The following is a 72,089-nucleotide window of genomic DNA, read 5'->3' as shown; positions in this document are numbered from 1 at the left end:
TGATTGGGGGTATGAGAAAGAAAATGGAAAATTGGTGAGAGGGAGGTCTGAAGAAGATGTATGTGAATGGGCAGAGAATCTGAAGATATTAATGTCCCACTGTAAAGAAGGCTCTCATTATTCAGGTGGCCAAGATGACCCTTCCTGAGGATGCCAGCCAGCCTCTTTCTCTGGCCAATCCAGTGCTTATTCAATAGGCTCATGAACAAAATGGCCACGGTAGCAAGTATGGAGATATGCATGAGCCCAACAAAACGGTCTTTCACTCACAAATACTGATCTGGCTACTGCCACTGCTGAGTGCCCAACCTCCCCAAAGCATAAGCCAATGCTGAGCTTTCAATATGGCACCATTTCCCTGAGGAACCAGCTGGGATTGATTATACTGGACCTCTTCCACTGGGGCATGAACAATGTTTTGTCCTCAAAAGGATAGATCCATGTTCTAAACACAGATTTTCCTTCTCTGCCTCAAGTGTTCTGCAGCACCACTGTTACTAGATTTACAGAATGCCTTATCCATCACAACACTGCCTCCAACCAAAGAATATAGTTTATGGCAAAAGAAGTGTGGCAATAGGATCATGAGCATGGATTTCACTTATCTCACTACATGCTCTATCATTCAGAGGCAACTGGCTTGGTAAGACAGTGAAGTGGCCTGTTGAAAGTTCAGTTATGAACCTGCTTGGAAACAGTATTATGAGGATCAAGTGCAGAATGCTCTATCTGTGTTAAATCAGCAGCCAAAATATGGTACAGTTTCCCCCAGAGCCAGAGTGCACAGGTCTGGGAATCAAGAAGTACAAGTAATGGTAAGCCATCTATTATACTAAATGACTCACATGAAAAATTTTTTTTACCTCCCATTAATAAAACCTTAGCTTGGTTAATTGGTCCTAGTGCTCAATGAGACATGTGTCTACCAGGAACATTAACTTCTATCAGAAAACTGATTACCTGGGAGCTGAGACTACCTTTTGAGTATTTGGGGGCTTTTCATGCAGCTGAACCAACAGGTACATATTGTACTGGCAGAGTAGTTGATTTTGCTGACAAGGGGAAATTGAATTCCTGCTACAGAACAGACGTGACTGCTACACAATAGGTAACACTGTATTTGGAACCCAGGAAACTCAGCGGGGCACCTTTTAGCTCTCTCTTTCCAATTGTACTGATCAATGGAAAACCGTACCAATCCTCAAAATGCAAGAGCACCAAAGATTCAGATTCCATAGAATTGAGATCTGGAGTCTACCACCAGTCAAAGAATTCCGCCCAGCCAAAGTAATGGCAGAGGATAAAGGGGAACATGCAGAGTATTGAAAGAAGGCAGCTATGATTACCAACTTTCATGACTGTGAACTTTCATGACTACCAACTTTCTTGGCTATTGACCAGAGACCCAGGTAGTTATTTTACTTGTTTTTCTTTTTGGGACTTCATATAGTCTCACTTTCTTTATGTGAAAAACACTGGTGGTGTGCCTAATATTTTAAGTTTCAGGAACGTATCACTGAACGGACATTACCCCACAATGATACCAAAATTGATGGAATTTCAAGTGTCTCCTTTGCTTGAGATACAAACTTTTCTCCCAAATGAAGAAAGTGAGTTTATGTTAAGGAACAAAGGAAAGGGGTGAACTGTGCCAGATATTTCCATTTTCCCCTTGACAACTTGACATCCTCTCTACCCTAAGCTGACTTACATACATTAATGTGCTTTCCTGCCTTCTGGTTTCTAGTTGAGTTTGGCCAAATCCCTGGTAAGAGTTGGATGAAGGATCACCTCAGGATGGCCTCAGGATGGCTGACCAAAGGTCATACACCTCTCAAAACAGCCCTTTCTTTATAACCCTGACCTTCATTTTTCTAGTAATCTCCTCCTCCCTTCAAGCCTAAGTGTGGTACCAGTTCCCCTGTGTGAGGACAGCAAGCAGCGCAGGCAGGTCTTACAGGTTATATTCCTCATGAGAAAGAATGTGGACAACAGACATCCTGGCTTTTTTGCTGAGGGTATTTTCCAAATTATGGCACAGGGAAATAGAACTCAAGCGGCAGACCTATGAGGAAATAAAAGTAGGAGTTCAGGGTTGTCAAAGTGAATGGGATTTGAGAAGCAAAACAGAGGGAACTGTGGAAAAGGACCCCATCCATATATCTACATACAAATTCCCTTCAAGGGTTGATCTGTCACCTGCACATGCACAGGTTATGACACCTTCCAACAACCAAAAGAAATGGCAGAGAAAAAGCAGGTATGAGGCAAATGAGCTGTGTGGTGCTGAGGAGACACAGACTGGAGTTTAAGCTCTGCCATGGGGGAAGGGTCTAGTAAATACATCAGGATTTAAGATAAGAGAAAAGAAGGGGCAAGGCCCTAGGTAAATGAGCCTTAGAATAAGGCCATCTGAAATAAACCAGCTCTCACAAAGCCTAAAACCAGGATTCAACAGGATGAAAGGTATCCACCAGATTCTACTTGCCTTCTCAAGACAACATAATGTGCTTTAAAGATAACATCATCAAATCCACATCCAGAGCCTTTATAATATTTCATCCACATGTGGCATCAAAAAATTATGAGGCATGCTAACACACACACACATTCAAAATTACGAGGTAAAAACCAATAAAAAGCTTCAACGAAGAATTCAGATATAGGTATAAGTCACAGACTTCAAAATAACTGGTTAATATGTTGAAGAAAATAGGGCATTAGTTCTAAAATATAGATGAAACTATAATGAATTTTTGCAGACAGTTGAAATATATTTTTAAAAAATCTAATGAACATTCTAGAACTGAGAAATACAGTATCTGAAATTAAGAAATCACTAGATGTGTTTAAAAGCATACTGGACATAGCAGAAGACTAGAATAGTGATCCAAAGACAGGCCAATAAAAAAATAACCAAACTGAAGACCAGAGGAAAAAAGGAAGTAGAAACAAAAAGAACATAAGAAACAAGTGGAACACAGCAAAAAGATCTAACATACAGGTAACTGGAATCATAAAAGGAAAGGGAAAAAAGAGGAATAAGCTATATTTGAAGATATAAAGGCTAATAATTTTCACAAACAATTAAAAGACATTTACCTACAGATTAATGAAGCTCAGTAAAACCCAAGCAGGATAAATACAAAACAACAAAAAACACCCATACAAAACCCTCAAATCCACACCTAGGGAAATCACAGTCAAACTGTTGAAAAGCAAAGACAAAAAAAGCAGCCAGTGGGGAAAAAGGCAATGCCTTCAGCAGAACAATAATAAAATTGTTGGCTAATTTTTCAACAACACTTACGGAAGCTGAAAAACAATGGGATGACATACGGGTGATAAAACAAAACACATGATCATCTAGAATTCTTTTCAGAATTTGTTAGAAATTTAGGTGAAATAGACATTTCAGACAAAATTCTGAGAAAACTAGTCAAAAGCAGACCTGAACTATAAGCACTTCTAAAGGAATAACTTCAGGTTCAAGAGAATAATCCCAGATGGAAGCACACAACTGCAAAAAAAAGAAATGAGTACCACACTGGGTAAATAGTGGCTAATTAAGATGACAACATGTCTTGTGGCATTTTAACATATGTATAAGTAAAATATTTGACAGCAAAAGAACTAAGGGCAAAAGATAGTAAGTGGCATTAAAATGTTACATTAAAAACTTGCATTGTTTAGGAAGTGCTAAAAGAATAAAGTTTAAGTAGACTGTAGTAAGTCAAATTTGTGTATTATAATATACAGCAACCTCTAAAAGAATAGTATAACTAAAAAGTAATACAGGAGAAAATATAATATTAAAAATACACCTAAAATGATAAGATAAAAAGAATAAAGGGAAGCTATAGGAACAAAGAATGAGACAAACAGAAAACTAATAGCAAGAAGAAAGACTTAAACCAAATTCTATCAATAATCTCATTAAATATAAATTAACAAAAACTTCAATTAAAAAAAAAGATTGTAAGATACAATAAAAACCAATCCCAATTAATGGATTGGGAGTTTGGGGTTAGCAGATGCAAACTATTATATATAGAATGGATAAACAGTAAGGTCCTACTGTACAGCACAGGGAACTATATTCAACATCCTGTGATAAACCATAATGGAAAAGAAAATAAAAAAGGAACGTTGGGCTTCCCTGTTGGCGCAGTGGTTGAGAGTCTGCCTGCCAATGCAGGGCACACGGGTTCGAGCCCTGGTCTGGGAAGATCCCACATGCCATGGAGCGGCTGGGCCCGTGAGCCACAACTACTGAGCCTGCGCGTCTGGAGCCTGTGCTCCGCTACAAGAGAGGCCGCGATAGTGAGAGGCCCGCGCACCGCGACGAAGAGTGGCCCCCGCTTGCCGCAACTAGAGAAAGCCCTCGCACAGAAACGAAGACCCAACGCAGCCAAAAATAAAATAAATAATTTAATTAATTTAAAAAATTTAAAAAAAAGGAACGTAAAAAACAAAGTTGATTCTAATATTTAAATTTTTAAAAAAGATATAAAGTAATATAAAAGTAATCATTTAGATATAAAAGATATAAAAGTAATCATTTTAATAAACATGTATTGACTACTTGTTTAAAAAAAACCCAACTATACACTGCTGTTTATTAAAAAAATACTTTAAATAAAAAGACAAAAAAGGTTAAATGTATAAGGATGAAAAGAAATTACAATGCAAACACTAATCAAAAACAAACAAAAAATCCCCCAAAATACAGAGGTAGCTTTATTAATTTTAAAAAGGGGACATTAAAGCAAGAGTTATAATCAGAGATAAAGAAGGGAATTTCATAATGATAAAAGAGTTCATTCCACAAGAAGATGTAACAATTCTAAATTTGATTCATCTAATAATTCCATAGCTTCAAAATATATAGAAGACTTCTGCTTCCAGCCTTGACAGTGTAACTGGTACCAGACTAACCCTTCTCTTATAAATAAGCATTAAAGTGGGGCATTAAAGAACAAGCAGCAGAAAATGTGACACCTAAGGAACTGGCCATAATAAAAGGTAAGCCCTACACAGAGCAGAGCAACCTCACAGAGCTAAAGAATCAGAGAGTTTCAAGGTTACTGAAGCAAATGAAATTTGTGGCACAGCATACTGGAAATAAGACAGAGGTACAGAGAAGGAGCTACAGAAACATGTAGAGAAAATTCATTCATTCACTCATTCATTCATTCATTCTTTTGCTGAATACTAAGCTGTGCCTATTTTAGGGGTGAGAGTCCACAAGACTGGACAAAGAGGAACTAAAAGGGAAAGAAATGTACACTGAAAAACTGTTACCTAAGCAATCACTGAAACTTACATAGGATTAGAAGAAGCTCAAATTCCAACAACCCAGAGTACAGAAACCTTGTTGAAAAGCTTAGAAGCCCTAGAAAGTGCCTCAGAAGTTGGACTAATCTAGCCCTAGTGTAAAGGCTACTCTAAACTTGTCCTAATAAAGCTTAAAAGCAAGGCTTGAAAGACTCAAGATTATCCACAAATAAATTAATTCCATTCTAGAACAAAATTCAACACTGTCTAAAATAAGCCAACAAAATGCAGAAACTCAACAATGAAGCATCAATAATGTCCAGCACAAACCAAAATTGACCAGGCATGTGAAAAAGTAGGAAAAGGTGACCTACAACCAAGAGAAAAAATAGCTCAATAGAAACAGAAAAAACATGACAGAGGCAATGGAATTAGCTATTATAAATATGTTTAAGACTTAAAAGACAAGCTGAACACAATGAGGAGACAAACAGGGAATCCAACAGAGAAATGGAAACTATAAAAATGAAAACTAAAACTGTTAAAAAAAACTATAAAAATGAACCAAAGTCCTAGAACAGAAATTCTATTAACTGAAAAATATATGAAATTAAAAATTCACCAGATGGGCTTAACAAGAGATTAGGCACTGAAGAAGATCAATGAACTTAAACATACTATCCTAGAGAAACTATGAAACTAGAGAACAAAGAAAAAAGTAAACAAACTCAATGATTGCTGGATAATATCAAGTGGTTTAACATGTACATAAATAGGAATACCAGAAAAAGAGGGCAGGAAAAATTTTTAAAGAAATAGTGGTCTAAAATAATGGAAATTGAATCTATAATTTAAAACATTTCCATAGGGGGAGACCTTCAAGATGGCAGAGGAGACATGGAGATCGCCTTCCTCCCCACAAATACATCAAAAATACATCTACATGTGGAACAACTCCTACAGAACACCTACTGAACGATGGCAGAAGACCTCAGACTTCCCACAAGTCAAGAAACTCCCCACGTACCTGGGTAGGGCAAAAGAAAAAAAGAAAAAACAGAGACAAAAGAATAGGGATGGGACCTGCACCAGTGGGAGGGAGCTGTGAAAGAAGGAAGGTTTCCACACACTAGGAAGCCCCTTCTCTGGTGGAGACGGGGGTGGCGGGGGAGAAGCTTCGGAGCCACGGAGGAGAGAGCAGCAACAGGGGTGCAGAGGGCAAAGTGGAGAGATTCCCGCACAGAGGATTGGTGCCGACCAGCACTCACCAGCCTGAGAGGCTTGTCTGCTCACCCGATGGCCGGGGTGGGTGGGGCCTGGGAGCTGAGGCTCTGACTTCGAAGGTCAGATCCCAGGGAGAGGACTGGGGTTGGCTGCGTGAACACAGCCTGAAGGGGGCAAGTGCGCCACAGCTGGCTGGGAGGGAGTCTGGGAAAAAGTCTGGACCTGCCTAAAAGGCAAGGGACCATTGTTTCGGGGTGTGCGAGGAGAGGGGATTCAGAGCACCGCCTAAACAAGCTCCCGAGATGGGCAGGAGCCGTGGCTATCAGCATGGACACCAGAGAAGGGCATAAAATGCTAAGACTGCTGCTGCAAGAACAGGTCACTATCCACACCTCCCCTTCCGGGAGCCTGTGCAGCCCGCCACTGCCAGAGTCCTGTGATCCAGGGACAACTTCACCGGGAGAACACACAGCGCACCTCAGGCTGGTGCAACATCACGCCGGCCTCTGCCACTGCAGGCTCACCCCGCATTCCATACCCCTCCCTCCCCCCGGCCTGAGTGAGCCAGATCCCCCAATCAGCTGCTCCTTTAAACCCGCCCTGTCTGGGCGGGAACAGACGCCCTCAGGCGACCTACATGAAGAGGTGGGTCCAAATCCAAAGCTGAACCCCGGGAGTTGTGCGAACAAAGAAGAGAAAGGGAAATTTCTCCCAGCAGCCTCAGGAGCAGCGGATTAAATCTCCACAATCAACTTGATGTACCCGGCATCTCTGGAATACCTCAATAGACAACGAATCATCCCAAAATTGAGGCGGTGGACTTTGGGAGCAACAATATATATATATTTTTCCTTTCTTTTTGTGAGTGTGTATGTGCATGCTTCTTTGTGTGATTTTGTCTTGTATAGCTTTGCTTTTACCATTTGTCCTAGGGTTCTGTCTGTTTCTTGTTTTTTTCTGTATCGTTTTTAGTGTTTGTTATGATTGATGGATTTGTTTTTCGGTTTGGTTGCTCTCTTCTTTCATTTTTTAAAAATTTTCAATAATTATTTTTTACTATTTACTTTAATAACTTTATTTTATTTCTTTCTTTCTTTCTTTTTTTCTCTCTTTTCTTCTGAGCCATGTGGCTGACAGGGTCTTGGTGCTCCGGCCGTGTGTCAGGCCTGTGCCTCTGAGGTGGGAGAGACGAGTTCAGGACATTGGTCCGCCAGAGATCTCCTGGCTCCACGTAATATTAAATGGTGAAAGCTCTCCCAGAGATCTCCGTCTCAATGCTAAGACCCAGCTCCACTCAACGAACAGCAAGCTACAGTGCTGGACACCCTATGCCAAACAACTGGCAGGACAGGAACACAACCTCACCCATTAGCAGAGAGGCTGCCTAAAATCATAATAAGGTCACAGACACCCCAAAACACATCAATGGAGGCAAGTACTGCCCACCAGAAAGACAAGATCCAGCCTCATCTGCCAGAACACAGGCACTAGTCCCCTCCACCAGGAAGCCTACACAACCCACTGAACCAACCTTAGCCACTGGGGGCAGACACCAAAAAAAAAGGGAACTAGGAACCTGCAGCCTGTGAAAAGTAGACCCCAAACACAGTAAGTTCAGCAAAATGAGAAGACAGAGAAACACAGCAGATGAAGGAGCAAGGTAAAAACCCACCAGACCAAAGAAATGAAGAGGAAACAGGCAGTCTACCTGAAAAAGAATACAGAGTAATGATAGTAAAGATATCCAAAGTCTTGGAAATAGAATGGAGAAAATACAAGAAATGTTTAACAGGACCTAGAAGAACTAAAGAGCAAACAATGATGAACAACAAAATAAATGAAATTAAAAATTCTCTAGAAGGAATCAATAGCAGAATAACTAAGGCAGAAGAACAAATAAGTGACCTGGAAGACAAAATAGTGGACATAACTACTGCAGAGCAGAATAAAGAAAAAAGAATGAAAAGAATTGAGGACAGTCTCAGAGACATCTGGGACAACATTAAACGCACCAACATTCGAATTAGAGGGGTCCCAGAAGAAGAAGAGAAAAAGAAAGGGACTGAGAAAATATTTGAAGAGATTATAGTTGAAAACTTCCCTAATATGGGAAAGGAAATAGTTAATCAAGTCCAGGAAGTGCAGAGAGTCCCATACAGGATAAATCCAAGGAGAAACATGCCAAGACACATATTATATCAAACTATCAAAAATTAAATACAAAAAAAAAATATTAAAAGCAACAAGGGAAAAACAACAAATAACATACAAGGGAATCCCCATAAGGTTAACAGCTGATCTTTCAGCAGAAACTCTGCAAGCCAGAAGGGAGTGGCAGGACATTATTTAAAGTGATGAAAGGGAAGAAACTACAACCAAGGTTACTCTACCCAGCAAGGATCTTATTCAGATTCGACAGAGAAATTAAAACCTTTACAGACAAGCAAAAGCTAAGAGAATTCAGCACCACCAAACCAGCTTTACAACAAAGGCTAAAGGAACTTCTCTAGGCAGGAAACACAAGAGAAGGAAAAGACCTACAACAACAAACCCAAAACAATTAAGAAAATGGTAATAGGAACATACATATTGATAACTACCTTAAACGTAAATGGATTAAATGCTCTAACCAAAAGACACAGAGTGGCTGAATGGATACAAAAACAAGACCCATATATGTGCTGTCTACCAGAGACCCACTTCAGACCTAGGGACACATACAGACTGAAAGTGAGGGGATGGAAAAAGATATTCCATGCAAATGGAAATCAAAAGAAAGGTGGAGTAGCAGTTCTCAGACAAAATAGACTTTAAAATAAAGACTACTACAAGAGACAAAGAAGGACACGACATAATGATCAAGGGATCAATCTAAGAAGAAGATATAACAATTGTAAATATTTATGCACCCAACATAAGAGCACCTCAATACATAAGGCAAATACTAACAGCCATAAAAGGGGAAATCGACAGTAACACAGTCATAGTAGGGGACTTTAACACCCCACTTTCACCAATGGACAGACCATCCAAAATGAAAATAAATGAGGAAACACAAGCTTTAAATGACACACTAAATAAGATGGACTTAATTGATAATTACAGGACATTCCATCCAAAAACAAGAGAATACACTTTCTTCTCAAGTGTTCATGGAACATTCTCCAAGATAGATCATATCTTGGGTCACAAATCAAGCCTTGGTAAATTTAAGAAAACTAAAATCATATCAAGTAACTTTTCTGACTAAAACGCTATGAGACTAGATATCAATTACAGGAAAAAATCTGTAAAAAATACAAATACATGGAGGCTAAACAATACACTACTTAATAACCAAGAGATCACTGAAGAAATCAAAGAGGAAATCAGAAAATACCTGGAAACAAATGACAATGAAAACACGACGACCCAAAACCTACGGGATGCAGCAAAAGCACTTCTAAGAGGGAAGTTTAGAGCAATACAATCCTAGCTCAAGAAACAGAAAACATCTCAAATAAACAACCTAACCTTACACCTAAAGCAATTAGAGAAACAAGAACAAAAAAACCCCAAAGTTAGCAGGAGGAAAGAAGTCATAAAGATCAGATCAGAAATAAATGAAAAAGAAATGAAGGAAACTATAGCAAAGATCAATAAAACTAAAAGCTGGTTCTTTCAGAAGATAAACAAAATTGGTAAACCATTAGCCAGACTCATCAAGAAAAAAAGGGAGAAGACTCAAATCAACAGAACTAGAAATGAAAAAGGAGAAGTAACAACTGACACTGCAGAAATACAAAGGATCACGAGAGATTACTACAAGCAACTATATGCCAATAAAATGGACAACCTGGAAGAAATGGACACATTCTTAGAAAAGCACAACCTTCGGAGACTGAACCAGGAAGAAATAGAAAATATAAACAGACCAATCACAAGCACTGAAACTGAGACTGTGATTAAAAATCTTCCAACAAAGAAAAGCCCAGGACCAGAAGGCTTCACAGGCAAATTCTATCAAACATTTAGAGAAGAGCTAACACCTATCCTTCTCAAACTCTTCCAAAATATAGTAGAGGGAGGAACACTCCCACACTCATTCTAGGAGGGCACCATCACCCTGATACCAAACCCAGACAAAGATGTCACAAAGAGAAAACTACAGGCCAATATCACAGATGAACACAGATGCAAAAATCCTCAACAGAATACTAGCAAACAGAATCCAACAGCGTATTAAAAGGATCATACACCATGATCAAGTGGGGTTTATCCCGGGAAGGCAAGGATTCTTCAGTATATGCAAATCAATCAATGTGATACACCATATTAACAAATTGAAGGATAAAAACATTATGATCATCTCAATAGATGCAGAGAAAGCTTTTGACAAAATTAAACATCCATTTATGATAAAAACCCTCCAGAAAGTAGGCACAGAGGGAACTTACCTCAACATAATAAAGGCCATATATGACAAACCCACAGCCAACATCGTTCTGAATGGTGAAAAACTGAAACCATTTCCACTAAGATCAGGAAGAAGACAAGGTTGCCCACTCTCACCACTATTATTCAACATAGTTTTGGAAGTTTTAGTCACAGCAATCAGAGAAGAAAAAGAAATAAAAGGAATAAGTAAAGCTGTCAGTGTTTGCAGACGACATGATACTATACATAGAGAATCCTAAAGATGCTACCAGGAAACTACTAGAGCTAAACAATGAATCTGGTAAAGCAGCAGGATACAAAATGAATGCACAGAAATCTCTTGCATTCCTATACACTAATGATGAAAAATCTGAAAGAGAAATTAAGGAGACACTCCCATTTACCACTGCCACAAAAAGAATAAAATACCTAGGAATAAACCTACCTAAGGAGACAAAAGACCTGTGTGCAGAAAACTATAAGACACTGATGAAAGAAATTAAAGATGATACAAACAGATGGAGAGATATACCATGTTCTTGGATTGGAAGAATCAACACTGTGAAAATGACTATACTACCCAAAGCAATCTACAGATTTAATGCAATCCCTATCAAACCACCAATGGAATTTTTCACAGAACTAGAACAAAAAAAATTTCACAATTTGTACGGAAATACAAAAGACCCCGAATAGCCAAAGCAATCTTGAGAAAGAAAAACAGAGCTGGAGGAATCAGGCTCCCAGACTTCAGACTATACTACAAAGCTACAGTAATCAAGACAGTATGGTACTGGCACAAAAACAGAAATATAGATCAATGGAACAGGACAGAAAGCCCAGAGGTAAACCCACGCACATATGGTCACCTCATTTTTGATAAAGGAGGCAAGAATATACAGTGGAGAAAAGACAGCCTCTTCAATAAGTGGTGCTGGGAAAACTGGACAGCTACATGTAAAAGAATGAAATAAGAACACTCCCTAACAGCATACACAACAATAAACTCAAAATGGATTAAAGACCTAAATGTAAGGCCAGACACCATAAAACTCTTAGGGGAAAACATAGGCAGAACCCTCTATGACATAAATCACAGCAAGATCCTTTTTGACCCACCTCCTAGAGAAATGGAAATAAAAACAAAACAAAAATAAACAAATGGGACCTAATGAAACTTAAAAGCTTTTGCACAGCAAAAGAAAGCATAAACAAGACAAAAAGACAGCCCTCAGAATGGGAGAAAATATTTGCAAATGAATCAATTGACAAAGGTCTAATCTCCAAAATTTACAAGCAGCTCATGCAGCTCAATATCAAAAAAACAAACAACCCAATCCAAAAATGGGCAGAAGACCTAAATAGACATTTCTCCAAAGAAGATATATAAATTGCCAACAAACACATGAACGGATGCTCAACATCACTAATCATTAGAGAAATGCAAATCAAAACTACAATGAGGTATCACCTCACACCGGTAAGAATGGCCATCATCAAAAAATATACAAGCAATAAATGCTGGAGAGGGTGTGGAGAAAAGGGAACCCTCTTGCACTGTTGGTGGGAATGTAAATTGATACAGCCACTACGGAGAACAGTGTGGAGGTTCCTTAAAAAACTAAAAATAGAGCTACCATACGACCAAGTGATCCCACTACTGGGCATATACCCTGAGAAAACTATAATTCAAAAAGAGTCATGTACCACAATGTTCACTGCAGCTCTATTTACAATAGCCAGGTCATGGAAGCAACCTAAATGCCCATCGACAGATGAATGTATAAAGAATATGTGGCACAATGGAATATTACTCAGCCACAAAAAGAAACGAAATTGAGTTATTTGTAGTGAGGTGGATGGACTTAGCGTGTTTCATACCGAGTGAAGTAAGTCAGGAAGAGAAAAACAAATACCGTACGCTAACACATATATATGGAATCTAAAAAAAAAAAAGGTATGAAGAACCTAGGGGCAGGACAGGAATGATGACGCAGATATAGAGAATGGACCTGAGAACACGGGGATGGGGAAGGGCAAGCTGGGACGAAGTGAGAGAGTGGCATGAACTAATATATACGCTATTAGTGGCATGGACTAATATATACGCTATCTATGTAAAACAGCTAGCTAGTGGGAAGCAGCCGCATAGCACAGGGAGATCAGCTCGGTGATTTGTGACCACATAGAGGGGTGGGATAGGAAGGGTGGGAGGGAGACGCAAGAGGGAGGAGATATGGGGATATATGTATATGTATAACTGATTCACTTTGTTATAAAGCAGAAACTAACACACCATTGTAAAGCAATTATACTCCAACAAGGATGTTTAAAAAAAAAAAAAAATTCCCATAAAGATGGTCCAAAATAATGGAACTTGAATCTATAATTTAAAACATTCCCATAAAGGAAACTCCAGGCCTAAATCGCCTTTCTGTTATAGTCTTCCAAATATTAAAAAAAGAAATACTATCAATTTTACAGAAGCAATTTGAAAGAGTAGAAAAAGAAGGGACACTTCAAAAATCACTCTATTAGGCCGGCATAACGTTGACACCAAACTAACATTATAAGAAAGAGGAAATATAGGCCAATAACTCTGATAAACATAATTGCAAAAAACAGAACTTTAGCAAATAAAAACCAATGTTATATATGAAAGGTAATATATGTGAAGAAATTGGATTTATTCCAGGAATGTAAAATGGGCTTGATGTTTTTTAAAAAATGTAATTAATTCATCATATACAGAGAAAAAACCAAATTGATATAGACTACATGAATCAACTCAATTGGTGTATAAAAATCAGTTAAGAAACTTAAGAATTAACGGCGCTCAGAAGACTAAAAATAGAAGGGAACTTCCTTAATCTGAGTATCTTTGTCACAAAACCACAGCCAATATGTTAATGATGAAATGTGGGACACCTTTCTCCTAAGTTTGGGACTAAGACAAGGGTGTCCATTACCATTTCTAGTCAATGGTATAGTGGAGGTTCTAACAAATGTAATAAGACAAGGAAAAGAAGTAAAAGATTAGAAGGGAAGAAGTAAAATTACTTTTCACAGATGTGACTGTACAAATAGAAATGTCCAAAAGGATCCACAACTACAAACTATTAGAATTAATGGGTGAACATAGTAAGATTAATAACAAGATTAATATACAAAAATGCCAAATGTGTTTTTATATGCCAGAATCAAACAGAGAATATTTTAAAACAATACCATTTGCAATAGCACCAAAATACATCAAATAACTGGGAATAAATGTCATGAAATATATATACCTCTATCTTGAAAAGAAACATTACTGAGAGAAATTAAGACCTAGATAAATGAAAGGATCTACCATGTTTGTGAATTTAAGACTCAGTGTAAGATGTTAATTCTCCCTAATTTGATCTACAGAGTTAACTCTATTCAAAATTCCAGAAGATTTTAAACGTATATATGTTTGTGGTGGAGGGGTGGTATGAAACCAAAAAAGTGAAGCTTAAATTTACATGGAAATACAAAGAATGTAAACTAGCCAAGACATTCTTGAAGAAAAACAAAGCTGCAGGGCTCCTATTGCCAACTATCAAGACTTAGTAAAAAGCTCATAATAAATAAGCATGGTTGACATACGGACAGAGCAGAGGAAAAGAAAAAGTCTGACATATATAAGGTTACCTCAAATGTACAACTTAATTCAGTGGGGAAATAACAGTCTTTTCAATAAATGTTTCCCGGTTAACTAGATAGATTTAAAAAAAAAAAAATCCTTGAGCATTATGTCTGAATAAAGGGAAAATAAGTGTTGATAGAATGAGGAGAAACTGATAACTCTGTGCACTGCTTGCGGGAATGCAAAGTGAGACAGCCATATTGGAAAACATGGTAGTTCCTCAAAAAATTAAACACAGAATTACCATATGATCTAACAATTCCACTTCTAGGTATATGTCTAAAAGAATTGAAAGCAGGGACTCAAACGTACTTGTTCTCTCATGTTCAGAGCAGCATGAATTACTATAGCCCAAAGGCAAAAATAAGCCAAATATCTATCAACAGATGAAAGGATAAACAACAACAACAACAAAAAATGCAGTATACCCATACAATGGAATAATATTCGGCCTAAAAAGGTAACTCTGATATATGCTACAGCTTGAATGAACTTGAAAACACTATGCTAAGTGAAATAAACTGGACAAAACAGTACAAATATTTATGATTCCACTTATATGAGGTACCTAGAATAGGCAAAATCATACAGACAGAAAATAAGTGCGTGCTTACCTGTGGGTTGGGAGAAGGAGGGAGTGGGGAGTTACTGTTTAATGGGTATGGAGTTTCTGTTTAGAATGATACAAAAGTTCTGGAAATAGATAATGGTGATGGCTGCAAAACACTGTGAATGTACTTAATACCACTGAATTGTACACCTAAAAATGGTTAAAACAGCAAATTTTGTTATATATTTTACCACAATAAAAAATGCATTAATGTTCTCTGAATCTATAATAGCCAAAATTGGAAACAACCCAAATGGGTTCACCTTAATGGGTGAAGGGATAAACAAACTGTGGTAATATATAAAATGAAATATTATTCAGCAATAAAAAGAGAACAAACTATTGATACCCACAACAATCTGGACTGATCTCAAGGTCACTCTAATGAGTGAAAAAAGCCATTTTCCAAATATTATACTACATGATTTCATTAATATAACATTTCAAAATGACAAAATTATATACAGAGAGAGAACAGATTGCCAGATGTTGTAGGAGAAGGTTTGACTATAAAGCCTGAGGGAGTTCCCTTGTGGTGGTAGTTATATTAATGTATACATATGAAAATATTTCATAAAACTGTATACATCAAAAAGGAGTACATATAAAAACTGGAGTTCTGTGGTCTAGTTAATTATACTGTGCCTATGTGCCTGGTTTTCATAATGTTCTATAATTATGTAAATGTACCACTGAAGGAAGGTGGGTGATGGGTACAAAGGACCTCTCTGTACTGTTTCTGCAACTTCTTATGAGTGTATAATTATTTCGAAAAAGGTTTTTAAAATTCTGAGAGAAAATAACTTTTAAGTTTTTTTAGTAAAAAAAAGAATAACACATTAAACTTGGTGCCGTATACCTTCTTAATTCAGAAAGTCCCTTGGTTTTTAAAAGTAGAAGTCATCTTAGTAAGTGCAGTTATACAGGAAGTGTAGTCATTAAAATTCTAGCAGTAAATGATCAAATAAGATAATTCATCTATAACAGCATATATCTAAGGGACTCAGAGATGCCCCCAGTTTCTGAAGTAGTAAATTTAGTTGTCTCTAGATGTGTCTACACATATCTGCATCTTTCATTCTTGGGAAAAAATATAAAAACTTAGTTTTCAATAAGTAAATATTTATTAACTAATTACTTAAAGTCACTGCCTAGGAGGCTATAAGAAAAAAATGAACAAATTTACAATTTAGTAACAGTGATAAGAAGTAAAGATAAATGTGTTAAGAGAGGGATGGATATATGGGAGTTCAGAGATAGGAAGGATATTTACAACTAGGAGGTTTCAGAGAAAATTTAATGGAAAAGTTACATTGGAGCTGTCCTTAAAATAGGAAGAATTTGGATAAAGATGGAGAGGAGAGGCTCCAATTCAAGATGGCAATGTAGCAAGTTCCTGAACTCACCTCCTCCCATGGACACACCTAATCTACAGCTATATATGGAATAATTTCCTCTGGAAACAAAACTAAAAACCAGCAAAACCAGTTTGCCCCTTCACATTGGGCAAATGAGAGGGACATCACATCAAAGTGGATAGGAAAGCCTAAGACACAATCTCACCATAAATCCCATCTACTGTGAGGTGACCCACAACCAGGAGGGAACTCAAAACCTGGAGCTTCTCACTAAGCAACAGAGGGCTCATAATACCACACACTGGACTCCAACTTTTAAGGCCAGCACCTGAGAAACAATCCTCCAAACACCTGGCTTTGAAGACCAGTGAGGCTTGCACCCATGAGACTTGGAGAGCTGTGTCAAACTGAGGGCTTGTATACAGACTCACCTGCCCCAGGGCCCAATGTAGAAGCAGTCCTTTGAAAAGTGCCCAGACTTTATGTAAAGGAGATTCATTTCCTAATTTTAAAGCACTGGTCTGAGGGGCAGGGGCCTGTTGGTATACTCTCCAGGAACAGAGGCTGGTGGGCACCATCTTCCTGCTTTCATTCTGCTTTGCTAAAGCCAGAGGGCACCATCTTCCCACTCACACTCTCCCTCTGCCGTGCTTCAGAACACCAGTATCTCCTGGAGGGGAGACTCTACACACACCTGCTGCCCTGGTTTGTTTGTTTGTTTTTGTTTTTTTAAACATCTTTATTGGAGTATAATTGCTTTACAATGGTGTGTTAGTTTCTGATTTATAACAAAGTGAATCAGCTATACATATACATATATCCCCATATCTCCTCCCTCTTGCGTCTCCCTCCCACCCTCCCTATCCCACCCCTCTAGGTGGTCACAAAGCACTGAGCTGATCTCCCTGTGCTATGCGGCTGCTTCCCACTAGCTATCTATTTTATATTTGGTAGTGTATATATGTCCATGCCACTCTCTCACTTTGTTCACCCTGGTTTTTTTATATCTGGTGACCCAGTTTTTGTGGCTGCCACCCAGGGGATGCCCCTTGATCACCTGTCTCTAGAGACCAGGGGCCTGTATTCCTGTGTCTTACAGGACTGTAACAATCAGAGAGAGTTCTTGCAAGTCTATCACTCCCAGGGCACTGCGCATGTAGCAGACTGAAACACACCCCCACTCTTTCTGAGAAAGAGGCCTTTTTCCTTGTCCGTGAGCTTTAGTCTGAGGGTCAGGCTTCTGGTTTGACACACTTATAGGGACCTACAGAGTTGCTCTCAGAGAACGCCAGTGGATGCAATTTTCGTGCTCTCCCTCTACCTCACTTAAGCTCATTGGTATCTTATAGAAAGGAGCTTATAGCCTTCTCTGATGTTCTGGTTTTGTAACTGCTGCCCTGGACTGCCTGGCTCTGGTGGCCAGGGGGGCTTGCATTCTTGGGTACCACAGGACTGTAACACTGGAGAGACAGTTCTTGGCAGCCTCCCCCTCAGGGCACTACACAGATAGCAGACTGAAATACACGCCCAGACTTACTGTGAAAGAGGGACTTGCTAGTCGTGGACCTTTGGCCTTAGGGGCAGGCTTCAAGTTTGGCACACATCTAGAGGATATGAAGGTGCTCTCAGGGAACACAGGCTGGGAAAAATCATCTTTGCACTCTTCCTCTGCCTTGCCACCGTTCAACGGTACCTCCCAGAAAGGAGCTTATACACTTGTCTGAAGCCCCGATTTTTGTGAATGCTGCCCAGGGGATACCTCCAGATTGTCTGGCTCAGGGGGACCCAGTGGGGCTTAGGCTTGTGGTCCCATAGAACTATATATATTTGTATACTTTAACAGCTGCTGCCTGAGGGTCTCGCTTCCAATCAACCTAGATTCTAGATGCTGAATCTGGACATGAGCTGGTCTTGGCACACCCTCAACTACTGGGAGCTATTAAAAATAAAAAAACACTGCTTGGACGATCAAGATCAAAACTCTTAACAAACATAACATATTAATATATGTAGAACAATTTAAACTACAACTCTCAGAATAATTCATTTAAAGATTTTAAATGGTAATACCAATCTTCCAGGAGTAGTATACCTTTTTAACCTCTACCATCATGTAACAATAAAAACTATAGCTTCTAAGAAAATAATCCAGATTTAAAATATCACAAAGAAAGGGAATTCAGGCTCAGCAGACTTTTTAACAACAGAAACATGTATGTTATTTCCAGGAACAAATACTGTTTTGGTAGTCAGGATGCTCCTTTGATACTACTAAAACTATTACACTAAACAAAAATACTTTTGACATCTATTATAACACAAGAAGTGACAGAGTAGAAAGTTGTATTTTAAATCAACTTAATTTATAGTATGTACCAGGATCAAAAGATTTCTAAAGAGGAAATTCGCATGCTTCCTGTTTACTTAACAATATTCTTTCTCCTTTCTCACATCAAAGAAAAGTTATCTTTATCTAGGAACCATCAATTTCAGCTCATTCTCAAAGAAAATAAACTTGCATTTGAAAGTCACAGTGATCCTTCATTAACTGTTATTATGAAGCTTGACAACACTCATATCCACTCTGCAACAATATTTTTAAAGTATCTGTACCTATTTCATGTACATATTATCCTTAAATTATTTTTCACAAGTTTCATCTAAGGCTTCCTTAAAATAATGCTCAGTTATGTCACTACCTCATGTGCAAAATGAAATATTATTATCTAAATATACCTCCCAACTAAAAAATTGTAAGTTCCTATAACAGATATAATTAAACGGCTATTCTACCTCAATAGGCAATGATGTAATACATGATCAACACCATCACATTTTTCATTAAAAAGTTTAGAATACTGCTTTCTAACCTTTTTCAAACCATGGCACAGATAAGAAACTGGCATTACTGGACATGGGGGTAAATAACAGGCTGCCTAAGGACACAGTTGACTGTCCAGGCTTCAGTTGTCTCCAGGCCTGGGCTCAACTCCTTTCACAAGCACCCCCAAATCACAACTATTTACACAACAATCATCAATGAAAAAGACTGGAACCTACCAGAAAAGATCTTCTACAACTTAAGATGTAAAGAAGGAACCACAACAGGATGGGTAGGAGGGGCAGATTCACGATATAGTCAGGTCACATGCCTGGGTGGGCAACCACAGTGGCAGAGGTTCTCCCACAGGAGAGAGAGGTCCAAGCCCCACGTCAAACACCCCAACCCAGGAGTCCTGCACCAGGAAGATGAGCCCCCAAAGTATTTGGCTTTGAAAGGCAGTGGGACTTAATTTCGGGAGTCCCAGAGGACTGGGGGAAATAGAGATCTCACTTAAAGAGCACACACAAAATCTCACACACTCCAGGACAAAAGCAGTAATTTGATAGAAGCCTGGGTCAGACCTACCTGCTGCTCTTGGAGAGTCTCCTGGAGATGCAGGAGGCAAGTATGGCTCACCATGGGGACACAGATGCTAGCAGCAGCCATGCTTGGGAGCTCCTTCTACCAAGTGACACTGGTGCTGGCGGGTGCCACTGTGGAATCATCCCTCTAGCTTATTAGCCCCAGGACCCAGCCCTGCCCTGGCCCAACAGCTGGTAGGTGCCAGTGCTGGAATGCTCTAGGCCAAGCAGTTAAGTGGGCAGGGACACACCCTACCCCTGAGCATACAGGCTGCCTTAAGACCCACTGAGCCCACAGCTGCCTCTGGTCACAGCCCTGCACACCAGAGGGCCCAGGACCCAGCTCCACCTACCAGTGGGCAAGCACCAGCCCCAGAATCCCCTGGGCCCTGGCCATGCCCCCAGGAAGTCTGCTCTAGCCTCTGGATTAGCCTCACCTACCAGGCAAGAAAACCACAATCCTACAGCCTGTGGACCCAGCCTGCCATCAGCAGGCCAGACCCTGTCCTGGGACCAGCTGGGCAACAGCCTTACCCACTAGTAGGCCAGCACAAGCTTCAGGACACCCCAGACCCCTTACCAAACTGTGTCAGGAACCAGTCTCCCCCACCAGCCATCTGACACCAGCACTGGGACCCCTAGGTCCTGCAACCAGACTCCAGGTCCTGGCTCTGCCTGCCAGTAGTCCGGCTCTAACCCGAGGACCTTGTTTCACCCACTAGTGGGCAGGCAACAGCCTCAGAGTCTTCCGGACCCTGCCTCTGCCCACCAGTAAGGCAGCACTAGTCCTGAGGTTCCCTGCGGCTCTGCAGTCAGCCACCTCCTTGTGACCCAGCCCCACCAACCAGCAGCCAGCAGCCTGTGCACAAGGCAAGACCTGGCAACCAACTGGGGACCAACAAAGCCTAAAAGACTGCCCACTAGTCAGGCCCTTCACAACGGAAGGACTCTGTAGCCCTCATAAAGGGAACCCCTAGAGATATAGTTCAGATGATGAGAGGGGAGTGTGTTGCTGGGATGCATAGGACGCCTCATACAAAGGGAACTTCTCTAAAGTCAGGAAACATAACTAATCTACCAGATACATAAAAATACAAATAGCAACTTAGGCAAACTGAGGTGACAGAGGACCATGTCCCAGATGAAGGAACAAGATAAAACCCCAGAAGAAGAACTAAGTGAAGTGGAGTTAGGCAACCTACCCGAAGAAGAGTTGAGGGTAGGGATCGTAAAGATGATCAAACAACTTGGGAGAAGAATGGATGCATAGAGCGAGAAGTTCGAAGTTTTAAAAAAAGAGTTAGAAAATATAAAGAACCACCAAAAAGAGAAGAAAAATACAGCAACTGAAATGAAAAATACATCAGAAGACTAAATGATACAGAGGAATGGGTCAGTGAGCTAGAAGACAGAGTAGTTAAAAATCATTGATACTGAATAGAAAAAAGAAAGAAGACTGAAAATAAGGACAGCTTAAGAGACCTCTGGGACAACATCAAGCACACTAATATTTGCATTATAGGGGGTCCCAAAAGAAGAAGAGAGGGAACGAAGCCGAGAATATACTTAAAGACATAATAGCTAAAAACTTCCCTAATCTGGGAAAGGAAACAGACATCCAAGTCCATAAAGCACAGAGAATCCCACACAGGATTAACCCAAAGAGGAAGACACCAAGACATACTGTAATTAAAATGGCAAAAATTAAAGGTAAAGAGAGAATATTAAAAGCAGCAAGGGAAAAGCAACAAATAACATATAAGGGAACTCCGATAAGGCTATCAGTTGACTTTTTAGCGGAAACTCTGCAAGCTAGAAGGGAGTGGCACAATATATTTTAAGTGATAAAAGGAAAGAACCTACAATCAAGAATACTCTACCTGGCAAGGCTCTCACTCAGATATGATGGACAGATCAGAAGTTTTACAGATAAGAAAAAGGTAAAAGAATTCAGTACCACCAAACCAGCTTTACCAAAATTGTTAAAGGAACTTCTTTAAGTGAAAAAGAAAAGGTCACAACTGGAAACAGGAACATTAAGAAATGAAAAAGCTCATCAGTTAAGGCAAACATACAGTAAACGTAAGAAATGATCCATACACAAAGCTAGTAGACAGGTTAAAAGAAGTAGTAAAATCATCTATATCCACAATAAGCAGTTAATGGATACACAAAACAATCAAATGTAAAATATGATATAAAAGGCAGTAATCGTGATGGGAGGTGAGAACAAATGCAGAGTTATTAATATGCATTTGAAATTAAGAGACCAGCAACTTAACTTTGTTATAAAGCAGAAACTAACACACCATTGTAAAGCAATTATACTCCAATAAAGATGTTAAAAAAAAAAGACACCAGCAACTTAAAACCATCATGTATATATATAGATTGTTATATAAAAACTGCATGATAATCACAAACCAAAAATCTGTAATAGATACACATGCAAGAAAAGAAAAAGGAATTCAAATGTAACACTAAAGATAGTCATCAAATCACGAGAGAGCAAAAGAAATAACAGCAATAACCAATAACAGCAGCAAAATGAGACTGTGGGAAACTTTGCAAACAAAGAACCCAGTTTTTTCAAGATCTAAATTAAAAGAAAGAAATGAGAGGGCATCTACAGATTATGAGATACTTAACAAAAATTTGAATTTCAATACATGGATGTAATTTTGATCTTGATTCCAACAATATATACAACATTTATGAGATGAGAGAATTACTATTAATTCTTATGGTATACTAATTGAATTGTGGTTATACACACACAGGGGTGTGTGTGTGTGTGTGTGTGTGTGTGTGTGTATTAAAGAGCCCTCATATTTTACAGATATATAGCAAAGTATTTCCAGATGAAATAACATGTCTGATATTTGCTCTAACATAATCTACTTTGGGGAGGTATATATGAAACAAGATTGTTTTAATAATCATGCCATGATTTAATAATACAGGTGTGATGGGTACTACTCTCTCTACTTCTGTATGTCTGAAATTTTCCATAAGTAAACAAAGAAAATGTTGTGAAATGCTGTTTTACTGTAGGTCACTTCCCTACACAAAATCTTTCAAGGACTCCCTTCTGCCTACCAAACTGAGAACATCTGCTAGACTCATTTCTCAAATCTTCCATCCAGTGTTCTATACTGGCCTCAAACACTGTAACATTTCCCCTCTAATCTTTGCTTCATAATTTCTAAGTGGAATGCATTCTCTCTCTCATTTCAACCTTCTAAATTTTACCCATCTTTCAGTGCTTGCTTCAGGTAACATAACAGAACCTTGGAGCCAAAAGAGGACTTTAAATGAGTTTCATGGGTTTTTGAACACTTTAGAAGTAGAGGTTTAGAAGTCTAAATTTAGAAGTTTGCTTTTCCCAACAGAACTTTAAAAATAAATGGAACTTTGAAGAAAATGTTTTTCCTGTATTGAAAAATAGCTTACCCCTAATCCTTCTACATAAAAGTATTTCATAATTATCTACCTTTCTTATAAAAATCTTTGAAAAATATCTGCCACAAATAACGTATTTATCATGCTTACAAATATTGTGTTCAGCATGCTTATAAATTAAATATTACATATGATTTATATTAAAAAGTTTGCTTTTCTTAAAGCAAAATATTTTGTACAACCCCAATACATTATATATAGAAGAGATAATAAGCATTTCCACTTTTGATGAAGGGCAGCCTGAAGTCCTTTCTATTAAGCTTCCAACCCTGAACAAAGAATAACAACCACAAGTACCAATTTCATCCTTGCAAAGATACTGAGCTAAAAGAAATTAAATAATTTACAATTGTCAAGAGTCATAACAGCCAATGTTGGGTTTCACATCTATATCCTGCCCCTTCTGCTAAATGACTGCCTTCTACTAAATGCCATCTCCTTTACCCTTTATATAGCTCATCCCTCTCTAGAATATAATCTTTCTCTAAATCACAACACCATATGTAAGTTGACATAATACATACACAGAGACACTCAGTGACCACTTGTTGAATAAATAAGTGGCACTTACTAGATTCTGTCTATAAAACAGCTGGGTATATTTGTTTTACCTTACCCTTAAAATTAAAAATTTCTTGAGGAAATAAATTGTCTAACATATGACCTTTCACTAGTTAGGCAAAGCTTTCAGAGGCAAATATTAACCACTTGGTGCTCTTCCTTATTTTGTGTCAGTCAAAAGCAAAATACCCACAAATGTGAAGAGCCAAGAGAAGATGAAAGGTGTTGTATTTTTAGAGGCAATTTACTATCAAAGAGAGGTAAAGTAATAGAAATAAAGGCTGGAAATTAGCTGTAGATGGAATCAACCCAGATAAGAGACTAAAATGATTTTAGAAGGAAATACCAATTTAGAGAAATAAGCACTAGATATCATCTAATTGATGGAAATGGAACTTATTAATAATACTATATTTATGTTGAACCACATGAAACTGCCCATATTTGACCATTTTTGACCTACTTCCCCCCCATAAAAATGGCAATTTCACATGGTTCAACCTACTGATAAGTATAAAATCTAGTCTACTGAAAGACATGTAAGTATGTCTTTCCAGAATGACTTCAATGTTCATCAACTAAACTCTACCATACTTTTAGAACAGACATAAAACAAATCCCAAAACACAAAAACCCTACATTAACCTTATCAGAGATTATAATAGTTCATATGGGTTGGAGTTGGAGTGAGACTTACTAATTTAATAAAGATCCAAGCTAAGAGGAACAAAGTCTGAGAGCCAATGTTTAATTCATCTGTGATTTAAACTAAGGAAGAGATCGAAGAGGCTAAAGTATGGCACAAACTCCCAACTTCAATAAAGATATATATCCTAACCCAAGAGTAACTAAACTTTTTCTTTCATCTAACTGTATAAACAAATACAAATATAAAGCTAAATAATCTTTTATTGATCTATTATTAGAAATCCCAACCAATCTAAATTATAAAGAATAACATTTGGATGGATCTTACAGAATACCTGAAAATAGGCAATCTTAAAGCATTTACGATAATCCTCTATTAATCAGAATAACTAATGTATCAAATTATTCCCTAACATGATTAATATTTTTCTGCATTTACATGTTCAGTTTGCATTCAAGAGCTTCTCTGACATGAGAAATGATGTTTTAGTTACTGTTTCTTACTATGGTTATTGGCAAATATTAGACATTCAAATGTCTGTTGATTTAATCAACAAATGAGTAAGAATTATTATTTATATTCTTGAATTCCAATTTTTAATTAAGAAAAAAACTTGAGTGAGATATCAGGACACAATGCTGAATATCTTTGCTGAACAAATAACTTTAAAGCAAAAACTTAAAAGAAAATGAATATTCTTTTAAATTACAAAAGGGTAATGGCTTTATAATGTCTATAAAAATAAATACAAAATAGCTAAATAATGAAGCAGGTAATTATTTTTTCAAAAACTAAAAAACATTTAAAACCCTAATGTTTCAACGTAAATTGACATGAATATTTACAAAATTTCAGCAATCTCTGAACACTGCTGTTGCATGACTCTGATTTTAAAAGCCGAAAACCACCAGTATTTAAAAAAACAATTTAGTAGTCAAAACACACGAAAAAAAAAAAAGATTTTTAACATGACAATGGATTGCTTAATTCACATACTAAATTGCTCTATACAGGGAGATTTCACAATCCAGGAGCCATAGCCATGCTGCTGTAGGTAGGATTTCAACAAAGTTTTAGCTTCTTGATAGGATCCAGACATATGCTACAGAAAGAAAAAAATATTGAATTATAGAATATAGGCAGAATTAGGCTTATGAAAAGTAAGTAGCCCTAATCTTCTTTCTTTAGTTTGACATTTTAAAAATTAAGAAAAATCTTTTTGATTTCCCATTTTCCTCAGTATTGTTTTTGAAACTAAAAATTTTCCTTCCCAACACTCCTAAAAGACAAGTTTTCTTCTTTAATTTTTAATTAGAAGAGTAATCATACTCATTACAGAAAACTTGAAAAATAGAGAAAACAGAAGTAAATAAAAATCACCTGTAATCCCCAAACTATAGATAACCATCATTAATATTTTGGTTTACTTCCTTTCATTATTTTTAAATGAACATACTTTAAAAAAAACAGCTATACTTAGGTAATATATGTATACCATAAATTCACCCACTAGTAAGTATTCAGTTTGATTTTTTTTTACTAAATTTATATATGTGTGCAACCATCACTGTCCAGTTGTAAAACAATTCCATCACCTGCAAAAAGTTCCATTGTGCTCTATATTTCCAGCCCCAGTCCTAGGCAATCAAGAATCTACTTTCTGTCTCTAGTTTTGCTTTTTCAAGAAATTTCATTAAAAGTGATTAACACAGCATGTACTCTTTTGTGTCAGATTTCCTTCGGTTAGCATACCATTTTCAGATTCATTCATGTTGTTTGATGTATCAGTTTGTTCCTCTTTATTGTTGATTAGTATTACATCATATGGATATACCACATTGTTTATGCATTCACCAGCTGATGAACATTTGAACTGTTTCCAGGTTTGGCTACTATAAATAATGATGCTGTGAACATTTATGTAGAGGCTTGTGTGGATATAACTTTTTGTTTCTCCTGGATAGATACCAATGGAAGTGCTGGATCACATGGTAAGTATATGTTTGTCTCCATAACAAACTGCCAAACTGTTTTCCAAAGTGCTTTATACCATTTTAACATTCCCGTCAGCAGTGCAACAGGTTTCTAGTTTCTCCACAAAAACACCCGGTGTAGTCAGTCTTTTGGATTTTAGTAGGTGTGCAGTGGTATCTCACTGTGGTTTGATTTTGCATCTTCCTAATGAGTAATCAGGCTGAGTATCTTTTATATGTGTATTAGCCATTTGTATATATTATTTGCCACTTTGAAAAACTGGGTTGTTTGCCCACTTAATAATGAGTTATAAGAGTTCTTTATCTAGTCTAGATCTAAGACCTTTGTCAAGGGTATCATTTGCAAGTATTTTCTTCCATTCTGTGGCTTGTATCTTCATTTTCTTAATCCAAGTTTTAAATTCTGGAGTCCATCAATTTTTTTTTATGGATTGTGCTTTTGGTGTCATATCTAAGAAAAATTTGCCTAACCTAGGAAGACAAATGTTTCCTCACATTTTCTTTGGAAGTTTTTATAGTTTTTACTTCTTTTAGTTCTATGATCCATTTTGAAGTTTTTGTAAGACTGATGTAAGTCTAAGTTAATTTTTTGGCTTGCCCACAGATACCCAACTGTTCCAGCACCATTTGTTGAAAAGATTGTTCTTTCTCCCATTAAATTACTTTGTACCTTTGTACAAAATCAATTGCTCCTAAGTGTGTGGGCGTATTTCTGGTCTCATTTTGTTCCATTGATCTATATGTCTATCATTACATCAATACATTGTCTTGATTACTGTGGCTTTATGGTAAGTTGTTGAAACTAGGTAGGGTAACTCTACCAATTTTGTTCTTTTAAAAAATTGTTTTGGTTCTTCTATGTTCTTTGGATTTTACGTAACAATTTTAGAATCAGCTTGTCAATTTCTACACAAAAGCTTACTGGGATTTTGATAGAACTTGCACTGAATCCATAGATTATTTAGAAGAGAAGTGACATTCTAAAAATACTGAGTTTTCCAACCTATGAAATGGTACATCTCTCCACTTACTTAGGTCTTTTTAAATTTCTCTCAGCAATGTTTCATCATTTTTGGTGTACAGGTCTTACCTTCTTTTGTTAAATTTATTCCTAAATTTATTTTTATGCTCCTGTGGATGAAATTTTTTTCTCAAGTTTAATTCTGGAGTGTTCAGTCCTAGTATATAAATATACAATTTATTTTTCTATATTGTTCTTATACTGTGTGCTAAATTCACATGATATAGTTGTTTTTGGTAGATTCCACAGGATATTTTACATACAAGATCATTTAGAAATAAGGACAGTTTTTCTACTTCCTTTCCAGTCTGGATGCCTTTTATTCCTTTTTCTTGCCTTGCTCCTCTACCTAGGACGTATAGATCATGCTGTCTAGAAGTGGTGAGAGCAATCCTTGGGGGAAGGGGAAACAGTATTCAGCCTTTCAGCATTGTCAGGTAACTGTAGTTTTTCATTGATGCCCTCTATCTGGTTGAGGAAGTTCACTTCTATTTCTTATTTGTTCAGTGTTTTTATTGTGAATAGGTGTTGGATTTTGTCAAATGCATTATGTACATCTACTGAGATAAGTATGTGGGTTTTGAACTTGAATATATTCACATAATACATCAAATGATTTTCTGATGTTAAATCACCCTTGCATCCTGGAATAAACCTCCTTGGTCATGGTGTATAATCCGTTTTATAAGTTGCTGGATTTGGTTTGTAAATATCTTACGAAGAATTTTTGCATTTATGTTCCTAAGAGATACTGATTTGTAGTTTTCACTTCCTGGATGTTTCTGCCCACTTTTGGTATCAGGGTTATTATACTGGCCTCATAAAATGAGTTGGGAAGCATTCTCTCCTCCTTTATTTTATTAAACAGTTTTTGTAGGATTTATGTTAATTTTTGCTGTTATGTTTGGTAGAATTCACCAGCAAAGCCATAACTGCACTGGTGCTTTTCTTTAAGTAAAGAATTTTAATTAATAATTCAATTTTTTTTTACTTTAGTTCAATTCAGATGTTCTGTTTAGTCAAGTTTTGTAATTTGTCTTTCTAGGAATGCATCTATTTCATCTAACTTGTCTAATTTGTTGACAAAAGGTTGTTTATAGTATTTCCTTATAATTATTTTAGCTCTTTGGGGTCTTCAGTGATGACTCCTCTTTCATCAAGATTTTGGTCACTTGCGTTGTCTCTTATTTCTCAGTTATTTCTTAGTTCTTCAGTCTAGCTAAAGTATCATTTTTTTTGTTCATTTTTTTCAATGAACCAACTTTTGATTTCATTGATTTTTCTACTGATTTTCCTTTTATCTCATTAATTTCCAACCCATCCATATTATTTCTTCTTTTTTTTTTTTTTTTAATTTACTCTTCTAACTTCTTGAGGTGGAAGGTTAAATAACTGATTTTATGGTTCTCTTCCTTTCTAATATAAGCATTTAAAGCTATGCATTTCTAAGCATTTCTTTGATTGTATTCTCTAAATTTTAATATGTTGTATTTTCATTTTCATTCAGTTTGAGATATTTCTTAATTTCCCTTGTAATTTCTTCTTTGACTAGTGGATTAGAAGTTGTTTAATTTCCAAATGTATAATTATTTCTAGATTTCATTCTGTTGTTGATTTCTAATTTAATTCCATAGTAGTTAGAACATACTTTGTATGATTTTAATCCTTTTAAACTTATTGAGACTTGCTTTATGGCCTATATGGCCTATAGTGGAGAATGCCCTATGTGTATTTGAAAAGAATGTATATTCTGCTGTTGTGTATAGTGTTTAGTCTGGTTGGTTTGTAGTGTTATTCAAGCCTTCTATATTCTTACTGATTTTCTGTCTAGTTGAACTATCAATGACAGAGAGAAGAACATTAAAACCTCCAACTATAATTGTAGATTGTCCATTTCACCTTTAAATGCTGTCATTTTTTGCTTATGTATTTTTGGGTTCTGCTGTTATACCCATATACTTATATAATTGTTGTATGTTCCTAATGTATTAACCTTTTACCACTATAACACGTTACCCTTTGTCTCTAGTAATATTGCTCATCTTGAAGTGTACTTGTTTGATATTAATATAAACACTCCAGCTCTCTTACTGCTATTGTTTGCCTGGTATGTCTTTTTTTTCCATCCTTTTACTTTCAATCTGTCTGTGTCTTTGAATTTAACGTGCCTCTTACAGACAGTATACAGTTGAATCTCTCTTTTTAGCCCAATCTGAAAAATCTCCGTTTTTTTTCTGGAACATTTAGAATATTCAAATTTAATGTAATTATTGATATAGTGGATTTATGTCTGCCATTTCACTTTATTTTCCAAGTCCTGTGTCCTTCATTTCTCTGCTTCTTTACTGCCTTCTAGTCCTTTTAAAAATGCATTTTTAGTACACCATTGTAATTCCTTTGTTGATGTTTTAGCTGTACTTTTCCAGCTATTCTCTTCATGGTTACTTTAGGAATTACAATATGCCTCTTTCTCTTACCATAGTCTGCTTCAGATTCATACTGACTTAATCCTGCCAATATACAGCAACTTTGTTCCAATATTGATCCATTTCTTTCTCTGTCCTTTATTATTGCCATTTATACTCCACTTACATACAATATAAAATTCAATAATACAGTGCTAAAATAATTTTAAACAACTTTGGTTTTTTAAAGAAAATAAGAGAAAAAATACACACATCTTTTATATCTACCCACATAATTACTGTTTATAGTATTCTTTATTCCTTCCTGTATCATCTGGTATAATTTCTTCCAAGCCTCAAGGACTTCCTTTGGAATTCCTTCTAGGGAAGTTCTGCTAACAACAAATTTTCTTAATTTTTGTCTACCTGGCAACGTTTTTATTTTGCTTTTGTTTTTAAAGGAATCCTGTACCCATTAGCAGTCACTCCTCATTCTCTCCTCCCCACAGCCCCTGGAAATCAGTAATCTACTTTCTGTTTCTATGAATTTGCCTATTATAGACATTTCATATAAATGGAATCATACATGCAGCCTTTTGTGGCTGGCTTCTTTCACTTAACATTTTCAAGGTTGACCCACACTGTAGAATGTATCAGTACTTCAGAGTTCCTTTTACGGACGAATGGTAGTCCATAGTATGGACATGCCACATTTTGTTTATCCATTCATCAGTGGATGAACATTTGGATTGTTTCTACCTTTTCTGTATTATGAACACTGTTACAGACATTTATGTATAAGTTTTGGTGTGGATAAGTGTTTTCAATTCTTTTATGCATATACTTAGGAGTGAAATTCCTGGGTTACATGATAACTCATATTTAACTTTTTGAGGAACTGTTAAATTGTTTTCCAAAGTAGATGTACCATTTTATATTCCTATCAGCAATGCATGATAGTTCCAATTTTTTCACATTCTTGACAACACCTGTTAATGTCATTCTTTATTACAGCTATATCCTAATGTGTGTAAAGTAGTATATCACTGTGGTCTTCATTCGCATTTTCCTAATGACTATGTTGAACACCATATGCTTATTGGCCATTTTAAAATTTTCTTTGTGGAAATGTCTGTTCAAATCCTTTGCTCATTCAACAAATTTGGTCATCTGTCTTTTTATTATTGAGTTGCAAAAGTTTTTTGTGTATTCTGGATACAAGCCCCTTATTAAATATATGATTTGCAAATTTCCTAATGATAATTTTTGAAATGCAAAAGTTTTAATTTTAATGAAGTTTAAAATACTATTTTTTTTTCTTCTGGATTGTGTTTTTGTTATATCTAAGAAGCCTTTTTTCTTATTTAGGGATAAAAATATTTTCTCCTATGTTTTTCTCTGAGTTTTATAGTTTTAGCTCTTATGTAGGTCTATCCATTTTGAATTCATTTTTGTATATGGTATGACGTAGAAGTCCAAGTTCATTCTTTTCCATGGGGATATTCAGTTGTCCTAGGACTACTCACTGAAAATACTGTTTTTTCCCACTGAATGATCTTGGCACTCTTGTTAAAAGTCAATTGACCATAATTGCCAGGGTTTACTTCTGGACTGTCAATTATATTTCATTGATCTATATATGTTTATACTAATACCAGTATTATACTATCTTGATTATTATGGCTTTGTAGTATGCTTTGAAATCAAGAAGTGTGAATCCTCCAACTTTGTTCTTTTTCAAGATTGCTTTGGCTCTTCTGAGTTTGCTTCCATTACTGCTAATGAGAAATCAGCCTTAAAATGTATTGGTCTATGGTTGATAACTATTTTCTCTCTTGCTGCTTTCAAGATTTTCTCTTTGTCTTGGTCTTAAGCAGTTTGACTATGATGTATCTAGGTGTGAATCTTTATTTTTTTCTTTCTTGGGGTTTCTTGAGCTTCTTGGATCTGTTAATATTTTTCCTCAAATATGGGGATTTTTAAAAGTAATTTCTTCAAATGTTTTTCCTGATCCCTTTTCTCTCTCCTTTTCTTCCAGGATTCCTAGCATTGGGTTGGCCAAAAGGTTCATTTGGTTTTTTCCGTAAGATGGCTCTAGTATCACTTAGCTGTCTTTAACTTCATTCAAAACAATTTTGTTAGATTGTATGTGACAGCTGTCATATCACTGTGCATTTAAAAAAAGACTTATCAAAATTGGTGAATTTTTGTGTAGCCATTTTAATACTGAAGATGGAAGAAAAAAAGCAACATTTTCAGCATATTATGCTTTATTATTTCAAGAAAGGTAAAACGCAGCCAAAATGAACAAAAAGATTTGTGCAGTGTACAGAGAAGGTGCTGTGACTGATCAAACGTGTCAAAAGTGGTTTTTGAAGTGTGGTGCTGGAGATTTCTTGCTGGAGGATGCTCCACGGTTGGGTAGTCCAGTTGAAGTTGACAGTGATCAAATCAAGACATTAACTGAGAACAATCAACGTTATACCACGTGGGAGACAGCCAACATACTCAAAATATCCAAATCAAGTGCTGAAAACCATTTGCACCAGCTTGGTTATGTTAATCACTTTGATATTTGGGTTCCACATAAGTTAAGCCAAAAAAAACCTTCTTGACTGTATTTCCACATGTGATTCTCTATTTAAGTGTAATGAAAACATTCCGTTTTTAAAACAAATTGTGACGGGTGATGAAAATTGTATACTGTACAATAATGTGGAACGGAAGAGATCGTGGGGCAAGTGAAATGAACCACCACCAACCACACCAAAGGTCGGTCTTCATCCAAAGAAGTTGATGTTGTGTATATGCTGGGATTGGAAGGGAGTCCTCCATTATGAGCTCCTTTCAGAAAACCAAACGATTAATTACAACAAGTACTGCTCCCAATTAGACCAACTGAAAGCGGCACTAGATGAAAAGCATCCAGAATTAGGCAACAGAAAATGCATAATCTTCCATCAGAATAACGCAAGACAGCATGTTTCTTTGATGACCAGGCAAAAGCTGTTACACCTTGGCTGGGAAGTTCTGATTCATCTGCTGTACTTACCAGACATTGTACCTTTGGATTTCCATTTATTTCGCTCTCTACAAAATTCTCTTAATGGAAAAAATTTCAATTCCCTGGAAGACTGTAAAAGGTACACAGAGCAGTTCTTTACTCGAAAAGAAAAAGTTTTGGGAAGATGGAATTATGAAGTTGCCTGAAAAATGGCAGAAGGTAGTGGAACAAAAGGGTAAATACGTTGTTCAATCAAGTTCTTGGTGAAAATGAAAAATGTGTCTTTTATTTTTACTTAAAAAACGGAGGCAACCCAACATAAGTTGGTACACTTAATACTGTTCCACAAATCTTTGAAGCTCTGTTCATTTTTCTTTAACCTGTTTCATTCTGTCCTTTAAAATAATTTCTTTTGATCTATCTTCAAAGTCCACTGATATTTTTTCTGCAATCTCAAATGTACTGTTGAACCCATCTAGAGAATTATTCATTTCAGTTAGTATATATTGTTTCAATCCTAGAATATTCATTTGGGGTTTTTCTTTTTGTAGTTTCTATTTCTCTACCGAGAATACCTATTTACTGAAACATTGTTATATTTTCCTTTAATTACTTGAACATATTTATAATAGCTGCTTTGAAGCCTTTGCTATATTCAACATTGGAATCCACTCAGAACCAGTTTCTACTGAATGTTATTTTTCCTGAGTATAGGTTTTACTCTCCTGTTTTTTACATATTCCATAATTTTTGGTTGAAAGAGACTTTTTTAGATAATATATTGTAGCAACTCCAGATTCTGTTTTATTTTATTTTTTTTAAGTTTGCTGCAATTGTGAGATCTGTTTTCCCCATGGTGTGTATTGTCTCTTTCCAGTTTTGTTATGTTTTAGCCTGGCTTCCTAGTGGTTACCCTGTATCTGCAAAGCTTAGTGATAAACAAATAGCTTAGTGATAAGGAAAAGATTTCAGCAGACATTATGCTCAAACACCTTAAACCTAAAAGGCTTCCACCTTTTTCTGATCAATTCATTTGGGGAGGGGTGGGTGGTACAGTGTATTTAATGTTGCAGGCAGTTCTATTTCACACTTTCACTCTTTACTGGGTTCTCCTGAGTCTCCGTTGCACATGAGTGTAATTTCTCAGTCAGCCAAGGATATATAGAGAATTTCTCTCAACCCTTCCATGGCTCTTTCACTTCCAAGATCTACCTGTTAAGTTACTAATTGGTATACCACTTGCCCCAAGGACTGCAACCTTGGGCCAGCGAAGTTACTGATTTTCTCCATTTTTTTCCTCTACCAGGTTTGGCACATTTAGCTGAAAAAAATCACAAATTTTCACCCTCTGCCACAAATCAAGTTCATCCCCTCTAGCAGAAAATCTACTACTTTTGGTGGCATTCTCAATCTGATAAAACTACAGTTCTTGCCGTTCAAACTAGCAGAGAGGAAGGAGACAGAACAGGAACAGCTTTGGGCAAAGGTGCCACAAATTCTTGCTGTTCTTACCCAAAGTTCTAAAAGTTTTACAAGAATATACACTTTTCAGTGTGTTTTCTGCCTTTAGTTAATTACCAGAGTTGTGAAAAGGGGTTTTTTCCCCTGATAATTTTGTCCAGTTTTATATTTCTTACAGAGATGACTTGCAACCTCTTTATGCCCAAACCAGAAATTGTCTAGGTAAGCTTTTATACATAAAAATGCTTGTATATACAAACAAACCTATAGTTAATATTAATTGCTTTACAGGATGAAATTATACAGTTTGAGTATTAAAATATTGGTGAAATTAAGAGACTTTCACGTAATACTATATTATTACTGAAACTGAAATTAGGTTATCAAAAACAGTTTGTATTTAATAATTTGATAACATGGATACATCATATTATGAAATGGCTCAGGTCATAGTATGTTGAATGAAAAAATCAGATTAACAAGCATATATAATATAAGCTTAATATTTTAAAATATATGCATACACAAAAATATAAATACATGACAAGAAACTGAAATAACATGCTTACATTACAAGATTAGGAGTATTATATTTGAGTAGTAGGTGGATTTACAAGTAATATTTCCCTTCTGTACTTAAAAAGAAAATTCTAAATTCTCTACTCAGACATGAATTATGTTTGTAATACTAAAAAAAGAATATATATTTTTAAAGATAGAAAAAGGCTATCTACATCACTTAAGCCCAAATCACAAACTCAAATTAAAGGTGTTTCACAATTTTAAGACAGGCAAATTAATTTATATGAATATACTAATATATCATTTTAGAATACTTAAATACTATAGTTAACATAGTTAATATCATATACATAAGAAATTTTATTACCATTTTGTTCCTCTGGGTACGACAGTAGGTTTTGATCAATACTGTCAAGGTAGGTACACACCATACTGAGGTAGCTATTTTAAGGGGCAACACTTATTTACATATCCAATTTCCAGCATGTTCACTTAAAAATTAATTTTACCACTACATGGCAATCTCTTATTTTCAGGAACTATTTACCCAACTTTTGCTATGTATCACCATCGTTATAAAATTACCACATTATTATTGTCTTAAATTTTTATTTCAGTGATTAGCTTCATTCCTTTAAAGACTTACCTTAGCTGCATGATATGTACTAGCTTCAAGTAAATCTTCTTTTTTAGCTTCTTTGGCAAGCAGGTTAAATCGACTTAACATTGCAGCCTTACAAAGCCGACTTGCCATTGACATACCACTTTTAAATGGGGAACTGAAGTAGAAAAGAATGAAACATTCACTAATCATTATTCAGTGATTTATGTTGGCACCTGTAGGGATTAAAACCAACACAGAATCTACAAATATCTCAATTATGTGCAGTGTATATAGTGAAATTTTTTTACATAAAATTATTCTGAATATTTAACTTTCTGAAGCTAATTTCTTTTATGAAATTATAGTTTAAGTTATCAGAGTATTGCATTAAAAATTAAAGCAGAAGATTGATATTTGGAACATTTCTTTTGTTTGAAGCAAAATTAATCTATGGTGATCCAAATTAAAACAGTGGTTCTACCAAGGATTGACTAGAAGAGGGCATAGAAGTATTTTCTGAAATCAAGAAAATGTCCTGTATTCTGACTGAGGTAATGGTTACACAGGCATATATATATATAAACTCATAAAATTGTACAGTACATTTCACTCTTTGTAAATTTTGACTCACTAAAAAAGTAAAATATACACACTCACCTCACCACTCTCCATATATATGTATGTATGTATGCACATGTAGATACGTATTCTTCTATGTTTCTAATAGAAGTGGGTCCACAGATCATGAGCTGTCTTGCTATTGTAACTCTTTCCCTTCATTGTATCTTCTCATTAGTTGTTCTTGTGATAGATTACAAAAATTGCCAAAATCCTTTATTCCTCCCTGTCTCCATGCTGTTTACAATGTAACTTTTCAGATTCTCCCATCACTAACTATGGTTGATTGCTCCTCCCCGTGAATTTGGGCTGGCCCTGTGACATGTTTTGGTGAATAAAATAGACTATGTGCCAGTTCCAAGCCTGGGCCTCAAGAGGCTCTGTGTTCTCATTCTCAGGACCCCTTACTCTGCCATGTGAGCCTCCTAAGACTGGTCTACTAGAAGACGAGAGAACACATGGACCATAGCCCAGCTGTCCCTCTAAGATCAGCCAAGATGCCCTACAGCTGACCTAGAGTGGACCCCAGACACATGGGAGAGCCCTACCAAATCTAGCTCAGTTGACCTAAGGACTTGAACAGCAATAAATGGCTGTTGTTTTAAGCAACTAAGTTTTGAGATAGTTTATATGCAGTAATAGTTAACATACATGCTTATTAATGAAATGTACTAATCTCTATATATTAATTTTCCACCATCATACCTTTTTTTGGTGGTGGTTTTTTAGATGATCCTCTTGGGCTTTTCAGGTATAAAATGATACCATATGCAAAGAGTCGTAATTTTACCTCCTCCTTTCCAATATTTTATATCTCTCATTTCTTTCTTTTGTTCAAATGCATTAAATAACATGTTAAATAACAGCAATAACAGTAAACAATCATGTCTTGTTTCAGATGTTAGTAGAAATGACTCTGAGATTTCATCATTAATCATGATGGCACTTTTGGACTAATAAAGATATATTTTACCCTTAACAAAAATATCTATTCCTTTTTTATTGAGTATCTTTATCTAGAATAGTTGTAGAGCTGTATTACATGTCTTCTTAGAATTTATAAAAATGAATATATGGTATTTTTCCCTAGGTCAATTAATATGACAAATTACATTAATACGAGTTTCTAATTTAGTATTATTTTTATTATGTTATTCTCACATTTCTAGAAAAAATGCCGTTTGGTATTATTGTATAAAATATATTATTTTAAGGTTCTGCTTCCTAATATTTTATTTAGCAATTTTGCTTGGATATAAAAGTGAGCTTGGTCTGTAACTTTTGTGGTAGGGGGGCAGCAATCTTCTATTAGGTTTAAGTATCAATGATACACTCGCTTCATAAAAGCATTTGAATGTTTTCTATCTTTTTAGATAGCATTGGAAGTTTCTGCTATTTAAAGGTTTATAAAATTAATCCGAACCACCTCAGAACGGTGCTTTCTTTGAAAAAGAGGTAGGGCACCGTCTTGGTAACTTTCTCAAGAAAATAATGTTAGATTTTTTTCCCTCTTCTGTACCAATTTTAGAAAAATTTTTTCCTAGAAATATATGCATTTCACCCAGATTTTCAAATATATTTGCATGGTAGAGCAAAGAAGTTTCTTATGACTTCTTTTAATTTTCTCTGCAATTACTCCCTTATCATTAGTATATATGAGATTACCTACTGATTTTTTTTCACAGAATCAGTTTTTTTATGATCATTTCTAACTTCTTCAGTTCTCTAGCTCTTTAATTTACATTTCTAGTTTTATGAACTTCTTCATTCTGTTTATTTTCATTATTTGTTGCTATAAGCATCTAAAGAATTGGCTTTTCCATTCACTTTGCTTTAGCTATATATCCTACAAGTTCTGAAATGCAATGCACTAAACATCCTTGTTTTCTAAATATTCTAATATTTTCTAAATATTCTAAATATCCTGTATTCTAAATATTCTGTGGTTTCATTTTATATTTCCTCTTTGAGCCAAAAGTTGGAGAACTTCTTTTTCCCAATGAAAGTGGTTTTTAAATATTCTGATTTTGTTATTTACAGTTTGATTGCATCATAATCAGAGAACACTGTCTACATCACTTTTACTTCTTCGAATTTCAGGTTTTCTTTGTGGCCTAACATATGGTCAATTTTTGTTAATGTTCTGCAGGTTCTTGAAAAGCAGGTATATTTTATATTTTATGGTACAGGGTTTTAAAGAAATTAATCAAATCTACCTTACTGTTATTTAAGACTGTTATATTCTTGCTTATTGTTTTGTTTACTCAACCTACTATGAACTGAAAGAGGTGAATTATTGCCTCAACTAATAGTGTATTTCTATTTATCCTCTTATTTTCTGTAATTTCTGCCTTATGAAGGTTGATACTATGTTATTTGTTGCAGTTACTCAGAACTGTTCTTCTTCGTGGATTATATTGCTAAAGTGTTCTTTGCCTTATGTAATGCTTTGGGGATGAATAATCAGATCATATCTCCTTTCTTTGTGTTTGCAATCACCTGGCAAGCACTTAGCCATAATAAATGAGTTAAGCTCATTTTACATTAATTTCATCTTTGTTATACTATTATTTTATGTTTTCAGTAAACAGTTTTTTTATTATTATTTTTTTGGCCTTGCCATGTGGCATATGGGGTATATTAGTTCCCTGACCAGGGATCAAACCCATGCCCCCCATATTGGAAGCATGGAGTCTTAACCACTGCAGCACCAGGGAAGTCCCTCAGTAAACAGTTTTTTAATGTCTTCCACAGAAGACCTGTTTTGTTTGTATGTGTGTAGTCTGTTATTAACAGAAACACACTTCTTTATGCTGACTCAATGCAAAAGTAGTATAATTCATCCTAGTTGAAATAATCAATAGTATGCTTGACTGAGTTCATACCAAGAAACATTTGTATGTGATCTTAATTTAAGATTAATTTGTCTTTCACAAAGAAAGCAAATTTAGGCACTTAAACTTTTAACATTATTCATTACCACATTATAAATGTATGTTCACACCAAAAGGAGGATTTTAATTTTACCTGATAATCAATGTCAGGGATATTACAAAGAAATGTCTAAAAGGCATAATGTATTATGGCTAAGAACAAAGGTTTTGTAAATAAAATCCCAGATCAGAATCCTAGTTGTGTCACTTAATAGTTGGGTGACTTTAAGCAAGATATTTAAACTAGCTTGAATCTCAGTTTCTTTACCTGTAAAAAAAAGCAACAATATCACCTAACCCACAGGGTTTTTATAAGAAAGCAGTATAACATAGTACAATAGTTCTCACACTCAAGTGTACATAAATAATATTTGGGAAAGTCGTCAGAAATACAGATTCCGGAGCCCTAAATCCAGACATTCAGATTCAGTAGGAAAAACTGAATTTTTAAAACAAATACATTATATAATTCTAATGCTAATGATCACTAGAGAAACAAAGGATCTGGAGACTGATTTTGAATACTGGCTCCACCACTTACTACGTAACTTTGGTAAATTATATAACTTCTCCAGGCCTGTGTTCTCATCAGGAAAAAAAAAGTTTTTTAATTAGTACAATGCCTGCAACATAGTCACACTTGATAACTATTATTATTATTAATCACAATTCAAAAAATTGTATTCAAAAAACAAGACAGTTTTTAAAAATCATATTAAAATGTATTGTCTTGCTTAATATGTGATTTTTGAAGAAATTAGTGACGCTAACCTTTCGGTGATCTTCCCACTTAGGCCATCCACAATCTCCAAAGAAATGTCCCCTTGTGCCCAATTCAGACTCAGGAATTTATATTCCAAGTTTGTTTGAAATGGATATGCAGAAGGTACTAAACTAATATGAGGTCTGTTGACCAAGTAAAACATTGGAAGTTTTGAAGTGAGTGCATCATCAACACGTTGCTTTATAGCAATTTCTAAGCCTCTAGTATCGCTGCAATTCCCATCACCTAGAAAGCAAAGCAAAAACAAAGTAAATACTCAGAAGTTCATTATGAAAAGACTATACCGAAAAAAAGGATATAAATAAAAGTTTAATTGTAAATAGTTCACTTCTTTATCCTGTATCTTGCAATCTTCTCTTTCCTACTTCTACTCTTAGTAGCTACTTCTATACTCTTTACCAGAATCAAGACAAGGTAATAATAGTCAGAATTTCCATTCAAAAAAGAATTTTCCACAGAAAATAATGAATTGACATTCCAGTGAATAAAAGCAAAAAGCCAGACCTGACAAGAAACAAATCAGTACTTTTACAGGGTTCTGCCAGAGAGAACTGGCTCATTCTGTCTTGATTTCTAAGATTACAACATGAAACCAGCACATAATATAGCAGATATATGTAGCTGAGAAATAGTTGGTTAAAGTATGTTATTTTTCCACATCTGAGAGCCACAGATTGCAACTGTTCCAATACCACATGGTTTAGTTTCACAACACGAAGTAATTTAAAGAATGACCATTTCTGATTATAACTGTGGCCAATGCCAAAAGCTTTGAGTTCTCAGTTAAAATTACTGTTGAAGAAGACAGCTCAAGAAGATGATTAGTATAAAAAAATGGGCTGCATCAAACTTAAAACAGAAGTTAGGGAACAGTCATTCCTATTTAAAAATTAATAATTCCAAAGCAGATCTCTTTCCTCCTTAGAGGGTCTGAAGTTCTCACAACAAGAGAATCTTTATATACCACTAGACATATTTCACAGATAAAGTTTTGTTTTCACATCACTGGAACTGTTGAGATGGCTACTGGGCTTACACTCACTATGATTATTTGGGAACTAGAAAATGATGTAAAAAGAAAATGAGTTGCTTCTGACACTCTTTTTCTAAGCACTCCTTTGAATGTTCCAAATCAAGAGATACTGACTAATGCAGGCTAGTTAAGATATACTTAGACATAGGAAAAAAGTTAAGAAGAAATAAGGTCTGTGGAATAGTCATTGTACCTATAATGAACAGAAAACATGGATTAAAAAAAAAATGTTACGTATTACACACTGTACTACAGACTAAATGTGTCCCCACAAAATTCATATACTGAAACCTGATCCCCAATGTGATGGTATTTGGAGGTGAGGCCTTTGCAAGGTGATTAAGTTATGAGGGTCAGAGCTCTCATGAATGGAATTGGTGCCCTTATGATAAAAGAGCCCCTAACCCCTCCCACTGTAGGAGGAAATACTGAGAAGACAGTCATCTATGAAGCAGAAAGCAGGTCCTCAGCAGACACTGAATCTCTCAGCCCTTTGATCTTGAACTTCCCAGCCCCCAGAACCGTGAGAAATAAATTGTTTATTGTTTAATCCACCCAGTCTATGGTATTTTTTTGTTTTTTGGTAGCAGCCCAAACAGACTAAGACATACTGTAATAAGATAATGACATTGGTTGTGCCTAAAACAGCAAGATAACATTTGGAAAACGAAAACAAAAAAACCTACCAGTAACCCCACGTTAAGATTCTCTAAACATCAAATTGTTTCACCTAGATGTTTTAATGTGGTGGTATAAAATTTAATAGAAAAAAATCAAGTATATTAATATTTTATTACAAATTTTACTTTCTCCATTTATATATGTATGCTTTAATTATTAACTATATCTGAGGTATGATTTTGATTATATCTTGAGGCTAAATCTTGTTCCCAGGAAAATATATCTCTAAAATTATATCACATAATTTTGATTTGATTCATCTAAAATGATTTGAAATAATAACATAAAACTCAAAGATTAAAGGCAAAGGTTAAATCTTAGCAAAGACTATAGCAAACCTGACCTGAGAACTTTTCTGCATCAAAAGGTCTCAGTTGGGCTTGATATATATACACTAATATGTATAAAATGGATAACTAATAAGAACCTGCTGTATAAAAAAATAAATAAAATTAAATTAAAAAAAAAAAAAGAAAAGTTCTCAGGACCTTAGTCTACCGTAAGTTAATATAAGTGAATAGAAACAGCTGCTGAAACAGGTAATGAAGGCATACCTCAATTTATTGCACTTTGCTTTATTGCACTTTGCAGATATTATGATTTTTACAAATTGAAGGTTTCTGGCAACCCTGTGTTGTCAGATGATGTTTAGCCTTTTTCAGCAATAAAGTACTTTTAAATTAAGGTATGTACGCTTGCTTTTTTTTAGACATAACGCTATTGCACACTTAACAGACTATAGTATAGTGTAAACATAACTTTTATGTGCACTGGGAAACCAAAAACTTCATGTGACTCACTTTATTGTGATATTCACTTTATTGTGGTGGCCTGGAACTGAACCCACAATATCTTTGAGGTGTGCCCATACAAACTGAAGCTGCATTAATAAAAATACAGTCTCTAAGTCAAAGAATTCAGCATTATTATAGAACTATGCACTACTCATATCATATCTGAAACATCATATTTAGTCTGAGGCATTACATTTTAATACCGCCACCCACAAATTACAGAACGTCTAGAGAAAACAAATCATGCTCCTGTGAAACACAAATGATGTCTAGATAGGAGAAGACATGAAGGCAGAAGCATCTTATCTTTGTATTCTTAATTCTCATTCTATATTTTATGTGAATGGTGCCCCTGAGAGTTATGTAACAGTGCACAGCACCTAGCGTATAGTAGGTGGCTCAATAAACACCTGATGAAAAAGGAACATAAAAGATTAGATTATCAGAGAGCAGTAATCATCAATTCTGGATACACATTAGAATCAGTAAGGATGGGGATATTAACACCAATGCCATTCCCATATTATTTTAAAAGCTATCCAGGTGAACCTGAAATGCAACAAGAGTAAAGAATAATAGTTAAAATTTATTTTTCAAGCGTTCCAGGTGGCAGAATTAGTATTAAGAAGAAAAATAAAAGCACTTTAAAAAATAAAACATGCTGACTCAAAGCATTTATCCATGAAACATTTACTGACTTCCTGGTACAAACCAGACCAAGATGAGGGTCGCAAAGCACCTGCCTTTCAAGAGTGTCAAGTTTAACAGACACAATAGTGAGATTCTAGTCACTGGCTAGGCTCAGACAAAGCTGTCAAAGTTCAATTTAATACAAAAGGCAGAAGCATGAGAAGTTATGAAAACTGAGTATGAGTCCAGGCTCTGCCAGTAGGCAAACTGAATGATTTTGGGCATGTATTTTATTAACATTCTAAACCTCCTATTACTGACCTGAAAAAAAAAAAAAAAAAAGAAAGAAAGAAATGAACAACAGAATCTCTAAGGTTATCACATGCTTCTTAAAAGTTCATGAACTATGTTGAAAATAGATTCCTTCACTAAGAGGGAATCAGAATTTAGTATTCCCTATAATGGAACTGTGCAATTCAAATCAGCATATGAAAAGGACTCCTGAATGGAAACACCTCTGGATAAACATTCTTGAGGTATTTATTCAGATAACTTTATCTTAACAGGATAACAAATGTGCAAATACACCTCAAAAAGCTTGAAAACTAATATAAATCCAGCTCTTTTAATAACTAAGCAAAATGATTTTTTTTCCAGATTACTCTGGATTATTTTCTATACAAATAATAGTGCCTTTTTACACTGCAAACTTAACACTTTTTTCTTAAAAAAGAAAGACTATCACCATAAAATGACAAAATGAATTATCTGAGAACATCTACAGTATAAAATTAGTTTCCGAAAACTTTCTGAAAAGTTAAATGAAGTCTTATAATAATCTCTCCATTTTTAATTGATCTATTAAAATAACTTAGGTTTTTAAGAATCAAAATAAAGAATTGCAAAAGATTTCATAAGACTTAAGAGAAAAGGGGACAGGTCATTATCATCAAATAATTAGATTTAATCTGTATTGTCATTTAGTTCAGAATTAAAGGGAAACAAATTTCAATTCTAAACAGTAATTTTTAAAAACAATTGGAGCAATCAATAATGGAATAGATTGTCTTTAAATCTTATACTCCACATTATTGGATCCTTTTAAGGTAGGGTTAGATGATCCTCTATCCGAAATGGCATAAAAAGAGTTTGTGAAGACATACAGATGGCCACGAGGCACATGAAAAGATGCTCAACATCGCTAATTATTAGAGAAATGCAAATCAAAACTACAATGAGATATCACCTCACACCAGTCAAAATGGCCATCATCAAAAAAATGGGAACTGTGATTAAAAATCTTCCAAACAAACAAAAGTCCAGGACCAGATGGCTTCACGGGTGAATTCTATCAAACATTTAGAGAAGAGCTAACACCCATCCTTCTCAAACTCTTCCAAAATATTGCAGAGGAAGGAACACTCCCAAACTCATTCTATGAGGCCACCATCACCCTGATACCAAAACCAGACAAAGACACTACAAAAAAAGAGAATTACAGACCAATATCACTGATGAATATAGATGCAAAAATCCTCAACAAAATACTAGCAAACAGAATCCAACAACACATTAAAAGGATCATACACCACGATTAAGTGGGATTTATCCCAGGGATGCAAGGATTCTTCAATATACGCAAATCAATCAATGTGATACACCATATTAACAAATTGAAGAATAAAAACCATATGCTCATCTCAATAGATGCAGAAAAAGCTTTTGACAAAATTCAACACCCATTTATGATAAAAACTCTCCAGAAAGTGGGCATAGAGGGAACCTACCTCAACATAATAAAGGCCATATATGACAAACCCACAGCAAACATCATTCTCAATGGTGAAAACCTGAAAGCATTTCCTCTAAGATCAGGAACAAGACAAGGATGTCCACTTTCACCACTATTATTCAACATAGTTCTGGAAGTCCTAGCCATGGCAATCAGAGAAGAAAAAGAAATAAAAGGAATACAAATTGGAAAAGAAGAAGTAAAACTGTCACTGTTTGCAGATGACATGATATTATACATAGAGAATCCTAAAACTGCCACCAGAAAACTGCTAGCGTTAATTAATGAATTTGGTAAAGTTGCAGGATACAAAATTGATGCACAGAAATCTCTTGCATTCCTATACACTACTGATGAAAAAGCTGAAAGAGAAATTATGGAAACACTCCCATTTACCATTGCAACAAAAAGAATAAAATACCTAGGAATAAACCTACCTAGGGAGACAAAAGACCTGTATGCAGAAAACTATAAGACACTGATGAAAGAAATTAAAGATGATACCAACAGATGGAGAGATATACCATGTTCTTGGATTGGAAGAATCAACATTGTGAAAATGACTCTACTACCCAAAGCAATCTACAGATTCAATGCAATCCCTATCGAATTACCAATGGCATTCTTTACGGAACTAGAACAAATCATCTTAAAATTTGTATGGAGACACAAAAGACCCCGAATAGCCAAAGCAGTCTTGAGGGAAAAAAATGAAGCTGGAGGAATCAGACTCCCTGACTTCAGACTATACTACAAAGCTACAGTAATCAAGACAATATGGTACTGGTACAAAAATAGAAACATAGATCAATGGAACAAGATAGAAAGCCCAGAGATAAACCCACGCACCTATGGTCAACTAATCTATGACAAAGGAGGCAAAGATATACAATGGAGAAAAGACAGTCTCTTCAATAAGTGGTGCTGGGAAAACTGGACAGCTACATGTAAAAGAATGAAATTAGAATACTCCCTAACACCATACACAAAAATAAACTCCAAATGGATTAGAGACCTAAATGTAAGACTGGACACTATAAAACTCTTAGAGGAAAATATAGGATGAACACTCTTTGACATAAATCACAGCAAGATCTTTTTTGATCCACCTCCTAGAGTAATGGAAATAAAAACAAAAATAAACAAATGGGACCTAATGAAACTTCAAAGTGTTTGCACAGCAAAGGAAACCATAAACAAGACGAAAAGACAACCCTCAGAATGGGAGAAAATATTTGCAAACCAATCAACAGACAAAGGATTAATCTCCAAAATATATAAACAGCTCATTCAGCTCAATATTAAAGAAACAAACACCCCAATCCAAAAATGGGCAGAAGACCTAAATAGACATTTCTCCAAAGAAGACATACAGAAGGCCAAAAGGTACATGAAAAGATGCTCAACATCACTAATTATTAGAGAAATGAAAATCAAAACTACAATGAGGTATCACCTCACACCAGTTAGAATGGGCATCATCAGAAAATCTACAAACAACAAATGCTGGAGAGGGTGTGGAGAAAAGGGAAACCTCTTGCACTGTTGGTGGGAATGTAAATTGATACAGCCACTATGGAGAACAATATGGAGGTTCCTTAAAAAACTAAAAATAGAATTACCATATGACCCAGCAATCCCACTACTGGGCATATACCCAGAGAAAACCGTAATTCAAAAAGACACATGCACCCCCAATGTTCACTGCAGCACTATTTACAATAGCCAGGTCATGGAAGCAACCTAAATGCCCATCAACAGACGAATGGATAAAGAATTTGTGGTATATATATACAATGGAATATTACTCAGCCATAAAAAGGAACGAAATTGAGTCATTTGTTGAGACGTGGATGGATCTAGAGACTGTCATACAGAGTGAAGTAAGTCAGAAGGAGAAAAACCAATATCGTATATTAACACATGTATGTGGAACCTAGAAAAATGGTACAGATGAACCAGGTTGCAGGGCAGAAGTTGAGACACAGATGTAGAGAACAAACATATGGACACCAAGGGGGGAAAACTGCGATGGGGTGGGGATGGTGGTGTGCTGAATTGGGCGATTGGGACTGACATGTATACAGTGATGTGTATAAAATTGATGACTGATTAAAAAAAAAAGAAAAAAAAAGAGTTTGCATAATAAGTGAGAAGCTGTACTACACGACTAGTTCAATAAACTCTTTAAGATTCTTTTAGCTGTACATATCACACTTTTAAGTATACAGACACTTTGAGTATTTCTCAAAGTGAGCCATTCACATCATCTGTATCAGAATCATCTGGTGGTGCTCTTTTAAAACATATATTCCTGGGGCGATCCCCCAGACATACAGTAGAGATCTTAAGAGGCTGAGAAATCTGCATTTTTAACAAACATTAAAATCTGTTTAGGTTATGCCAGAGAGAACACCAATTAATTAACTTTAGATATGTCCCATAAAGATGCAAAGAAAGAGATCAGAAGCAATTTTACCAAGTTTTATAGTATTTTTATTGCTACCTAGTATTCCTACTGCTACGTGCAATGAAATGAAAACCTCAACAAAATAGTGGATCTGAATTTTACCTTAAGTAAAGCTTCATGCATGCAAATTCTGATTTTACACTGGTAAATAAAATATAGTGAAATGACTTAGTGAAAGAGGCCAAGAGGTACTGTAATCCGACTCACCAACAAGTATATTGTTGATATAAACTGGCTGTATAAACTGACTCAGCAATGCTCCCTGTACACCAAGCACTCCCCATCTCGTCAGTTTGTCACTTGAGGCCATGCTGCTTACTCTATTAACAACATCTGCAGGGCAGTAGACAGTCAGATGAATTTTGCCTTCAACAGCCACATGGAGACTCAGCTCTTCATTGGCTTCAAATGCAGACACAGAATGTGGATTAAGACGCCTAGAGAAAGAAAAGAAAGATTCTTCCTTTAAAAACCAAAGCCCTGAGCTCATCTCCCTGTGCTATGCGGCCACCTAGAGGGGTGGGATAGGGAGGGTGGGAGGGAGACGCAAGAGGGAGGAGATATGGGGATATACGTATATGTATAACTGATTCACTTTGTTACGAAGCAGAAACTAACACACCATTGTAAAGCAATTATACACCAATAAAGATGTTAAAAAAAAAAAAACAAAAAACCCCAAAGCCGACAAAGTAAAATCTGCATGTACCTAAGAACTGTCCTCAAACGTATTTAACTTGCCAGTGTACATTTAATTCCAGTAACAGAAATAGATGCAAACCCAAAGCAAGGTAGGATGGAGTGACTTCGTTCCACAAAATTAAAACCAAACAGAAATTAACCATATTTAGAGCTTCCAGCAAGGATAAATTTCATATTATTGCCATTCTTTGTGTCCCTTAAAATCAAATGAAAACCTAATTTTTGTCCCTGCCATAGTTTGTGAATTATTTCCTTTCTCCATATGAAAATTTTTAAACACTACAAAATTAGAGAATGAAAAAAAGAAAACTGACAATTTATATTCAAGATTCACCTCCAATAAAATATGTTAAAACAATAAAATCTAAAATTATTTTTCTTGAGGTTTCTCTCAAGAGAAACACTCACTCTTGTTTTCAAAGGTGTTACGGGGAGGCTTTTAAACAAACTATAAACCGCAGTTATCTCTAGATGGTTGGACTTGAAGTGAATTTTACTTTCTTTTTGTGTTTGCCTGTGTTGTTCAAACTTCATGCTAACTGATGCTACCCATTCATCAAGATAATGAAGTTTTGGCCACAGACTTACCAGAAGAATAGACTGCATTCCTTAACTCTTGTGTTAGTATGTGAAGAGTGTATAAATCCATACTTGCTAAAGTTTATGAAGTATTACAACTAGAAAGGAATAGAAGATTTTCAACAGCATCAAAAGGAGAGCGGTGAAGTACATGGAGTATTTAAGTAGTAGTAATGGATCAGACTGAGTGGAGGGGAAGGAGAAAGAATTTGTGGTCTCTTGCAGCCTACAAATAACCTCAAGGCTGGAGGAAGAATACGGATAGATATGAATTTACTTGCTCTTTTGTTGTATGGATTCAGGATGCATGATATGGCCATCCTAGATGCTTTTAAAAACAGCTTCCATAATACTTACAATTGTGACTTAATCTGGGCTGATCCTTTAGGCAACTGGTTCATATAGAGATAAATGTTGATATTCTGCTTGAGAGTGAGTAGATTAGAAGCTGGTTCTGTACAAAATATTGATTTTTCCATCATAGCAGGATTTTTGCTGTAGAAGAGTAGAAGTTGTCTATAAAAGTACCTAAAATTAATGAGATAGAACTTTATCAAGTAAGAAAATTTAAAAATGAAGTATCTTAAACAAACATTATATTCATGTTATGAACAATGTCCCTATATGTCAAAAGTTTTGATATTGATAGGAACTTGTAAAATAATCTTAGCCTTACTTAATGAAGAATTAAATCCCTTGAGAAGTCTTCAGTTAGAGCCCAGTCTGCCCGGTGACCTGACTTAAAGCATCATTCCTCGACTACCACTCCACTCTCATTTCACATTAAAGTACTCAACTATCATTTTCTGCAAAAGACCCATTTCTCTACTGATTCCTCCCTTCTTTCTTAGACAGCTCTGCTCCCAGCCTCCTAGGTGAAGTATCAATTTTCTGCTTTACTTCTATTTTCCCTTCCATGACAAAACAGGCAGACAAACAACAACTGTGGTTCCCGCTGCTTAGTGGTTCTGAAGACAAAAACACAAGAGCGTAGGAATAACATAACAAAGCCTGTAAGTTAAATTAAGAAGTGAAATAGATTTCCTGAAAGACAATTACTAATCAAATCAGAGGACAAATACTATTTTGCTTATTTAAAGAACCATGATTTTAATCCTATCATCAGAAATATATAATAAAATATTAAGCACCAGTATAAATGACAGTGCCAACCAAGCATGACAAGAAATAAACACAAAAGAGGTAGTTTTAAAGGGGTCAAATAATTCACTAAGCACCAAGGGGGATGGGAGGACAATGAGTTGCATTACCTTCACGGACTTCCCAAAAGCTTTCCTTTTAAGATTACAGGATTCTTTTCTTATTATTAGAGATATATACTTAAGTTTTTCAGATAAAATAATATGTCTAAATTTGTTTTAAAATACTCCAGCAAAAAAACACCACCAGCAAAAAGTGAGGGTGCATAAATTAAATAAGAACAACAGAATCCTAATAACTGGATATGCTAATAATTGGATATGATCATTGGGTATTGGTATCAGAATGCTGACAACTTAATGATGGAATTAATTATGATTCTCACTTTTGTTTGAAAAATTTGATTAAAAATGTTTTATAAAAAGTAAAACTTAATGACTTAAGAGAACAAAAGCTGGTAAATACTGCAGGAGGTAATGCTCATTTCCCACTTTTCATGTTTTTACAGAAAAGGAATTCCAAAGAGTAACATTCTTGGTTTATTTCTCTACTATCTGCTACTTATGCCTCTTATAAGGAGCAGAGTGACTGATAAGTTTGGAAAAAGAAACTAGGCATCCTCACTTCAGCCCCTTTCTCTCTTTCTCTCTGATATCTGCCAGCCTAAAAAATACTTTATCGACACTCTGCTATATGGTAAACTTTGTCCAGACCTCATGAGTGGAAACTCATTGATTTCTGCCTTTGGATAAGTATGGCTAATTCAGGGGTGAAATATTACCAAGCATACTTGGTCCAGATCTAAAGCTATACTCTCTAATTACTTTTACCAGTAATAAAAACAGTATTTTTATCTTAAAAAAAGGTTGTATGACTCTTAAAACTGAGTTCATAAGGTCTTGATAATAGAAGCCACTAAAATTCATAGGCTAGACACTGAAATTACTATAAGGTTTCCAAAAGTGACATGAAAATATCAGATGGCTTGGATAAGTAAGAGACTGCCATACCCTTGGCTCAATGATGAGTAAAATTCCATTTGTAAATAAAGACATATATATGTGATTGCTTTTGGCTAAGTGCATTAATATTTGATGGCATTAAATATATTTGTTAAATATTAACAGATATATTTATATATATTTAATATATTTAATTAAATATATTTGTTACCTTACCTAAGGAGAGATCTCCTTGCCGTAACAACAGCGTGAGTATCGTGCAACACTCTTCCATTTGGCTTAATGCACTGACTATAATTGTATTCACCTGTGCCTATAGCTACAACTTCGTGCTGTCCAGCTGAAAGAAAAGGTTAACAGTAGCAGGTTATTTTTACCTTCCTCTTCCCTATGTTCAACCTCCACCTCTTTCTTACCATTTTTTTTCCCATTTATATTCAACAAACTTTTATTTGAGCATCTAGTAAATGCCTGGTACAAAAAGAGAGTAGGTTAAATGAATTAATTATACCAGTAGTTCAATGAAGAAGTCTACCTTACTATTTTAAAGTTAGTAAAATATATTGACCAAAAAGTTGGAAAAGTAATTCTACAATTTCAAATAAGAGTTTGAGAGTCTTCTAAGAAGCAAAATTTAAAAAATACTTCAATAATATCTCAACTTAAAAGGCAGATTTTTATATTATACTTTGTCTACATTTCTCCTACAATCAATAGAATCATTTTTTGCTGTACCCCATTTGAGATTTCTTTGAAACTCTATGCTCAGAAGATAGTTTTTTCCTTTCACCTCCTAACTGTGTGGTCTTTCTATACCCTAGTCGCTAGATCGTTGTTCTTTTTTCTCTAAATATTCTTCTCTGAATACCTATCTCACGCTATTTTACCTTTGTGTCGATTTCAGAAAATCTCTAGTCTTAGTCTTTCAAAGTTCAGTTCCACATTAGCAACTACCTAAGAAAGGACTTCCATTAATTCCACAAAAATTGTTGCGGTCCTACCAAATACTAGGCAGTGAAATAGATGCTAGGAATAAAACACTGAACAAGACAGACCTTCATGAAGCTTCTAATAGGAGAGAAGAAAAAGACTAAAACCACAAATTGTAATAACAGCTTTGAAGGAAACAGATACACGACTCATTTAAAGAATATTAGGAGGAAAGATTACCTCATGAAGTCCAGTTGCAGAATCCCTCCTTATGAAACTGAAATTTAAGTTTCATTATGAGGAGTGAGCAGCATAAGGAGCAGGGTAAAGGATATTCCAGTAATGTCCAAGAAGCTGAATTAGGGGGTCTGTTACAGTAGTCCAGGTCAGAGATAATGACTTAAGACTCAAATGATGGAGGTTAAATGAAAAAAAAAAAAAAAAAGATCAGATCTGAGATAGAGTTTGAGGATATAATAAACAGGACTTGAAGATAAATTGTAAGTTGTTAGGGGAAGGGATAAATAATGGATGACTTAGATTTTTAGCATGTGGATGGATGCCATTTACTGAGATAAAGGAAGCTGGAGGAGTAGGATTAGATGAGAAAAGTAAAAATGTTCTATTATCTCTAATGTATTGGGTTGGCCAAAAAGTTCTAGTATGGGCGTGGGGGATGGGGTGATATAAGGGAATCATATAGTGTCAGTGTAAGTTCTGGAATGGTGATGTATGTTCTGAGTTATAACGGGCAGTAGTGTAGCCAAGAGCTCAGCTTCTTTCTCTGTAACTCAAACTGCAATGTTTCAGGAAGATACTAGAGTTTGATAATGTAGGAAAAAGAGGGAATAACCAAAAGAAGAAATACACGAAGATGTAAGAGGAAATGGCAGGGAAGCCTACCCTGTCCTCCACTGGGCTCACAGCCACCACACAGGGTCTGGTCTTACAGCCAACTGGGTCAGGGGCCAGCCCTGCCTATCCGCATGCCCAGAGTAGTAGGCCCCACCACAACAGAAGGGCACACACATTCCAAATAGAGGGCACCTCTAGAGTATACAGCCCTGGTGACCAGAGAAGAATGTGTTGCTGGGCCCCATAGGATGTTTCCTACAAAAGGCTACTTCTCCAAGAGGGGGAAATGTAACTGAACTACCTAACACATAGAAATAAACACATAGAGAACTGGGCAATACGAAGAGACAGAGAATTATGTTCCAAATGAAGGAATAAGATATAACCTCACAAAAAGAAATAAATGAAGTGGAGATATGCAATCTATTTAATTAAAGAGTTCAAGATAATGATCATAAAGATGTTCACTGAAAACAGGAGAAGAATGGATGAACACAGAGGTAGAAAATATAAAGAACCACCAAACAGAGCTGAGGAATTCAATAACTAAAATTAAAAATACACTAAAAAAGTCAACAGTAGATTAGCTAGTACAGAGGAATGAATCAGTGATCTGGAAGACAGAGTGGTGGAAATCACCTAAGCTAAAGAGAAAAAAAAAAAGAATTTAAAAAATGAGGATAGTGTAAGACACCTCTGAAACAATACCAAGCATACTAACATGTGCATTATAGGGGTCCCAGAAGGAGAAGAGAGACAGAAAGGGGCAGAGATCTTATTTGAAGAAATAGTAGCTAAAAACTTCTCTAACCTGGGGAAGAAAATAGAATCCAGGTCCAGGAGTCATACAGTCCCAAAAAGATGAACTGAAAGAGGTTCAAACCAAGACACATTATAATTAAAAAGGCAAATATTAAAGATAAAGGAAGAGAATAGCAGAAAGAGAAAGGCAACTAGTTACATACAAGGGAACTCCTATAAGACTTTGAGCTGACTGTTCAGCAGAAACTTTGCAGGCCAGAAGGGAGTGGCACAATATATTCAAAGCAATGAAAGGAAAAAAACCTACAATGAAAGGAAAAAACCTACAGTAGAGGATACTCTACCTGACCAGGTTATCATTTAGATTTGAAGGAAAGCAAAGATTTTACAGATAAGCAAAAGCGAAAACAGTTCAGCACCACAAAATCAGCTTTACAAGAAATGTTAAAGGGACTGCTCTAAACAGAAAAGATCACAATTAGCAATATGAAAATTACGAAAGGAAAAAGTTCACTGGTAAAGGCAAACATACAGTGAAGTTGATAGATCAGCCACTTATAAAATTAGTAGGAAGGTTAAAAAACAAAAGCAGTAAAATCATCTATAGCCACAACAAGTAGTTAAGGGATACACACGCCAAAAAGATGTAAAATACATTAACCTTTGGGGGGAGTAAAAATACAGGGTGATAAGAATGCATATGAACTTGAAAGATCATCAACTTAAAATAATCACTCATATATATATATATATATGTACCTCATGGTAGACATAAACGAAAAACCTGTAATACAGATGCACACACAAAAGAGGGAAAGGAATCCAAACACAACCGCTAAAGACAGTCATCAAATCACAAGGGAAGAGAGCAAAAGAAGAAAGGGACAAAAAAGAACTACAAAAATAACCTGAAAACAAGTTAACAAAATGGTAATTAACAAAATGGTAATAAGTATATATCTATCAATAATTACTTTAAATGTAAATGAACTAAAAGCTCCAATCAAAAGACATAAAGTGGCTGAATAAGAAAACAAGATCCACATACATACTGCCTACAAGAGACTCACTTCAGATCTAAAGACACACACAGATTGAAAGTGAAGGGGACAAAGGTATTCCATGCAAACAGAATGAAAAGAAAGCTGGAATAGCAATACTTATTATCAGACAAAACAGACTTTAAAATAAAGACAGTAAAAAGACAAAAGAGGACACTACACAATGATAAAGGGATCAATCCTAAAAGTATATATAACAATTGTAAATGTAAAGCACTCAACATAGGAGGACCTAGATATATAAAGCAAATATTAATAAACGTAACAGGAGAAATTGACAATAATACAGTAATAGTAGGGGACTACACCCCACTTACATCAATGGCCAGACCATCCAGACACATAATCAATTAGAAAACGTCGGTTTTGGATGACACATCAGACCAGATGGAATTAAACATATATGGAACATTTCATCCAAAAGAGCAGAATACACATTCTTTTCAAGTGCACGTGGAACATTCTCCAGGACAGATCACATGTTATGCCACAAAATAAGTCTCAGTAAATTTAAGAATACTGAAATCATATAAGGCATCTTTTCCGACCACAACGCTATGAAAGTGGAAATCAATCACAAGAAAAAAAAGCACAAAAAAACACAAACAGGTAGAGTCTAAACAACATGCTACTAAACAATCAATGGATCACTGAGGATATCAAAAAGGAAATAAAAAAATACCTGGACACAAATGAAACTGCAAGCACAACGACCCAAAACCTATGGGATATAGCAAAAGCAGATGTAAGAAGGAAATTAAAGCAAGTCTACTTCAGGGCTTCCCTGGTGGTGCAGTGGTTTAGAATCCACCTGCCAATGCAGGGGACACTGGTTTGAGCCCTGGTCTGGGAAGATCCCACATGCCATAGAGCAACTAAGCCTGTGTGCCACAACTACTGAGCCTGAACTCTAGAGCCCGTGAGCCAGAACCACTGAGCCTGTGTGCCACAACTACTGAAGCCCGCACACCTAAAGCCCATGCTCCGCAACAAGAGAAGCCACTGCAATGAGAAGCCCACACACTGCAATGAAGAGTAGCCCCCACTCGACGCAACTAGAGAGGGCTGGAGTGCAGCAACAAAGACCCAATGCAGCCATACATACATACATACATAAAATAAAACTATAAAACTTCTAAAAAAATTAGAAAAAAACAAGTCTACTTCAGGAAACAAGAAAAATCTCAAATAAATCATCTAACCTTACACCTAAAAGAACAAGAAAAATAGATATAACCAAAACCTAAAGATAGAAGAAAAGAAATCATAAAGGCCAGAGCAGAAATAAATGAAATAGAGACTAAAAAAAAAAAAACAATAGAAAAGATCAATGAAACTAAGAGTTGGTTCTCTGAAAAGAAACAAAATTGACAAACCTTTAGCCAGATACATCAAGAAAAAGAGAGAAGGCCCACATAAATAAAACTGGAAATGAAAAAAGGGAAGTTACAACTGGCACCACAGAAATACCAAGAATCATAAGAGATTACTCTGAACAATTATATGCCAATAAAATGAACACCCTACAAGAAACAGATAAATTCCTAGAAACATACAATCTCCCAAGACTGAACCAGGAAGAAACAGAAAATATGAACAGACCAATTACTAGTAATGAAATTGAATCAGTAATTTAAAAACTCCCAACATACAAAAGTCCAGGACCAGATGGCTTCACAGGTGACTTCCACCAAACATTCAGAGAAGAGTTAATACCTATTCTTCTCAAACTATTCCAAAAAATTGAAGAGGAAGGGTCACTTCCAAACTCATTCTATAAGGCCAGTATTACCCTGATACCAAAACCAGACAAAGATACCACAGAAAAAGAAAATTACAGACAAATACGCCTAAACACAGATGCAAAAAAATCTTCAGCTAAATATTAGCAAACCAAATTCAACAATACATTGAAAGAAGGATCATACACCATAATCAAGTGGGATTTATTCCGGGGATGCTAGGATGGTTTAATATACACAAATCAATCAATGTGACACACCACATTAACAAACTGAAAATTAAAAAGCATATGATCATCTCAATAGATGCAGAAAAAGCTTTCAGCAAAATTCAACATCCGTTTATGATTAAAAAAATAAACTCTCAACAAAGTGGGTAGCAACGGAACATACCTCAACATAATAAAGGCCATATATGACAAACCCACAGCCAACATCATACTCAATGGTGAAAAGCTGAAAGCATTTCTTCTTATATCAAAGGAATAAGATAAGGATACCCACCCTCACTACTTTTATTCAACACAGTATTGGAAGCCCTAGCCACAGTAATCAGACAAGAAAAAGAAATAAAAGGAAAACAAATTGGATCAGAAGAAGGAAAACTGTCACTGTCTGCAGATGACATACTAAATATAGAAATCCTTAAAGACTCCACCAAAAAACTATTACAACTAATAAATGAATTCAGTAAAGTTGCATGATACAAAATTAATATATAGAAATCTACTGCATTTCTATACACTAATAATGAACTATCAAAAAGACAAATTAAAAAAGCAATCCCATTTAAAATTGCATCAGAAAGAATAAAATACATAGGAATAAATCTAACCAAGGAAGTAAAAGACATACTTAGAAAACTGTAAGACGTTAATGAAAGAATTGAAGTTGACAACAAATAAATGGAAAGATATACCGTGCTCAAGGACTGGAAGAAGTAATATTCTTAAAATGACCATACTACCCAAGGCAATCTACAGACTCAATGCAATCCCTATCAAAATATCAACAGCATTTTTCACAGAACTGGAACAAGTAATTGTACAATTTGTATGGAAACACAAAAACACCCAAATAGCCAAAGTGATCTTGAGAGAGAATGAGAAAGCATGGAGGTATCATGCTCCATGATTTCTAACTAAAGTTGACCCTTGAACAATCATATATATCTTCTCCCCACCTAGGTCACAAAAAATCCTTAAGAATAAGAACCAAATATCAAGTTGTTTTTATATCATCTATAATATCTTATTCAGAGATGAATATAAAATTCAAACGTGTTTAATGAATGATCAATCTAGAACATTACAGGATAAATAAAAGATAAAATGTAATTGGAATCACATCATAATATTCACAGGAAAAAACATAGATTCATGATTTTTCACTTTAATCTTTTATTCTTTGAAAGTGAAGAAAATATGTTAATTTTTATAGAGTCCCTGTCAATATTTGTTATAATGAGGTTAGATTTCAAGCTGGTAGTGACTCCAACACAGTTACTGATTAAAATATTAGGTTATTTTACCATTCTGCAGTTCTCTATTGGTTCCTGTTCAGTATACTTTATCTCTACCTTTGAGAATCTTTGTGTTTAATGACCCACACCTACTAGAAAAGGCCATTTCAAATAAATGCAGCACCACTGTCAACAGGGGCAAAGATAGTTAATTAAAATATTACTAGAGCGTAGTTCAGATCATTAAGTTACCTAATAGTTTTTGTACAAATGAACACATCCCAAGTACTTGCACTTACCTCTTTCAATTATAAAAGCAGCTAATGAGTTGCTACATTTCAGATACTCTGAATGATTAGAAATTAGTTGATAAAATGTTTCTTTAACAATCTGTGAAATCTTTGCGAACTGAATATGTCTCCCTTCTAGAAAAAAAAATCAAATGCAACATGAATTTGAGGAACACTGTGCTTTCTCCCAGAGGTCTCTATTATTCCTCTTATAACCTTTCAACTGAATGAGTTAATTTATAGAGATATGTAAGCAAATTTATAATTTATGTCATGATTGAGATTTTAAAGTATTCCATTCTAAAAGAACACAAGTTATTGAGCTTTTTGGATAGATTCTTGTAAAAAGATGTACAAGTATTACATATTAGAGGATTACTAATTTATAATTGATAAAACATTCAAAAGTCACACAGGACACAAGACAATTCTCTGTTGTATGGGACTGTCCCACATTGCCTGACAAGCAACATCTCAATGAATGCCAGCAGTCTTCGCCAATCATTGTGACAATCAAAATATACTCCTAAGTATTTGCCCCACTGAGAACCACTGCAAAGCACTAAACACTTAAGACTCTTGATATAGTTCCACGTTCCCACTAAAAAAAAAGTCCCAAACTTTGAAAGGAGATAGTCTGAAGTAATCAGGATTACCATAGAACAGTTATAACCAAGAATATACATCAAAAGTCACCCATGGACCTTTTAAAAAAACTGAAAGACTTGAGGTTCTGAGATAGGGCCCTGACCATCTGTTGCTTTGTGTATGTATGCTTGTATATCCCCAGGGAAGAATCATTATTCTAGAGAATGAGAGGTTGCAGAATCACGTAATATAGTATTTCTCAAAGTTTAGTTGTTTACTAAACACTGATAGTTCCTGTTAGTTGCATGATAGTTGCTAAGTAGTCTATCAAGTGGTTCGCAGTCCATTATATCTTCAGAAGAAAAAAGTAAATGAAACAATTTTGCTCTCATACCTTGCATATATATGAATTGTATAACTATATTTTTCACAGAAATTCTTTTTACCTGCTTAATAATTATATTAAAAAGGCACATAAATGATAAAAATTTAACGTTAGTAGTCACAGATAATACAACTCATTTCAGCTAGGCCATTTACAAGTTTTTACTTATATTCGTCAAACTTGAATTTTTCTTTGTTAATACTGTTGATGCTCTTTAGCAAAAACATGTAAAGTCACATCAAGAAAGAGTTAAAGAACATCATAAACACAATCAGAAGAATGAACTACTTGCTATATTCTTTTATCTAACCACAAAGCATACAATGCGAAGGTACAAATTATTATAATTGCATGCTAGCATATATTTCATTTAATTTAGTAAAACTACCGTGTGGTGTAAAAATTAGCTTTTGGTGTTTATGCGGTAAAAATATGACTGAGAAGCACTCAACAACTTGGCTCAGCTTATTACCAAAAACTTATGATACAGGAGAAGCATATTCATTTGATGATATTATAAAGTGAAACGTTTTTTTTCCACTGTAACAGCAATATAAGAGATGTACATTCAGAAGTCTCCCTCTCCAAATGCAACCACTATTACCAGTATGGATATTTTGATAAACAAAAAATACATCTAAACATACACTACTTTAAAAAATAAAAACTGGGGCATGCTAAAATCCACTTTGCATTTACTGTAAGTTCCCTACATACGAACCTTCAAGTTGTGAACTTTCAAAGATGCAAAGGTGCGTTCACATGTCCAATCATGTAAGTTAGTTCACGTGTCTGGCGTACATTGTCACATGTGTGCATCCTCTACAAGTGGTTGTGCTTTTGTGTACTTTACTGTACAGTACTGTATACAGTAGTACAGTATCTTTATTTCAAGCCTAGGATGCCTGGAAGCAAGTATAAAAGCAGCGGTGATGCAGCTGATACTACTGTACTTTTCAAGGTACTGTATAGTAAGATTAAAAATGTTTTATTTTTTGTGTTTGTTTTTTATGTATTATTTGTGTGAAAAGTATTATAAACCTATTACAGTACAGTACTATATAGCGGATTGTGTTATTTGGGTACCTAGGCTAACTTTGTTGGACTTATGAACAAACTGGACTTACAAACATGCTCTCGGAATGGAACTCGTTTGTATGTAAGGGACTTACTGTACTTGGTCTTGGGCATCATTCAGAGGTAGATATTAGTGCTACCCTCCTTCTTCTTAATGGTTCCACAGAATGAATGCACTGTAATTTATTTAATCATGTCCTATATAGGTAGCAATTATTTTGTGCAATGATATAGAACAGAAAAATACACTGCAATTAGTACTGACAGATCAAGAATTATGTGTGTGGCAAGAGAATATTTTGCTGCATATTAAAAACGTTGCACCTGAATATCATAAAGAATGTTTGGAAGTTAACAACATACTGATATAGCTCTTGATCTTAACTGATGTTGAAGGAAATAACAAATGTTGTGAATATAACCAAATCTTAGTTACTAAATGTATCTCTTACTAGCATGCATATGAAGGAATAAGGAGCAAGTGCAATACTATTTTTCCTATACATGTGCGCTGGTTGCTGAGGAAATAAAATGTTCTCCTAAACTATTGGAAGTGAAGGGTGACATAAAAACATGACATACATGATGCTAACACCATTTCTTTGATTTCCAGTCGCTAATTTCAAGTGATCTTTAGTATCATAAGTAACCTGAACCTATCTTCAGAGCCAAAATATCACTATATTAAATGAAGATACACTCCAGTAAAAATATGGCAAAGTAGACAGGCTGCGAAATGGTGATGCCCTCCATAACTAGCCCAACAGGACCTGTTCAGATTTTTATGTATCTCAAATCTTTTTTTCTTCAAAAGTGATAACATCCAACTCCCGTGTTTACCTACAAGCCTGATAATGATGTCTGTTCTCCGTTTCCTGACTAAACGAAAACTGTCAATTTTTAACTTTTTAACTCCTTACCTGAGCCTACCAAACCTGACTCTACTAATGTATTTCTTTAAACATACTGTTAACCACATACTCTTTCTTCCGCATAGATTGATCTGTTTTCTCAGGGTAACAGTAGTCTATATTATTTGCCAACCCTGGATTCTTTCTAACTATTCATTAAAAATGTCCACAGAGGCTGAAAAGAAAGACTAGAGTCCCTTCTCATATTAAGAAATCATTGCTGTTGGACTGATCACTCACTGTCCTTCTGTTCATCAATTCCTATGACTGTTAGGGTAAATGACTATATTTGACTGACTACGTTTAACTATTGGTAGACTTTGCCTTTTGAATGCGCCTATTTTCCCTGGTCTGGTCGTTTTACTCCAAACAAGCACACAAATGGAGTTTTTTTCTGTCTCAGAAAGACAATGGACAACTAAACCTGAAAAGGCATAAATCCTAATCCTCAGACCTGGAAAAGACAAAGAAAGAAACGCTGTTCTTCACTTTAGTTGTACAAATACTCTAAACTTTAAAGTCTGAAGTGTTACTACTATGTAGGCAATGTAGAAATTAAGGATAATTTCCTGCCTTTCAGGGGATTCACAATCTAATGGGAAAAGTATATAATAATCCACATAATGTTGAATATAATAAAATGTTAAAATAATAGTAGTTACTATTTAGTGAGCACCTACTGTTGCCAGGCACTGATCAAGTTTTTTTTTACATGCATAATTTAATCCTCACAATAATCCTATGAGATAATTATTATTGTAGCCATTTTATAGATAGAGAAATTAAGGTGCACAGAGAGGTAACTGGTCCTAGGTCACATAACTAGTAATTTCAATTGCAGTTGTAGTTTTCTTTGGGCTTGAGTGACAAATAGCTAACATTAAAAGAAAGTGAATAGATTACTTGAAATGAATACCCCAACCATCAAGCACCAGAAAGCCACTGGATTTCATTAATGACCCGCTCACTGAAGCAAAGAGTTCTCAAAAAAGCAGTTATATGATATTGATAAGCCATCTCTTTATAAGAAAAAAACCACTTCTTCAATAGTTCCTCTCCAATTTTATTATTTCTCTCATTTTTAGCAGAGTATGGAAGGAAATACTCATCTTTGTAGAAGTGTGACGGGTTTGAATAATAAAATACTAATGTACATTTTCATACCCATGCATATTTTAATTATATGCTGTTATAATTTTTAATTGGGTTAATCTTCTTTAAAATTTATCATAGGCCTTCCCTGGTGGCGCAGTGGTTGAGAATCTGCCTGCCAATGCAGGGAACACGGATTCCAGCCCTGGTCTGGGAAGATCCCACATGCTGCAGAGCAACTAGGCCCGTGAGCCACAACTACTGAGCCTGCGCGTCTGGAGCCTGTGCTCCGCACCAAGAGAGGCCTCGACAGTGAGAGGCCCGCGCACCGCGATGAAGAGTGGCCCCCGCTCGCCGCAACTAGAGAAAGCCCTCGCACAGAAACGAAGACCCAACACAGCCAAAAATAAATAAATTAATTAATTAATTTAAAAAAAATTATCATAAAGGACTTTCCTACCATAATGTACTTTTGAAACATATACTGGTTCAGGTGAAACAATAGGTTCTGCAGGGATAGGAGGGGGACCTGTAAATAAAACAAAAACATAAGGAAAAATGAAACATCAAATGTTCCAAAGAGCAGGTATCATACTACTCTGTAATAAAACAGCAATCCAAGAATGATTATCTTTTCTGTATACTTCTGCCAACTCTAGGCCATCTATTATCCATTAGCTCAGCTTTGCTAAATGTCTTTCCTATATTGAAATCAATTCTACAAACACCAAATACTTTTCTGGGTTCCCTATTTTTATGCTACTATATAGCTTGCTTTGTAATAGATTCAACATTCTGAAAATCGGTTAAAATGAAACCCTGTTCTAAATGCTTATGAACAATTTTACATTTACAATAATACTAGGTAAAACATTTAAACTTAATATTCTACCAAAAATTTAGTAAGTAAAAAATTACCATTTTAATGCTATTTTATCAGAGTAGTTTGTAGGGGAATACTTCATTCAAAGTTTTCTAAGCTTTCAGTCCCATTCTTTGCAATAGCTTTCCAATTTGGTTCCCAAGTTGGGAAATCCACGAAAAACAAGAAAAGAACATGACACTAAACTAAAGGGACGACAAAAGATCAGGAAAGCTTAAATGAGAAGGGTCCAGGAGCAAAGGTTCAACTAAAGTAGTCAATATCTCTCAAGAAATCATTAATAAAGACAGAGAAAGAAAATAGAACTGCTACTCTGGACCTCATTTTGAGTAAAATGAGAAACTGGTTGTAACACAGAAATTAGCAAAGAAAGACTGACAATGTCATCTTGGGGTTCACATTAGTTAAGTAAATGTTGACTATAGTTAGATATATACACTCTGGACTTTAAATAAGCAGAACTTTAAAAACTCAGAGAAAGATAGATTTTTTTCCATCTATTCAGTGAGGATCAAGTGAAATGAAAACTAAAGATATTAAATCCTGTTTATCAAGCACAAATGCTTTCAATAAATAAGAAAATGTGACTGTACAAGTTGGTCTGCATTTTGAAACACCATATACAGACAGAATAATCTTGAAAAAGATGAACAAAGTTGGAGGACTCACACTTCCTGATTTCAAAACTTAATTACAAAAGTTACATTAATCAAAACAGTGTGGCAATGGCATAAAGACAGACACTTATAGACCTATGAAATAGAATCAAGAGCGCAGAAATAAATCCTTACCAAGGTGGTCAAATGATTCTCAACAAAAGTGTCAATACCATTCAGTAGGGGAAAGGACAGTCTTTTCTACAAATGATGCTGGAAAAACTAGATGATATCCACATGCAAAAGAATGAAGCTGGACCCTCAGCTAACCCTATATACAAAAATTAACACAATATGGATCAAAGACCCAAACATAAAAGCTACAACTATAAAACTCTTAGAAGAAAACATGGGCAAAAAGCTTCATGACATTGGATTTGGTAATGATTTCTTGGATCTGATGAAAGGCACAGGAAACAAAAAAAACAGGCAAATTGGACATTTTCAAAATTGAAAACTTCTGTGACTCAAAGGCCACTATTAACAGAGTAAAAATGCAAATCACAAAAGAGGAGCAAATATTTTAAAATCACATATCTGATAAGTGATTGTTATCCGGAATACACAGAAGACTCCTAAAACTCAAAAGAAAACCAAACAACCCAATTCAAAAATGGGCAAAGGACACAAGTATGACATTTCTCTAAAGAAGATATACAAGTGGGCAATAAGCACATGAAAAAAATGGTCAACATCACTAATAATTAGGGAAAGCAAATCAAAATCACAATGAGGGGGCTTCCCTGGTGGCGCAGTGGTTGGGAGTCTGCCTGCCAGTGCAGGGGACACGGGTTCGAGCCCTGGTCTGGGAAGATCCCACATGCCGCGGAGCAACTGGGCCCGTGAGCCACAATTACTGAGCCTGCGCGTCTGGAGCTTGTGCTCCGCAACAAGAGAGGCCGCGATAGTGAGAGGCCTGCGCACCGCGATGAAGAGTGGCTCCCGCTTGCCACAACTGGAGAGAGCCCTCGCGCAGAAACGAAGACCCAACACAGCCATAAATAAATAAATAAAAATAAAAATTGTATAACTTTAAAAAAAAAAAAAAATCACAATGAGACATGATATCACACCCATTAGGATGGCTACTATCAAAAAAAATGAATAGCAAGTGTTGACAAGGATGTGGAAAAATTAGAACCCTTGTGCACTGCGGGTGGAATGTAAAATGGGGCAGCCATTATGGTAAACAATATGGCAGTTCTTCAAAAAAATTAAATACAAAATTACCATATGACCCAGCAATTCCACTGCTGGGTATAAAACCCGAACAATTGAAAGCAGGGTGTCAAAGAGATATTTGTACACCCATGTTCATAGCAGCATTATTTACAATAGTCAAAAGGAGAAGCAACCCAAATGTCCATCAACAGATGAATGGATAAACAATATGTGGTATACACATACAACAGAATTATTATTCAGCCTTAAAAAGGCAGGAAATTCTGACGCATGCCACAACATGGATAAACTGGCTAAGTGAAATAATCCAGTCACAAAAGAAACACATACTGTATGATTCTACTTAAATGAGGTACCTAGAGTAGTCAAATTCATATAGACAGAAAGTAGAATGGTAATTGCCATGGGCTTGGTGGAGGGGGGAATGGGGGTAACTGTTTAATGAGTATAGAATTTCAGTTTTGCAAGATGAATAGTTATGGATATTGGATGCACAAAAAAGTGAATGTACTTAACACTACTGAACTGTACACTTAAAACGGTTAACTTGGTAATTTTTATGTTTTAAATACATGCATTACAAAAAGTTTACATTACTTTTACCACATTATTAAATGATTTTTTAAGGGATATTGAACTAAAATAAACACAGAGCCAGATTCTTAAATCACTGTGTCAAAAAGTGTTTAAAAAAAAAAAAAAGTGTTAGATTTTCAAAACCTAACATAATATCATTAATCATACTGCTCTTGAAAAGAGAGCAAAAAAGTATTTATATGGTTAACAAAAAACTAAAAATATACTTTCAAAAACACCATGTACAATATATGAAAGAAGATATACATGAAATATAATTCTGATGAGTTCAGAATTTTGAAAAAATTAAAAATAAGTTTTTAAAATTTTACATTATAAATAGGGAGAAGGAGACTAGAAAAACAACTATAACATTAACAGCAAAGAAAAGAAATAAATACTCAATACTTATCTTCCATACCCCTTCACAAGAAAAATAAATAGTTAAGCTCAGTTGTCTAGGACAAACATTTTAAAGAAAACGTAGTTCATTATAAGGGAAAAGATGACCTAATTGAATTATTTCCAGGCTCTATGCCAAGAGAAAACCTTTTATTAAAGAACTCTTAGTCATCATTAAGGCACTATTGGAACTTTTTGAGAAAACAATGGTGAATATAAAAGTGGCATCAGTGGAGATGGGAAAATGTTACTTTAATTTTCACAAAAAGGGAAAAGATAAATGTTTAGAAACTAAAAATTGTGGCCCACAGGGCAAAAGATTTGCTAGCTGTAGATAAACATTTTGAAAACCCTTAGGGGAAATGCATTTTTCATGAGAAGCCAATCATAAATATCATTTTCTGATAATTAAATTAGATGCATGGGAAATTCTGTAGATATATTTTAACTTGATTTCAACGAAGTGTTTTAGTTCCTTGAGGGTAGAGAATAGGTCTTACTTGATTCTAGATTCCTAGTATTTACCACAGTCCCTGGAAGTTATCACAGTCCTAGTATTTACCATAGCACATCCTCAAAACATAGATTTATTGATTCAAATGCATGTGATGGTTGGAAAGAAACGGGGAAAATATTGCTGGGGACATACCTAGGTGGGTTGATAGCTTATAAAATAATCACATATAAAGAATTTCCATTGATAAACTGCCAGCATGGATAAGACACCAAAATTATCATACCCAGCCCTAAAAAATTAATTAATAAATCTAAAAAATAGTGAACAGAAATATGAAAATTAACAAAATACTTTCCTAAGTACTTATTTAATCCAAACTATGACAGACTATCAGTATTTTGAAAACAATGAGAAAGACTACACATCAAAACTTAATAATGGTTTTAATTAAACAACAGAAAAATTAAAATATATGGAATAAGAACTGAACTTAAAGAACAAAATGACTTTAAGGAAAGTATTACAAGAGAAATATTAAAATTAATAGGTTATAAACAAACAAAAAAAGCCCAGTCATACGGTGATTTGAATTTAACTAGAATTTATTGTCACTGTTTAAATCAAATTTAAATGTTTTTCTTTACTAAAGTTGCCTCATTTATAGCTAAACCAAAATGTAATCTAACATGAATGAATACTGACAAAAACTGGTTACTATGCTAACATATATATTCCTCAAATTGATTAATATTTAATAAGAACCACTGTCATTTGATTATGTTACTGTTCACCAGGCACTGGTTATAAGCTTTGCATCCATTATTTACTGAATCCTAATGACAGCCATAGTAGGTATCTATCCTTGTCTCCATTTTTCAAATGATGAAACATAGGCTTAGGAGGCAAACAACTTGTCTTGTCCAGGGTCAATACTCAATCCTGAGCGATCTAATTGTGGAGTTTACACTCTCAACCTATTTGCTATGTTACCTTAGGCCCTTATTTTCTCAAGTAACCCTACCATTACCGAATTTAACATAGGCAAACTTAACAAAAATTGCATTAAAAACCTCTACGTGTGAAGTGCACAGTGTTAAGTTCATAATAAGAATCCAGTAAGTTACAGAGAAAGCTAAGTTTCAGGACTCAAACCCATCTACAATCTGACAAGTTATCAGACAGTTCAGCAACATGTTTACATCTCTGGTGTTGAAATATACAAGAGCATTTTAACTACTATTAAATAAGTCAGCAATCAGCAATGGAAGAAAATTATTCAAATCCTGCTACTTCTATCTTGTAGTTGCCAAGTAACTCTTCATTAACATAAATCTTTCAGGTGACTCTTTCTGGAAAATGATACACTTTATAAACACTACTTTATAATCAAGAATATTTACCTGATGTTTCTGAAATTCTTGGTTCAGTTTCAGCCAATTGTAGAAGCTCATCAAGAGCTAATTTTGCTGCATTTGATCTAGACTCCTTTTTATTTTGTCCCAGTCCAGTCTTGTATTGAATACCATCCACCACAGCACAAAAAGCAAAATATGGTCCCAAAACATTACCTTGAAAAATAACTCAGAATGAATGTTGTAATACTTCACAGTATGATCTTGCAAAAGATGTCTGTGACATAGGAAAACATCCCAGTACAACTGCAGAAAACTATCTCAGCCTATCAGTTATTCTGCAGAGCCAATACAGGTTAAAAGTAAAGCGGAGTGGGCCCCTGAACTAGTTCTGAGGAATCCTTCAAGCAGCCAGTTTGGCTCCAGATTCAGCATGAACAATAGGGCCAGCTTAGAGTACATGTCACACACAGAGTGACAGTGCCTTGTATAATGCCTGGCAATGGTAAGCATCCCAATATCTATCTAATGACCAATGAGAGGGAAGATGTGGAGCCTCTGGCAACATGTCTCTTCTTTCAAACTTCAATACCAATGAAGTTGAACAACTCCTACCCTCTGAGTGCCCTGATACTCTTATAAGCTCCGGAACAGAAGGAATCCCTTTGAAGGAATCTTACGTTTCTATCAGGGAGTCACAATAAGCAATCCAACCCATCATAGCCTTACGGTGTGTGGGGGGGATTTACAAGGAAAACCAAACAGTAAATAATAATAAAAAAAGATATGCTAAAGAACTAAACTGTCCAGTCATCCAAAATTACCGGAAAAATTACCTTTACACAGTTACATTTACCTAGTTTTCATATTGGCCTGATGAAAAATGAAATGGAACCATCTTCTAAATTTACAAGCCAAAGATTTTTCTGGTTCAAGTTTTACTCGGTATTCAGACTATAGGAGGCCTTTTTAAGTCTCCATTCCGGTTACAAATGGCTACATACAGTGTCACTCCATATAAGCCTCATTATTATTGTATTATCTTGTTTTCTTACATATTCCATTAACTGCTGGGTTTTTCTTTAAGATGTACATCAAGATTTTAGAAGCAACTCCAGACTGCATCAGGGTAAACTGTTTTCCTCCTAACATCTATGACCTCAGTTTCCCAAATTCCTTCCTTCATGATCACCTGGGCTCCAATCCAAATTTAGTAAACCTGAGACTATTTTATATTTTTAACAAGTGGCCCAGATGATTCTTATTTGTGAGATATTATGTGTCAAATTTGTTAATAAGTACTCTGCGTCAGAGTGCTGAGACTTTAAGCTTCATCCTGTTTCTACCCCAAGTTCTCAAACTTGATCATCATCTAAATCCATACTAAAGAGCTTGTTAAAAAATACTGACACTCTGGTTTTTCTACCAAATCTACTGAATCAGATTATTCAGCTAGTACTATGCACATAAAATGAACACCATTAACAATCACTAGATTGTGTTTTTGAGTTTTTGCTTGGTTCAACGAAGAGCTGCCCTGATAAGTTTTTTTCATACTGTGACCAATAGTTTACATTTTCCAAGGGCAGTTTGAGAAGAACGGCAGAAAGCTAACTAATTACACCAATATTCAGTCCATAGTATTGATCACATGAAGTTATCCAACCTACAGTGATAGGACCTAGGAAAACTTCACTTCATTATTAAGACCTATTTTTGTCACCTGTTAATTTTCCTAATCACTAGTCATAAGGTTAAGAAATCAGAAACTTCTTTCTATCTTTTACTAATCTGTACTCCTGTAGCCTTCCACAGGCCCAATCTGCTAACAGATTCTTTTGGCAGGGGACAGTTTAACAGAGAATGGAGAAATTTAGTCACAGACAAGTCTGCAGACAGAGAATCAATCAGGTAACTACTATTTTCCCTTACTTTATAAAAATTATGTTCTGAAATATAAATTGCAGAAGCCAAATTTGATTATAATTTTTGTTAGGCATCATCATCACAGAATACTCATAAAATCATCAGAGTCCAAATATTCAACATCCCTACAAAAATATATTTATGCTATAAGATGTACTTACACTTGAAAATAATCTACAAGGCTGATGAGATTTCCGTTAAACTAGCCATACACAAAAAATTAAAATTGAGTGATTTTAGAACTTTTGTATGAGTAAATTTAGAGGCTCAAAAGGCTAAAGAAGGGCTTCCCTGGTGGCGCAGTGGTTGAGAGTCTGCCTGCCAATGCAAGGGACATGGGTTCGAGCCCTGGTCTGGGAAGATCCCACATGTCACGGAGTGGCTGGGCCCGTGAGCCACAATTGCTGAGCCTGCGCGTCTGGAGCCTGTGCTCTGCAACAAGAGAGGCCGCGATAGTGAGAGGCCCGCGCACCGCGATGAGGAGTGGTCCCCGCTTGCCACAACTGGGGAAGGCCCTCGCACAGAAACAAAGACCCAGCACAGCCATAAATAATAAATAAATAAAAAATTTTAAAAAAAGGCTAAAGAAGTATGAACATAAAAATTTCTTAAGTACCCTTGTCAAGACATACTAGCAATTATCTAACCCCGACATTAGGCAAATAAACAAGATAATCAAATTTGGTACCACTTATATACTCTGTTTTCAATAGGAAAATATTTTCTAGCACTGGAACAATCAGATACAACTTCGCACTTGCCTGATGTTACTGTTTCCTTAAGGTCAAGCTGAACCCGCTGCATTTGCGCAAACTGATGCAAGGCTGATACAGGATTTATCTCTCCACGCTTGTATTTCATTATAAATTCCTTAGATATTTTTTTCGGAGGAAGGAGAGAATTTGAAATAGATGAAAGACCTTTGGAGAGCAATGGTTCTGGAAAATTACCTAAAAATAAATGTTTATGCTTGTCAACTTGGTTAAATTAAAAAGAATAAGACAAGCAAAAGCACCAAACACTTTCCTAAAATGGAAGGTGTTCCAGACACAGTCACATGTGTTTTTCATTAACAATGAGTTTCTACTACTAAATAAGTGTAACCTGTTACTGTATATATCTTTTAGAGTACTAAGACTATTTTGCAAAGTGCTATCATTGTCATATAATTAAGTGATATCAAAGAATCCTAGAATTTCAGTGATGTCAAGGTCTTCAGAGGCTCTCTAAGCCAGTTTTACCCATGATGTCACTAAGGCCTAAAATGTATTAAGACAGATGTGGGACTAGAACCTAGTTTCTGCTTCCCATTCACTATTTCATATTACCTTTCACGTTGAATTCAATCAAATTTTTAGTGTGTCTGTCCCTGCTTTACACTTAACACTCTGCTAAGTGATATGTGGAATAGAAACCAGTATAAATCCAGTCCTCTCTCCTGAAGGGAATGACACAGCCTCACCTCAAAAAGGCAAGACACACTGGAAGTGGTTGTACACCCAAGTGGTAAAGAACAATTAAGTCAGTAGCCAGGGGAAGGATTTCTACTGTGCTGGGAGTCAAATCCAAGTTTCAGTTGGGACATGGCCACAGGTAAATGGATATATATCCAGGAAACATTTAAACTGGGGGCCCAACAAAACTAACTGGCCATCTCAGAATCTTAAAGAACATAGGCGTTATTACAAATGTAAAAGAGTTTGTACCCGTCACTTGCGTAACCTTGGATGCCATGTTCGACAGGCTGTAACTTTCCGAGGAACACCCTGTGGGTGTGGTTACTGTCTGGGCTGATGGCTGAACCGGCAAGTTCTTTTTCAGCATCTGGGCAAAGCTGGGGACCCGAGAACTCTGAAACCAGTCATCGTGGCCAGACATTTTCTCACCTACAAATTGTAAGCAAATTGTCAGAAGACAAAAAAAAAAAAAAAGTACTACGTAAGCTAAAAATACTCTGAAATAAAAACCAACCACAATCCCATAAGCGGCCTTTACACACACTCACATGACAAGCGCTAAACCTCTAACTGACGTCACGACTGCTCTGTGCCTGCAGTTTTACGGGTGACAGAACTGTCTCTCCTAAATCCCTCCCCAAAGCACTGCTACAAGGAGGAAAGAAGGCACGAGGTAGTCCGTGGTGAAAAGCCCTTCCTCGGGTGTCAGGGAAAACAACAACAACAAAAAGAATACATTTGAGACCCGCAGCGGCCCGCCCGTTGGCGGCCTCCCAAATCCCAGCCCAACTCCCACCCACCAAAATTGTCCTTCTAACCCTGGTGGCCAGACCCCTCCGGCGGGCAGCTCTGACCGAGCCGCAGGCCGGGGGCTCGCCGGCCGGCCGCCGCCGATGCCATAGCTTCTTCCTCCCTGCCGCAACCTCTCACTTCAGACCGCTCGGCCTGACAACCAGGCGGCCAGGGCTGCGTCTTTCAAAAGACGGCCTCGCGGCGTCCCTGTAGGCCCGGGACTGACGCCCCCGCGCCCTGCCTCATCCAATCACCAACCGTCTCCTAGGCCCGGGCTTCCGCCCCCCGCGTCTGCGCCTGCGCCTGCGCCTGCGCGTGCCCGCCGCGCTCCACGGCTTGTATCGCCAAGCGTCGGGACGCCGCGGAACGTCGTGCACGTTTAAGGCCGCGGGATGTGCGCCCAGCTCTCCGAGAGAAGTGGGTAACCAGGCCCTCTGGCCGCCTTGACTGCTGGAACACGCCGGTAACT

At 35.8% G+C, this 72,089-nt stretch overlaps 1 protein-coding gene across 2 annotated transcripts; it reads right to left on the bottom strand.

Annotated features, from left to right (window-relative positions):
• Positions 1–25,620: 25,620 nt before the first annotated feature.
• ADAD1 (adenosine deaminase domain containing 1) lies at positions 25,621–71,249 on the bottom strand. Of its 2 annotated transcripts, none has more exons than XM_059924251.1 (11): positions 71,078–71,249; positions 70,133–70,321; positions 67,494–67,661; positions 62,398–62,466; positions 57,894–58,019; positions 50,999–51,122; positions 49,017–49,187; positions 47,586–47,815; positions 39,966–40,203; positions 35,686–35,818; positions 25,621–25,734 (listed from the first exon to the last, which is right to left on the bottom strand). In XM_059924251.1, exons 1-11 carry the CDS (start codon positions 71,247–71,249, stop codon positions 25,621–25,623), a joined length of 1,734 nt encoding a protein of 577 aa, XP_059780234.1. The 2 variants fall into 2 exon arrangements, with proteins under 2 accessions (XP_059780234.1, XP_059780235.1); XM_059924252.1 differs by having other exon boundaries at positions 49,017–49,154.
• Positions 71,250–72,089: the final 840 nt, after the last annotated feature.

This window comes from Balaenoptera ricei, chromosome 5 (assembly GCF_028023285.1).
Source record: "Balaenoptera ricei isolate mBalRic1 chromosome 5, mBalRic1.hap2, whole genome shotgun sequence".
NCBI lineage: Eukaryota > Metazoa > Chordata > Mammalia > Artiodactyla > Balaenopteridae > Balaenoptera > Balaenoptera ricei.
Note: the sequence above shows the minus strand (reverse complement) of the source record. Positions and strands in the feature narration are given on the sequence as shown.

Coding starts and splice junctions, on each gene's coding strand:
- ADAD1 (XM_059924251.1), bottom strand. CDS start 71,249: ATGTCTGGCCACGATGACTGGTTTCAGAGTTCTCGGGTCCCCAGCTTT. Junction 51,123..57,893: donor TGCTTTTATAATTGAAAGAG/GTAAGTGCAAGT, acceptor CTTTTCTTTCAG/CTGGACAGCACGAAGTTGTA. Junction 25,735..35,685: donor GTACATATCATGCAGCTAAG/GTAAGTCTTTAA, acceptor TTCTTTCTGTAG/CATATGTCTGGATCCTATCA.